This window comes from Tamandua tetradactyla, chromosome 8, assembly GCF_023851605.1.
Source record: "Tamandua tetradactyla isolate mTamTet1 chromosome 8, mTamTet1.pri, whole genome shotgun sequence".
Classification (NCBI taxonomy): domain Eukaryota; kingdom Metazoa; phylum Chordata; class Mammalia; order Pilosa; family Myrmecophagidae; genus Tamandua; species Tamandua tetradactyla.
This window is the reverse complement of record NC_135334.1, coordinates 31,009,292-31,081,380: the sequence shown is the minus strand read 5'-3', so window position 1 is coordinate 31,081,380 and position 72,089 is coordinate 31,009,292. Positions and strand designations below refer to the sequence as shown.

Below are 72,089 nucleotides of genomic sequence, written 5' to 3'. Positions count from 1 at the left end.
GTATTTAGAGATAAGAATAAAGCTGATCAAGTTGGGATTAAGGTAATTCAGAATACAGGGGTAAGGAAGATATTGTCTCTATTTTAGAACATTACTTCTTGAGACCAAAAGAAGAAAGGTTTCTTTTGTCCAGAACCTAAATTTTCCGTAGCACATAACTTAACTCAGTGTGTCTGGATAGATCACTTAAATAATCTAAACACAGGAAGCCCAGAATAAGAATGAGGGCCTTTAATTCTGTATGGTTTAAGGTAATACCTGGATAAATCCCAGAGTATATTTAGCAGATAAACAAAAAAAGTACTGGCAAAGTCCCTTGAGGAATGACAGAAAACAATGTGGAAGTATTAAACTTTACCACCAGGAAAAACCCTGATACTGTGTCAAACATTGGGGATACCAAAATCAATAGGCCAAGCTCTTGATCTTGAGGCTTGCTCTTGTGAAGCTTATGTATGTAGTGGAGAAGCTTAGCCTACCTGTAGTTATGCCTAAGAGTTACTTCTGGAGGACCTTTTTTGTTGGTCAGAGATGGCTTCTCTCTCTAAGTCCAACTCTGTTAATGAAATCATTGCCCTTCCCCACTATGTGGGACATGACATCCAGGGGTGAAAGTCTCCCTAGTAGTGTGGGAAGTGACCCCCAGGGATGAGTCTGGCCTTGGCACTATGGGATCAACAATGCCATCCTGACCTAAAGGGGGAAAAGAAGTGCAAGAAATAAGGTATCAGTGGCTAAAAGAGTTTAAGTAGAGTCAAGAGGCTACTCTGGAGGTCACTGTTATGCAAGCTGCTGTTAGACATTGCTATCTCTCATAGCTTGCTCACCCCCAACCAACACCATTCCTGCCAAGCCTAAAGAACACCTATGCATTATATAAGGTTCTACAAAGGTTCCATGCACTAGAATAACTTTCCAGAAACCCACAACCTCTGGATGGGTCCCTAGACCAGTTAAGTCCTGAAATGCAGAGGGGCCATTCTCCAGAATGTCAATTAGTTCCATCCACCATCCTATATTATTGTCAGCCCCTTCCAACATGAAAAAGTTAGAATGGGCATAGCCCAAATATCCCTAAAGTGTGGGGAAAAGATCAAAGGGGGTGGTGGAAATAAAGAGAGAAGGTAGGGTTTAGCAAATAAGTATGATTCCTGAATCATTATTATTGATGTTTCTTTTAGTCCCAAGTATCTTAGAACAGCTAGAAGTAAAAACCTAAAATTGTGGAATTGTAACCCATACCAAACTCTGAAATCTGTTCTCCAGCTAATTGTTGTGATGTGCTTTGAAATTTATTGCTTTTTTGTATATATGTTATTTTTTTACAAAAAAAGGAAAAAAAGTCAACTGTGATGATAAATGCACAGGTATTTGTTGATATTGTGAACATTTGCTCCCCCTATTATTTATTTTTAATCCATATGCTTTACTCATCTGTCCATACTGTAGATAAAAGGAGCATCAGACACAAGGTTTTCACAATCACACAGTCACACTGAGAAAGCCATATCATTATACAATTATCTTCAAGAAACATGGCTACTGGAACACAGCTCTATTTTCAGGCACTTCCCTTCAGCCTCTCCAATATACCTTAACTAAAAAGGTGATATCTATATAATGTTTAAGAATAACCTCCAAAATGCAAATGTTCAAAAATTGATCATGATGATGAATACGCAACTATGCGATGATATTCTGAGCCATAGATTGTACCCTACATACAGACTGATATGTCAAGAATGTTTGTATGTTTGTTTTTTAAGGATTGACAATAAAAATATTTTTTAAAGTGGAAAAGAAAAGAATAACCTCCAGGATAATCTCTCGACTCTGCTTGAAATCTCTCAGCCATTGACACTTTATTCTGTCTCATTTCTCTATTCCCCTTTTTGGTCTGGAAGGTTTTCTCAGTCCCTTGATGCTGTGTCCCAGCTCATTCTAGGATTTCTGTCCCACGTTGCCAGGAAGGTTTACACCCCTGGGAGTCATGTCCCATGTAGAGAAAGGAAGGGCAGTGAGTTTGCTTGTCATGTTGGCTGAGAGAGATAGGCCACATCTGAGCAACAAAAGAGGTTCTCTGGGGGTGACTCTTAGGCCTAATTTTAAGTAGGCTTAGCCTATCCCTTGCAGGGATAAGTTTCATATGACTTTTTCAACTTTTTAAACAGTTCCTGTATGAGGTACTGCTGACTTTCATAGCTTCACAGCTGTACCCTGAATCTCAGGTGCATCACATAAATTTAGATATGTTGTGTTCTTGTTTTCATTCGACTAGAGATATTTACTGATTTCTCTTGTAATTTCGTCTTTGACCCACTGATTGTTTAAGAGTGTGTTATTTGACCTACATAAATTTGTGAATTTTCCAGTCCTCCACCTGTTATTGATTTCCAGCTTCATTCCATTATGATCAGAGAAAGTGCTTTATGTATAATTCCAATCTTTTATAGTTTAACTGAGACCTGTTTTGTGACCTAATATTTGTTCTATCCTGGAGAATGACCCATTAGCTCTTGAGAAGAATGTATATTTTGCTGTTGTAGGGTGCAGTGTTCTATTGGGTATAGTTTATTTATCACATTATTCAAGTTCAATGTTTCTTTCTTGATCCTCTGTCTAAATATTCTATCTATTGATGAGTGTCTTGAAGTCTCCAACTACTACTGTAGAGACATCTATTTTTCCCTTCAGTGTTGCCAATGCTTGCCTCATATATTTTGGTGTATCTTGGTTAGGTGCATAAATACTTATGATTGTTATTTCTTCTAAGTGGATTGCCCCTGTTATTAATATATAATGTCCTTTTTGTCTCTTTTAACAGTTTTTCACATAAACTCTATTTTGTCCCCACTCTCTGCTGGTTACTGTTCTCGTCAACTATCTTTTTCCAACCTTTCACTTTTAACCTAATTGTGACCTTGGGTCTCAAGCGAGTCTCTTGTAGACAGCATATAGATGAATCATATATATTTTTTTTATCCATTCTGGCAGTCTATGTTTTTTTTGATTGCGGAGTTTCATTAAATTCAATGCTATTACTGTAAAGACAGTATTTTCTTCAACATTTTATCCTTTGGCTTTTGTATGTCATACCTTATTTTTTCTCTTTTTTGTACCCTTTTAGTTACTCTTACTGATATTCTTCATTTCTACACTCTCCTTCATGCCTCTCTCTCCTGTCTTTTCCTTTCAGCCTGTAGCACTCCCTTTAGTATGTCTTGTATGGTAGATGTCTTGTTAACAAATGCCTCAGCTTCTGCTTATCTGTGAATATTTTAAACTGTCCCTCATTTCTGAAGGACAGTTTTGCCAGATAAAGAATTCTTGGCTGGAAGTTTTTTTTTTCTTTCAGTATCTTTAAAATATATCATACCACTGCCTTCTTGCCTCCATGGTTTCTAATGAGAAATTGGGATTTATTCTTATTGTTCTTCCCTTGTACGTGATGAATTGCTTTTCTCTTGCTGCTTTCAGAATTCTCTGTCTCTGGCATCTGATACTGTGATCGGTAAATGTCTTGGAGTAGGCCTATTAGGATGATTTCTGTTCGGAATATGTTGTGCTTCCTGGGCCTGTATATTGACGCCTTTCATAAGATTTGGGAAAATCCTGACCATTGTTTCCTTACATATTCTTTCACACCCCTTTTGCCTCTCTTCTCCTTTTGGGACACCCATGATGTGTATGTTTGTGTGCTTTGTGCTGTCATTCATTCCCTGAGACCCTGCTCAAAATTTTCCATTCTTTCCCCTATCCGTTCTTTTGTCTGTATGATTTCAGATGTCCTGTCCTCTAGTTCACTGATTTTTTCTTCTCCCTTTTCAATATGCTGTTGTATGTCTCCATTGTATATTTTTTTGTTCATGTAGTAAGTTTATTTACAAATATATCCAATATGCTATATGAGTTTAACAGAGATTGATCCATATTTCAGGACTGTGCTTTTTAAAATGCTCCTCTTCATAGTTGTTTCATGGAGGAACTACAATTACCTTATTTCTTAAGTAGTTGGTGTCTTACTATGAAGAAAGGTGCAGCAAATCCAGATCCAAAGTACAAAGTCATCATAACTAATGATGGCTACTTGTTTTCCACTGAAAATGGCAAATTCTTCCCATGACCCTCCTCACAGTGGCTCATACAGACCACAGAGGTTGTGAACCTCCAGATGCTCTGCCCCAACACGGTGCTATTGGAGGCTCTGTGAAAAGTGCAGAAACCAAGGGCAGAAGAAATGGCAACAACAACTCAGTGTCTCCATTGCATTTTTAAATGTCTTCTATTGTGCCTTTCATTCCCATAAGTTGTTAAATTTTTTGCATGCTTTTGAATTCTTCTTTATGCTCACCGAGCATCTATCTTTATATATTTTATTTATTTTGTCACATTTTCCTTCAACTCCTTTAACTGATTTGTTTGAACATCATTAGTTATTTGTTTCAATTCCTGTATTTCATCTGAAGTTTTATTTTATTCCTTTGGCTGGGCCATATCTTTCTGTTTCTAAGTATGGCTTGTAATTTTTTACTGGTTTCTAGGCATCTGATTTCCTTGATGAGTTTATTCTGAAGGTCAGTTTCTCTTTTTTTTTTTTTTTTAGGTTTTTCTTATTGATTGGCTTTGTGCTAAGCTCTTCTTTGACACTTGGTGCAACTTATTCTAGACATTTAGAATACCTGATGTTTAACTGATCAGAATTTTTTCGGATCAGATTCATCTGGTTCTTGCCTTGAACATCTGGTATAATTTTTGAGAGTGCACTATTCGTGAAGCTGTTTTTTTTTCATTTACAAGAAAAAACTTCCTTTTCCCTCTTCCTCCTTCAGGGATGTTGTTCTGTTCTGTTAGCTTTTTTATTTGCCTCTATATGTTTTTAACACTCCTTTTGTTATCTCTAGCTACTTTTTACCTTGTGCTGGTCTGAATCTGTGGTGGACCCCAGAAAAGCCATGCCCTTTGATCCTCATTCAATATTGCTGGGTGGGAGCATTTTGATTGTTTCCATGAAGATGTGACCCACCCAATTGTGGGTGGTAACTTTTGATTAGATGATATCCATGGAGGTGTGTCTCCACGCACTGAAGGTGGAGTTGCTTGCTGGAATCCTTGAAAAGAGGAAACATTTTGGAGAGAGTCCCTTTTTGGTAGAGCCACGTGAAAGCCAGCAGATGCCACCATGTTCACCATGTGCCCTTCCAGCTGAGAGAGAAACGTTGAACGTCGTTGGCCTTCTTGAACCAAGGTATCTTTCCCCAGATGCCTTAAATTGGACATGTCTATAGATTTGTTTTAATTGGGACATTTTCTCGGCCTTAGAACTGTAAACTTGCAACTTAATAAATTCCCCCCTTTTAAAAGCCATTCCATTTCTGGAATATTACATTCCGGCAGCTAGCAAACTAGAACATACCTGAAAGGCTAATTCTGGGAGGAAGATCCCTCCTGGAGAGGACCAACCCAAGTCAGTTTTTCCCAGTCAAAACAGGCCCAGGACTCACAAAGAGGCTAGGTCAGCTCCAAAGTACCCTAGGGAGGAAGTCCAGATGGACACCAATCTTCTTTATGATGTCTCTCTGGATCTGTGCTTTCCACTCATACCTGGCAGATGGCACTCTTCAGCTAACTGTTCCCCACAGTCCTAGGGTGGTACTTTGTCTTTAATTCTCAGCCAACTCTGCCCCTGCTGTGTGTTGAGACAGAGGTTTCCAGCTGCTTTTCGCCAAGCTAGGATGAAACTGTTGCTCAGATCCCAAACCCTGGAATCTGAAGTCTAATCAACAGTCGCAAACTTTTCTAGGCCTTGCCACCTCCACCTTTTTTGGGGAAGAGTGTCTTTCACTACTCTGTTCCCCATCGCCTCGAGAAGTTACAGAGCACCTCAATCAGCCTCACTTCTGCCCCAACTGGTGGCAGGGCTGAAACAGAGCCTATTAGCTATTTTCCACCTTGGCTGCTTAAAACTGTAGCTGTTCTCTCAGAACTGGAATCCGGCTCTCTGAATTCACTGATCAAAAGCCAGAGTCAGTGTCTGGCTCATCCTCACTTTTCCTGGGGAAGAGTCACCCCTCAGAAAACTTCTCCATGACACCACCACAAGAAGTTACTGTGTCTGTCAGTCAACCCTGCTTCCTCCCCTACCAAGTGCAGGTTTGAAGCAGAGGCTTCCAGCTGTTTAGTGTATTGGGCTGGTTAAATCCGTAGCTGTTCTTGAAGTGGAGTACAGCACCCCAGTTTGCTAATCAAGAGCTGGTATTGGTGCCCAATCCTGTCTCCCATTACTCTTGGGAAAGAGCCATCCTTCAGCAAACTCATTTCTGCTGCCTAGAGAAGTTGCTGTGTCTCTCAATCCACCCTGCTTCCTCCCCTGCTGGGAGTAGCATTGAAGCAGAACCTGCCAGGTGTTTTCTGTTCTGGGTGGGTTGTAAATTTAACTGAGCTTAGAGCTGGTAACCAGCAGTCTGAATTCACTAATCAGAAGCCACATCAGTGCCCAGCTGAGTCCCTCCCACCCCATTCCCAGGAGAGAGGGCTTTTATTTCCAGCCAGGGAGTGGCTCCAGAGGCAGCCTGCCATGCCAGCAGGGTATAGGCACAAGCCTCTGCAGTGTAGAGAGATCTATTCACAGTTCTTCACAATTTATCAGTCTCTTCCTTTTGCTTATCCCTGCATGGTGTACAGTGTCCTTCTGGTCTCTGAAACACCCCAGAAATAGTTGTTTCAGACAGTTCCTGGCTATTTACTAGCAGCCATGGGAGATGAACTAAATCCTAGAACTCACCATCTTGGTGGTGGTGGGAGGGGGTGGGCAGAGAATTTTGAGCAAGGGTGTGACATGATCTAAAGTTTTAAAATGATCACTCTGGCTGTCATGTGGAAAATAAACTAGGGATAGTGCTTAAAAGAATGTTGCAGTAATCCAATTAAGATGATCATGGTAAAAGTTGATATTTGTGAAAATGGTTGGATAAATTGTATGTTTTGAGGATAGAACAACTCCCTGGACAAATGGAAAATGGGACTTAGTGCAAAAGTACCCCAATCTCCGTTGTCTTTAGTGGGACAGTACTGAGGCATATTCTACATGGTCACCAAGAAGGTACCCAGCAGGATAGGGCCCCAGTTGCCCATAGTGGTAAACTGCTCATTATCATAACCTCTATTCACTTTTCTCCCATCACTGTCCCACTTCTCTCTCTCTCTCCTTCACTTGCGTTTCCTGGGATCATCTTGCAAATAAACTAGCTGCACCCATATCTTTGCTCAGGGTCTGATTATGTGGAAACCCAAATGAAGGCAGAAATTAAGTGTGCAGTTTTGGGTATATATGCTGGTTTGGAAGGATTTACGTGCCCTAGAAAAGCCATGCTTTAATCCTAATCCCATTTTGTAAAGTCAGCCATTTCTTCTAATCCTATTCGGCACTGTATATTGGAAACTTTAATTAGATTATCTCCATGGAGATGTGACGCAATCAAATCCACTTGATTAGGTGGAGGTGTGTCTATACCCATTTCAGGTGTTCTTGCTTGGTTTACTGGAATCCTATAAAAGAAATATTTTGGAAAAAGCTTCAGAAGGCTGCAGAACCATGAAGTAAAGAGTTCCTTTTAGAACAATGGGAGAACGAGGAGATTCTAAGAGAGCAGTGAACACCACAGAACCACGAAGCAGAGAGTCCACCAGCTGGTGGCTTTTGGAGATGAAGAAAGGAAACGCCTCCCGAGGAGCTTCATGAAACAAGAGGACTGCAGAGAAAGACAACAGATGCTGCCATGTGCCCTTCCAGCAGAGAGAGAAACTCTGAACATCATCAGCCTTCTTGAACCTAGGTATCTTTCCCTGGATGCCTTAGATTGGACATTTCTAGAGACTTGTTTTAATTGGGACATTTTCTCAGACTTAGAACTGTGAACTAGCAACTTAGTAAATTCCCCTTTTTAAAAACATTCCATTTCTGGTATACTGTATTCCAGCAGCTAGCAAACTAGAACAGCATGTTAAGATTGAGGTACCCATTAGAAACCCAAGTGGAGATATTGATTAGGGTTTAGCTCATAAATCTGGAGTTTGTCTAGTGAAAGTTTCTTAATTTGAGATAAAAAATTGGTAGCCAGCAAGGCATCAGCAAGGGAATGCTTTCTCCCTAAAGATTGTGGTATTTTGCCATGCTGCTGGTGATCCTTGGGTCCTTGGCTTTTCTGTCATGAGTAAGGCACATGGAAGCATCATCTTATTTCTCTTCTGGGTTCTATTGTTTTCCACCTAGCTACTCTTCCAGTGGCCTTCTCTTCATAAAGCGTCCAGTAATAGATAGGATTAAAGCCCAGCTGAATGAGGTTGGGCCATGCCTTAATTAAAAATAACATCTTTAAAAGGTCCTGTTTACAGATCACACTGCACATGGATCAAGATTAAGAACTTTTTTTTTGGACGGGCCACGGTGGCTCAACAGGTAAGAATGCTTGCCTGCCATGCCCGAGGACCTGGGTTCGACCCGGTGCCTGCCCATGTAAAAAAAAAAAAAAAAGAACTTTTTTTTTTCTGAAGTACATAAGTCAACTTACCACACTCACCAACACAGTGTGTTGTCAAATTTTGGATTTTTAAATAATCTGATAGGGAAAGTGGTATGCAGAGTGATATTAATTTGCATTAAGATGAACCTTTAAAAAAAAAGTGTTGGAAAGTTGAAATGCCAGTCAAAATTTAAGATAAGCTTTGATAGAAACTGATACAATTAAATCAGACCACAGAAAGAAAATCTTTAAAGTAGCCTTCAAGTTTGAAGCTTTGCCAATCATTCACATTCAGAAACTCTCAGAAACAAAAACTGACACTGAACGTTGCTTCTCTGTAAGGCTTTATGTCAACCAAGTTCAAGGCAGTTGGACAATTGCTATGTAGTTACTCAATCTTAGTTCAAAGCGATCAAATGTTGCTTTTCTGAGAACTGGTCTTGCACTCTTCCTCAGCAATATTTAACAGAATCTTTTTTAATGTTGGTCTCTGGCCTGGACTTCATATTAATAAATGTGGATTAATAAATGCATGTTAATAAATACCAAAGGCAAAACAATACATATCTAATGTTTTAAACAAATATTATACAGCACAAAATGGCTGAAACAAGATAAAAAAACAAAACTGGGGGAAATTCCTATTGATATTGAATCAATTAAAATACTCCCCCTACCACACTGTGGTAGTTTGAATCTGTCATGTACCTGAGAAAAAGCCATGTTCTTCTAATCCATTCCTGATGGTGCAAATCTATTGTAGGTAGGAACTTTTTTTTGTCGTATAGTATAACATATATACAAAGCAAAGAAATAAAGAAAGCAATAGTTTTCAAAGCACTCTTCAACAAGTGATTACAGGACAGATCCCAGAGTTTGTCATGGACTACCATATGAACTCATATTTTTCCTTCTAGCTGCTCCAGAATATAGGAGGCTAGAGGGCTTAAATACTTTATCATCACAACTGACATTTTTTTCCTTCTTATTTTGTGAACAATAACATATTATATTCATACAAAAAGCTATAAATTTCAAAGCACAGCACCACAATTAGTTGTAGAACATATTTCAGACTTTGACATGGGTTACAATTTCACAGTTTTCAGTTTTTACTTCTAGCTGCTCTAAAATACTGGAGACAAAAAGAGATATCAATTTAAGGATTCAGCATTCATATTCATTTAAGTCCTATCTTCTATGTATAATTCCACCATCATTTTAGATCTTTCCATACCTCTCTTTGGGGTTGTTTGGGCTATGGCAATTCCAAATTTTTTATATTGGAAGGGTCTGCCACTAATATGGGGCAGGGAGATGGAACTATCTGATGTTCTGGAGAGGCTGGGCTAGTTTTCAGGACTTATCTGGACCAAGAAACCATCTGCAGGTTGTAGGTTTCTGGAAAGTTACTCTAGTGCCTAGAACCCTTGTGAATCTTATACATTGCCCTAGGCATTCTTTAGGATTGGTTGGAAAGGTCCTGGTTGGGGGTTGGCAGGTTATGACAGGTAGCAAGGTCTAGCTGAAGATTGCATAAGACCAACCTCCAGAGTAGCCTCTCAACTCTATTTGAAGTCTCTCTGCCACTGATACTTTATTAATTACACCTCTTTTCCCCCTTTTGGTCAGGATGTAATTGTTGATCCCACAGTGCCAGGTCTGGATTCATCCCTGGGAGTCATCTCCCACGTCGCCAGGGAGACTTTCACCCCTGGATGTCATGTCCCATGTAGGGGGGAGGGCAATGATTTCAATTGCAGAGTTGGGCTTAGAGAGACTGAGACCACATCTGAGCACATCTGAGAGGTGCTCCAGAAGTAACTCTTAGGCGTGCCTATAGGTAGTCTGAGCTTCTCTGTCACCTACATAAGCTTCACAAGAGTAAGCCTCATGATCAAGGACATGGCCTACTGATTTGGGTCTCCCTAAAGTTTGACACAGTATCAGGGGATTCCCTGATGGCAAGGTTTAATAGTTCCATATTCTTTCTCCCCTTCCTCAGGGGACTTTGCCAATACTTTTTGATTATCTGCTTAATATACTCTAGGATGTTTCCAGGCATTACAATAATCTATACAGGATCGAAGGACCTCTTTCTTATTCTGTGCCTCCTGTGTTTCAGTTGCTCAAATGAGCTATACAGATAGATTGAATTAGATTATGCACTACAGCAAATTTCAGTTCCAGATCAAATAAACCTTTCTTCCATTAGTCTCAAAGAGTATGTGTGGTTCTAAAATATAGACATTGTCTTCCTTACCCTATGTTCTGAATTACTTTAACCTCAACATGTTCAGTTATTCTTATGTCTAAATATCAGGTTACATATATAAAACAGGCTCTCAAAATCCAGAAATAATAATCACCACTCCAGACTTAATGTGTTTGCCCTAAAAACTTACAATCTAGTCCCCTGTTTTCATATAAGCATTTTCTAAAGGTGACCATACCATTGCTGTTTTTTTGTTCCTGGCCTATTTTGTCTCACCAAATCATTGCATGCCTCACAACACTGTTCCTTTTTGTAGAAGCACAACCTCCGTTCATAAGTATACACCATCGTTCGCCAATGTACTTCTCCGTCAGTGCATCCTTCAGCCACCTGCATTCATGGCATCATGTAGAGGGCCCAAAGTCCACAGCCCATCAACATTCTCAATTTTAGATAATTTCATTGTTTCCAAGGGAAAGAAAACCAATTAACACACCCTCACCAAATAGGAAATCTAAACCTCCTCTTAACTCTTGTCCCTCATCCCATTATTTACCTCTGCTGTTGCTGTGGTCATGCTGATGGTTTCCTTTTGAACACAGCTCATAGCATGCAATAGCAGTTTTCCCACGTACCCTGGACTTAAACACTGTTTATACAAGAATCTTATCTTTGAAGTAATTCTTACGAGAACTCATTCATATTTCTAGTGTGAATCAGTAGACATGTAGGTCTATACAACCTCTTTCAATCCTGTTCATCTTCAATATGGTAATATCATTTCTAGACCCACTAGAGAATCACCTTTGCTCCTATTTATCCCCTTACATTGGAGTTCAACCTCATTAGTTAACGGTTCATCCATCTCTAGCTTCTATGTGTCTCTAAGTCCCCTATCTTCTGATAATACCTTTAAACTGGTCATAAAAGTGGACTCATACAGTATCTGTCCTTTTGTGTCTGGCTAACTTCACTCAGCATTATGTCCTCAAGGCTCATTCATCTTGTCATGTGCTTCAGGACGTCATTTTGTCTCAGGGCTGCATAATATTCCATCATATGTGTTCTAGTTTGCTAGCTGCCGGAATGCAACACACCAGAGACGGATTGGCTTTTAATAAAAGGGGATTTATTTTGTTAGTTCTTCAGAGGAAAGGCAGCTAACTTTCCACTGAGATTCTTTCTTACGTGGGAAGGCACAGGATGGTCTCTGCTGGCCTTCTCTCCAGGCCCCTGGGTTCCAACAACTTTCCCTGGGGTGACTTCTTTCTGCATCTCCAAAGGCCTGGGCTGAGCTGCAAGTGCTGAGATGAGGAATGCCGAGCTGCTTACGCTGTGCTACGTTGCACTCTCTCATTTAAGCACCAGCCAGTTAAGTCAAACGTCACTCATTCCAGCAGACATGCCTCCTAGCAGATGTAATTAGCAACAGATGAGGTTCACGTACCATTGGCTTATGTCTGCAGCAACAAAACTAGGTATGCTCACCTGGCCAAGTTGGCAAATGAATCTAACTAACACAATATGTATATACCACATTTTGTTGATGCACTCACCTGTTGATGGGCACTTGGTTTGGGTCCATTTTTTGGTGAATGTTAATAATGCTGCTATGAACATTGGTGTGCAAATATCTGTTTGTGTCATTGCTTTCAGCTCTTCTGGGTATTACCAAGTAGTGCTGTTGCTGGGTCATAGGGCAACTTGATATTTAGTTTTCTAAGGAACCGCCAAACAGTCTTTCATTAGTGAGATGGGAACTTTTGATTAGCTTATTTTAATCCATTTCATTCAAGGTGGGTCTTAATCCTCTTACTGGAGTCCTTTATAAGAGGATAAGAGACACAGAAGCTAACAGATGAAATTAAGTGAAGCTCACAGAAAAAGCCCCAGGAGAGCTGAGAGAGGAAGCCACTGAGGCAGGAAACCCAGGACAGATGGAGGAACAGATGCCAACCATATGCCTTCTCATGTGACATAGCTGCCCATCTTCAGAGTCCGGGTTATCGTACTGTTGATGCCTTGAGTTGTACATTTTCACAGTTAATAAATCCCCATTGTAAATTGTAAGTTAATAAATCCCCATTGTAAAAGCCAACCCATTTCTGGTATATTGCATTTCATCAGCTTTAACAAACCAAAACATTCTCCCTTCCTCTCTCTCCCCTGCCACTCCCTTGCCCCACACACCCATTCACTCCAACAGAAACATTTATTTCAGATTCAGAGTAATGGAAATGTGTGATTCTAATCCACAATGGTCTAAATTTTAAAGCTGAATAAGTCAATTATTTTGGTAGAATACTGTATAAAATGTGTATTTATCAGATGGGTTTGTATGTTATAAAACTTAAAATAAGTTCTTTTTATAACACCCAAACCGCATATAATTTAAATATAAACTGCTTCTTAGTTTATTCATCTGTAAAACGATAATGATATTGATGCCCACCTCATAAGATTATTATGAAGATTAAATGAAAACCTATATAGCATCTGGAAGAGATGACAAAGAGTATACACTCAAAAATGTTTTCTACTATTACATTTATTCTTTGTTAGTGATAACTTTTTCATGTGACTGTAGAACCTTTGGACTTGGTACTGATGATAGGCCCAACACATGTTATTCCTATATGTTGAGGAAATTTTTGAAACCTTAATGTACAGAGGTCAAAATTAGTTCAGAAAGGAAGAGCGATGATGGAAAGTACCCTCAACTGATGATCGTTAATGCTGACCTTATCACGATATTTAAACTCAGTGGTGGGAGGCAGAATAATGGCCCTACAGATGTCCTTGCCCTAATTCTTGGAAACTATAAATAGGTCACTTTACGCGGCAAATGGGATTTTGCAGATGTGATTAAGGGTGGATACTTTCAGATAGAGAGGTTATCCTGGATTATCCTGATGGGTCCAAACTAATCACATGAGTCTTAAAGGCAGAAAATCTTTCCCAGCTGTTGTCAGAGAGAGATATGATAAGGAAGGAGGGTCAGAGAGACATGACATGAGAAGGTCTGGACTTGGAGTTGCTAGCTTTGAAGATGGAGGAAGCAAGCCACAGGATGTGGGTAGCCTCTAGGCAAGCTGGAAAAGGCAACTACCAGAAAGGAATGCAGCCCTGCCAACACCCTGATTTTAGCACAATGAGACCAGTGTTAGACTTCTGACCTACAGAAATGTGAGATAATACATTTGTTACAGGAGCAACAGAAACCTAATACACCAAGGTAACAATGTTTTGCAGGGGTATGAAATTTAAATCCATTTATTATTAATTTTGCACTTAAAAATGAAAATGAATTATGTCATAAGTGAATAAACAACATGGTTTGAACCAAAGATGAATGAGAAGCACTTCTGGCAAGAAATAGTCTGGCCCAAATTAAAAGTAGAGCATACACTACATTTCTAAAACTGTAGAGCTGAAGACAGTTCAGACCATTTTGTCTGACTTAAAACTTAATGAACATTAATTAACATGCTCCAGTTCACCTTTCTCAATTAATAATGACAGTATAAATAAAGAACTACTAACATATGTTAGTTACTGGGCAGCAGCACAATAGGTTCTGAAAATGAATATGCCAACTTTGAAATGTCTGAATTCTATAAATACCACAGGGATGGTAAACCTAAACATAAATCCATATGGAAAGCTTCTATCAATCTTCTTACATTTTTAGAACAACTATTTTCTGTTATAAAATTAAGCAACACTATATGTTCTTCCAGTTAAAAAATTCAAGGTGGAATTCTGGACTGCTCATTGAATCAATGCATAAAAAAATGACATTGAGGTGGGCCACGGTGGCTCAGTGGCAGAGTACTCACCTGCCACGCCAGAGGACCCAGGTTTGATTCACAGTGCCTCCCCATGTTAAAAAAAAAAAAAAAGAAAAAATCAATTAAATAAAAAAAAGACATTGAACATTTTAATTACTCAAAAAAAAAGACATTGACATCTTGATGCCCAAGAAATGTGTCTTTTTTTTTTTTACAAATTTTAAAAACATAGCTAGTTAGAAAAGAAAATACTAATAATTTAATATTTCCATTTTAAAAATTGTATTAAAAATAGATTAGCGAGAGACTTCTGGGTCAAGATGGCGGCTTAACAACGTGCACGTTTTAATTCGTCCTCCAGAACAACTACTAAACAACCAGAAACAGTACAGAACAGCTCCTGGGGCCACATCAGTGACCAGACACACAGTGTACCCCAGTCTGGACCAGCTGGACCGGCTGTGAGCACCCCCCAAAACCATGAGTTCCCAAAGCTGTGGCGGCCAGCGCCCCTCCCCCACAGGCTGCTTCCCCGAGGGGAAAGGAAAGGACTTTACCAGCAGCAGGGACTGGGCACAATCAAACGCCAATTGTGGAACTAATTAACAAATTCTGACTACTAAAAATAGGCCCCCAGCTTAGGTGAACCCGATCAAAGCGGAGGTTGCTCATTTTTGCCCTGGCACTAAGGGGGCAGGACTGACAGAAAAAGGGGGGAAAAAAAGAAGGAAACAGGTTTTTGTGGCTGTGTATCTACAAAGGCTTGACTGCCTCTGGATACAGTGGCAGGACTTTTCAGGCTGCAACTGCCCCAGGCATAGGCAGAAGTGACCTCTTTTGGGGGCTTATCTGGAGCTTGCGCCTCCCCAGGGGAGGGGTGAAGCTCCACCCAGGTGGAATCCCTCCATCAAGGAATTCAGACACCAGGGCTCGGTAGTTTGAAGCCATTAAAACCAGCCTACAACCTCTCCTCTGTCTCCACCATGCCCCCAGCAGGGAGAGTCTGCCAAAGTTAAAGGTACTGCATCATCTTATGCTGGTGGGACCTGCAGTCAGACAAGCACCACACACAGGGCAGGATAAGAAAAACAGAGCCCAGAGACTTCACAGGAGAGTCTTTCAACCTGCTGGGTCTCACTTTCAGGGAAACTGACGCAGGTGACTCTTTCCTCCTGATAGGAGGCCAGTTTGGTCTGGGAAAATCTGGCTTGGGTCTATAATATCTAAGTAGACTCTCCTAAGTGTGTGTGTGGGGGAAGGCACCACACAAGCAGGGCAAGAAACAAGAAAACAAGAACTGAAAAATTCTCCTCTGTTAAACAAAACTTAAGTTAAAGGTCCAGATAAAGCTGAACGGAATGTCAAAGAACAGATAGACAACAAATTCATCCAGCAAGAAAACCCCAGATAAAAGAAGTGAAAGCAATCTCCAGAATAGACTAATTAAGGTAACTAAATGCCTAGATGCCAGCAAAAAATAACAAATCACACTAGGAAAATTGAAGATATGGCCCAGTCAAAGGAACAAATGAACAATTCAAATGACATACAGGAGCTGAAACAATTAATTCAGAATGTACGGACAGACATGGAAAACCTCATCAAAAACCAAATCAATGAATTGAGGGAGGATATAAAGAAGGCAAGGAAAGAACAAAAAGAACAAACTGAAAGTCTGAAAAAACAAATCACAACTTATGCGAATGAAAGACACAGTAGAAGAGATGAAAAAAAACAATGGAAACTTACAATGGTAGATTTCGAGAGACAGAACATAGGATTTCAAAACTGTAGGACAGAGCATCTGAAATCCAACAAGAAACAGAAACTATAGGAAAAAAAATGGAAAAATATGAGCAGGGACTCAGGGAATTGAAAGACAATATGAAGCGCATGAATATACGTGTTGTGGGTGTCCCAGAGGGAGAAGAGAAGGGAAAAGGAGGAGAAAAACTAATGGAGGAACTTATCACTGAAAATTTCCCAACTCTTATGAAAGACTTAAAATTACAGATCCAAGAAGTACAGCGTACCCCAAAGAGAATAGATCCAAATAGACATACTCCAAGACATTTAATAATCAGAATGTCAGAGGTCAAAGAGAAAGAGAGGATCTTGAAAGCAGCAAGAGAAAAGCAATCCATCACATACAAGGGAAGCCCAATAAGACTATGTGCAGATCTCTCAGCAGAAACCATGGAGGCGAGAAGACAGTGGAATAATATATTTATATTATTAAAAGAGAAAAACTGCCAACCAAGAATTCTATATCCAGCAAAATTGTCCTTCAAAAATGAGGGGGAAATTAAAACATTTTCAGACAAAAAAATCACTGAGAGAATTTGTGACCAAGAGACTAGCTCTGCAAAAAATACTAAAGGGAACACTAGAGACAGATACGAAGACATAAGAGAGAGGTGTGGAAAAGAGGGTAGAAAGGAAGACTATGAGTAAAGGTAAAAAGAAGAAAAATTAGATATGACATATAAAACCCAGAAGGCAAAATAGTAGAAGAAAGTACTACCCATGCAATAATAACACTGAATGTTAATGGATTAAACTCTCCAGTCAAAAGACATAGTCTGGCAGAATGGATTAAAAAACAGGACCCATCTATATGCTGTCTCTACTCAAAGGACACGAGGCCAAGGACACAAATGGACATTCACACACCAATGTTTATAGCAGCATTATTAACAATTACCAAGAGATGGAAATAGCCAAAATGTCCATCAACAGACGGTTGACTAAACAAACTGTGACATTTACATAAGATGGAATAGTATGCAGCTGTAAGACAGAATAAAGTTATGAAGTATGTAACAACATGAATGGACCTTAAGGACATTATGCTGAGTGTGATTAGCCAGAAACAAAAGGACAAATACTGTATGGTCTCACTGATATGAACTGGCATTAGTGAATAAACTTGGAATATTTCCTTGGTAACAGAGACCATCAGGAGATAGAAATAGGGTGAGATATTGGGTAATTGGAGCTGAAGGGATACCGATTGTGCAACAGGACTGAATATAAAAACTCAGAAATGGACAGCACAATACTACCTAACTGTAATGTACTTATGTTAAAACACTGAATGAAGCTGCATGTGAGAATGATAGAGGGAGGAGGGCTGGGGACATAAATGAAATCAGAAAGAAAGATAGATGGTAAAGATCGAGATGGTATAATCTAGGAATGCCTAGAGTGTATAATAATAGTGAAATGTACAATGTACAAATTTTGAAAATGTTTTTGCATGAGGAAGAACAAAGGAATGTCATTATTGCAGGGTGCTGAAAATAGATGATAATAAATACTTTAAGATGTCACCGTATGTGTGAGACTAAAGCAAAAGATGTTTATTTGTTACAAAATTTGTATTTTGACTAGAGCATTTCCTAATATAACTCATGTAGATAGCTTGATTGAATGTCATAAGTACTTGGAATCTCAGGTAGGACATGAGATTTTGTTGGTTTGTCCAGAGTGATGCCCCGATGAATCCCAGAGTGATTTTATCAGTGACTGGAAAAGTATTTGCAAGCCCCCTTTGGGGAATGGTGAGAGTGGGGAGAAATTCAACTTTCCCAAGTTGAATTTTTGATATTCTCACAAGCAGTATGGACAACCAAAGCTATAGGCTGAGCCCCCAGTCTTGGGGTTTGTTCATATGAAACTTAACCCCACAAAGGATAGGTCAAGTCTACTTAAAATTTAGGCCTAAGAGTCACCCCCAAGAGAGCCTCTTTTGTTGCTCAGATGTGGCCTCTCTCTCCAGCCAACATGACGAACAGTCTCACCACCCTCCCCCTCTCTGCGTGGGACATGACTCCCAGGGGTGTGGACCTTCCTGGCAACGTGGGACAGAGATCCTGGAATGAGCTGAGACTCAGCATCAAGGGACTGAGAAAAACCCTAGAATGAGCTGAGAATTAACATCAAGGGATTGAGAGAACCTTCTAGACCAAAGGGGGAAGAGTGAAATGAGACTAAGTGTCAATGGTTGAGAGATTCCAAACAGTTGAGAGGTTATCCTGGAGGTTATTCTAATGCATTAAGTAGATATCACCTTGTTGTTCAAGATGTAGTGGAGAGGCTGGAGGGAACTGCCTGAAAATGTAGAGCTGTGTTCCAGTAGCCATGTTTCTTGATGATGATTGAACAATGATATAGCTTTCACAATGAGACTCTGCGAATGTGAAAACCTTGTGTCTGATGCTCCTTTTAGCTACTATATCAACAGAAGAGTAGAACATATGGAATAAAAATAAATAATAGGGGGAACAAATGTTAAAATAAATTTAGTTTGAAATGCTAGTGGTAAATGAAAGCGAGGGGTAAGGGGTATGGTATGTATAATCTTTTTTTTTCTGTTATTGTTTTATTTCTTTTTCTGTTGTCTTTTTATTTCTTTTTCTAAATCGATGCAAATGTTCTAAGAAATGATGAATCTGCAACTATGTGATGATATTAAGAATTACTGATTATATATGTAGAATGGAATGGTACCTTAATGTTTTGTTTGTTAATTTTTTTTAATTAATAAAAAAAAGTTAAAAAAAAAGATTGTCAAGGATATGACAAACCATAAAAACAATGAAAACACATTTTGAGAACATAATTCTATTAGTGTTATACTTTGGCCAGAATGCTGGGGGATGTTCATTTGTGCATAATCCAGTAGAGCTCTGTGTGAAGGGAAGCAACAAGCATATAGTACAAAGTGGAAATAACCTAGTGTGAAGGTGCTACATGGAGAGAACCTCCATCAACTCATATGTTATTTTATAGGAATAAGAGGGAGGGTGACACTACATAGTGAACTCTAAGTTAAACCATGAACTTTAATTAACAGTACAATTATTAAAATAGGTTGTCATCAAGTGTAACAAATGTTACACACCAATGCAAGGTTTAGGTGGTGGGGTGGTATATAGGAATCTTGTATATTATGCCTAATTTTTCTGTAGACCCACTGCTTCTCTAATAAAAAAAATGAAGTGAGTAGATTGGTTAAAATTATTAATGTACAGGCAATACATTATTCATGATATTCCTCAAAATTTGGGGAGTATTGAAACAACAACCAATCATCAAAAAATAAATTTCAAACCACAGGGAATTAAATAACCTCTTTCCTGAAAGGGATAATCAAAGCCACTGGTTGCCATAGTCTATAGTGACATTTCTTATGGTTGGAAGCACCCCCATCTCTTATGATGCTCTCTTTAGGAAAATGTATGTAAACTGTATGTAACAAGAATTTCCCCTTAAGTAAAATCATTGGTTGCAAGAATAATGCATTACACCATTTATGTTTATTTTAAGTACTGTGAGCCTATATATCTCACAACTTCTTCAACAAATAGTGAACAAATACAAGATAGCAGAGCAGCAAGAAGTATTTCAAAATGCCATGGACTCATTAACTTTGCTTAATCTCAGGGAAGCTCCACCCTGCTAAAAAATATATGAATTCTGATTTGTATTTCAATAATTTATGTTTTACTTCAAAATTTTGCTTTGCAAATCATATTAAAGGAATCTAAAATACAGTAAAATGTATAATATGTACTATAATTAAAAATCACAGCATGCATGATGCTTATTTCAGATTTTTATTTTCAGTTGATGGTTGAAAATTATTCAATATTTTATAGCATTTTCTTCAAAAACGCCAATTTAGGTAAATAAAAAATAATCCTTGACTCAAAAAAAAAAAAGATTAGCTTACATACTTGTATTGCTACATATTGTTCCATGTTATTATTCTGAGGGATATTAAAAAGATTATACATGCTGCCCAGATGTTCCGAAAGAATGCATATGATTCATAATGCACGTAAAATGTTTTCTTTGAATTAACACACTTTTTATTGTTACTCTACGGGATTCCTTTCCTGATCTTACTACTAACATGATATTTTAGCTTAGTTTGAGTTAAAAAGAGGCCATTGTGGACTAACCTAGGGATTTAATTTTCATTATACCATGAGAAATATACCCTGTAGCCACAAGGAGGGTATCATTATAGTTTATGAAATTTTACCTTCCCAGCGTAGTCTGCTCAGCTACCAAATACATGTCAGGAAGGGAATGGCATAAATTGAAGAATTAGTTTCTTTCTCAAAAGTTTTGGGAAAAAGAGTCACTTACCTTCACTGCACACCAGTGTGTCACAGTGTGAGTATAGCTAAGTGTTTGTAACTCAAGTACAATGATGTATTCTGCAATTTTCATGCACACAAATATTTATAAATATAAGACCAAAGATTTCCATTTCTGCCAAGATGGTAAAAAAAAATAATCTGAAGTTCCTCCCACAAAAAACATCCAGGAATATGCCAACTATGCTTTTAAGTATGTTCCTAAGCTTACAAGGGCCCCAAATGGAGAAGAAACCAAAAAACAAAACAACGTGAATGGGAACTTTGCTGATACTGTGGCTGCCTTGCGCGGTGGGGGTGCAGAGGTAAAGTGACGTTTACATGGTCTCAATAACGAAGAGGCCAGGGTTTTATCAACTAACTATTCAGGGTTAAGAGACTTTAAATAAAGCAAGATCTGAGATACCTCTACGAAGTCAGGAACCTCAAAGCGCTACATGCTCAATGCAAGCTCCAAACTGGAAAAGGGAAATAATAAGGAAGCTTGCTAGTCTTGGCCTGAGATCAGGTGAATTAAAAAGGAGGGTGTATTAATTTACTGACTACTAAAACAAATAAAATACAATGGGTTGGCTTTAAAAAAAAAAAAGGGAATTTATTGGTTCACAGTTTTGAGGCAAGGAAAAGTCTAAAACTGAGGTATTAGTACTAAGTGATGCTTTGTCCTTGAAGACTGTAGCTTTTCTGTAACATGGTGATATCCTCTCCTTTCTCTTTTGGGTTTTTATTGACTTCTGGCTTCTTGCTTCTCCCCATGGCTCTCTCTATTTCAGAATTTCATTTTGTTTATAAAGGATCCTAGTAATCCAGATTAAAAGTCAACCTGATTCATTTGGGCCACACCTTAACTGAAGTAACATCTTTCAAAGATCTTACTTATAGTGGGCTCAAAGCCACCAAAAATGCAGACAAAATCAAGAACATATCCAAACTGGGGTACACAGTTCAATAATCATAGGGGAGCTCATCTGAGTATCTGCAGCCAGGATTCTGTCTCCCCTCAGATGGATTTGCAGTTTGAATTTACATTAACTCTATGGCCTAGAAACTAAAAACATAAGGAATTAACACAGTAGTAATTGGTCCAGAGTGATAACACCCTTGAGTGGTTGGAGGTACACACCTTCAACTCAGGACTGTGCAGGATTCCCTCGGTAGAGCCAACACTTTAATATTCAATAAAATCTATCACTCTAAAATGTAAAATTTACAGGGTCTGGCATCAATAAAAAATTACCAGTCATACGAAGAAGGAGGAAAATATGATGCATAACCAGGAAAAAAAATCAGTCAATAGAAATAAACTCAGAAATAATAGAAAAGGTGGAATTAACAGACAAGGACACTAAAACAGCTTTCATATTATGTTCCATATGTTCAAGAAGGGAGAAGAAATCATGGACACGGTGAGAAAAGAAATGGAAGCAATGAAAAGACTCAAATGGAACTTCTAGAGAAGAAATATAAAATACCTGAAATGAAATTTATACTGGGTATGTGTTTCAGTTTGTTAAAGCTGCCAGAATGCAATATACGAGAAATGGATTGGCTTCTACAAAGGGCATTTATTAGGTTACAAATTTACAGTTCTAAGATCATGAAAATGTCCAAATTAAGGCATCCGGAGAAACATACCTTGACTCTGAAGAAAGACCAATGGCATCCAGGGTTCTACTGTCACATGGGAAAACACATGGTGACACCTACTGGGCCTCTGTTCCTGGGTTGGTTTCAAATTGGCTCAGCTGTGGGTCCTTCCAGATTCTCCTGGGGTGTTTTTTTTTTTTTTTTTCTTTCCTGTCTCCAAACATCTCTCTCTTAAAGGACTCTAGCAAGCAGACTAAGACCCACATTGAATGGGCAGAGTCACAACTCCATGGAAACAACCAAACTTAAAGGTCCCGCCCAACAATAGGTCTGGCCCCACTAGACTCAATTAAAAGAACATGGCTTTTCTGGGGCACGTAATAGTTTCAAACCAGCACAGTTGACTAACAGCAATTTCGATGCTGCATAAGAAAAGATAAGTGAACTTGAAACACAGCAGTAGAAACTTTCTAAAATGATCCCTAAAGAGAAAAAAAAAGACTGAAGTAGTCTAACATACTTCTATTTGGAGTAATAGAAAGAAAGAACAAGAATGAGACTGAAATACAAATATTTTTAAACCAACAAAAATTGATAGAGCTTACTGCATCTGACCCTCACTGAAATAACTCACAAGGTGGATGTTTGTGATAATAGCTACTGGCAGGGCTCCCAGTGATCCTAATCTCCTGGTTTTCATGCCTTTATGTAATCCCTTCCTCTTGAGTGTGTATTGGACCTAGCAATTTAGTCTAACAAATGAAAGACAGCTAAAGCGAGGGGATGTCATTTCTGTGATCAGGTATGAGACTATTAGTAACTTCAGCACTACATTATATATTTGACTGTGGTTAAAAGGGGAAATTTTAGGTTGCATATATGTCACTAGAACAAAAATTAAAACAAAAAATAAAGAACAGGGGACTGTATCACACAGTGAACCCTACTGTAAATAATGGACTATATAGTTAATAGTACAATTATAATTCTTGCCTGCCACGCTGGAGACCCAGATTTGATTCCCAGCCTATGCACTTCCCCCCCAACCCCCCCAAAATTCATCAAATGGTGCTGCAATAATGGGATAATCACATGGAAAAATAATGAAATATGACCCTCACCAAAAAGCATACAAAAAAAAGTACAATTATAAAAATATTCTTTCATGAATTGTAACAAATGCACCATATAAATGCAAGGTATAAATAATAGGATGGTATATGGGACTCTTTTATGCAGGACTTTTCTGTAAATCTACAATTTCTGTAATCAAAAAACATTTAAAATATAGTCTATCTCTCTCTGTGTCTTCTGTCTCGCATGCTTTGATGAAGCAAGCTCCCATGCTGGAGAGGCTCATGTGGCAAAGAACTGACCATGGCCTCTAACCAACAGCAATGAGGCTCGTAGCCCAATGTTCCATGAAGAACTGAATCCTGCCAACCACCACGGGAGTGAACTGGGAAGCTGACTTTTCCTCAGTGAAACCTGAAATGACTTCATCCACAGTGGACACCTGGATTGCAGCCTGTGAGAGACTCTGAAGTCAAAGACTCAGCCAAGTCATGTCCAGATTCTGACCTCTGGAAACTGTGAGATAATAAATGTTTCAACAATCAACAATATCGATGTTACATCCTGCAATTCACCTAGTAGTTTGAGCATCATTTTGTAGGTTCCATTGAATTTTCTACACTGGTGATCATGTCTCTGCTTTGCCCCTTTCTTTTAGTCTAGTTACATTTTATTTTTCTGCACTGACTAGAACTCTACTCCAGTACACTGTTGGATAGATGTGGTAAAAGGGTACAGCCTTATCTTGTTCCTAATCTCAAGAAAAGCATTTCATCTTTAACCTTCAAGTATGACGTTAAAGGCAGGTTTTTCATAGATATCCCTTATTAGGGTGAGGAAATTCTTTCTTAATCTTAGTTGTTGAGAGATTTTCTCTGGAATGATTTTATTTTTTTCAAATGCATTTTTCAATTAAATTTTTTTCTACATAACTTGATAAGGAACATTTAATGCAATTATTTGTTAGCTACAGCAGAAAGATTTATCTTGAACGGAGGTAGCACGAAAAGTATCTATGTTAGAGAATTCTTGCAGGGACTACGAAAGTAGTCTATGAGTTAGCCAGGTGCAGGCAGAGGAGAAAGGCAGGTGCCTGGGCCAGTGAGCAGTGGCAAGAGTTTGAGGGCTTTGTATGCCCAGCTGAGCAGATTGTGTTTAGCCTATAGGTAATGGAATGTCACTCAAGGATTTTCATCAAGAAAATAATATGATCAGATTAGTATTTTAATAGAATCAGTCTACTCGTAGTATGGAAGATGCCTCAGAGCAAGATAAGACTGCTGGCAGGGAGAGCAATTAAGACCAAGATGGTAATTTATTTAAATATTAGAGCTTTAGTTTAAATTTAGATAACTGACTAATAACGCCACTTATATTTATAAATCACCTCGGGATGGAGTGATAATTAGTCTATATAGGTCTAATTATATATATATTTTTCCATTTAGACAGATACCTTTTGACCTTATCCCTAAAGTAAATGCTTCGTATAGCATCTTAAGCAGCTACTATTGAATATAGTTTAAACAATATATTAATTAATAATAAAATGATAATTTCTTGTGCTTATGCCTTGGACTTGGGACCAGGAAGACCTAGATTTGAATTCTGGATCTATGATTTAACAGCAGTGTGACCTGAAGAAAGTCACATCCAGTATCTGACTCAGTTTCCTCATCTATAAAATATGAGGGCAGGGACTGCATGTTCTGTTCACTATATCTCAACACTAGCATAGTGGTTTACACACTGTTAACGTCAATACATACCTATTGATTAAAGGCACAAGTAATATCTATTCTACAGAGTTGCTGTGATCATGAAATGAGATAAAAAGTGTGAATGGTCCTAACAGATTTATTAACAGGCTGCTCAGTTGCAGGCACTGTGGTCTGAAGATGAATAATCTAACCTCCCCATTGTTTGTGAGCTTCAGTCTAGAGGGGCTACTGGAAGTTATGTGTGATGCAGCACACAATACACACACAACACCAAGACTGTGTAATGAAGTACACAGCTCCATGAAGCCCAGAATAAGTGCTGAACCTGGAAGTTTGTTGCACTTTACAGTTTACAAAGCGGTCTCGTGAACATTATTCCCTTACAAACAAGTGGTACAATGAGTTTTACAAGAACAAAGAAAGTCATTAGGAGTTCAGTAGAGGGTGGGTGAACTTCTTTTAGGATATATAGGCTTAGCTTCATGGGAAAGACGAAATTTGAGATGGGCTTCAAAATATGGATTAAGGGCATTTAGGAGCTGACTCCAAGGTATCTGCCATCAGGCTCAGTATATAATATACATCCTCCGGAGAAACTTAGGTCTGCACTTTCCTTGTTTTGGACATTCTTTTAAGAATCTTTTATTATGTTTTACACACTTGCAATATCCACTTGACTTTGGCCTTTAGCTTCTTCACGATTACACTTCATTGTGACGCATTATGCTCAGCAACTTGAGTACATTGGCCCCTCTAACCTTCCGAACGGCCCTGAAAGATGGAACATTTTATCCGTGTTTAAAAGCAATGGAAACTCTGATGCTCTAAGACGATGATGCATCCAAGGTCTCAGAACTCCAAAGAGGCAGATTTCTGAACAGCGCTGTTTCAGACTGACCTCCAAGGCATGCATTTTCTACCCCACAATATATTAATCATGATAAAGTGTATTTAAAAATTTGGTGTCTGTGTTTTGTTCAAGTACTTAAGAAATCTCAGTTCATCAAAAAGCTTCCTCTTAAGTCTCCTGGATTTCTTAGTCAACGAGCAAATCTTTGCCAGTGAAGGTCTGGTATTCTTACCTGCCTTTTCCAGCAGTTTCAATGTTATTCATTAATTGCCAAAGTTGATAATATTATAGTGATAATTATTCCTTTGTGTATAAGGCCTATTGGGATTATAAAATTTCGAAAATGTTCTTCCCTATTGTCCTTCCTTAGCAATACCAACCATTCCTTTTTGCTCTATTCTGAAGTCCAGGATGACAGAATGTCTTTATTTATTTTATCCCGGAGGGTGTCGTGCAGAACAAAACAAATGGTTCAATTAACCGAAGGTTGTCTTACTCTCCCTTTCCGCCCAACATTCATCTTGAAAAAATTTTAGTGTTCCTGCGTGGCAGCTCTTGACGTCAAAAAAGGAGCAAGGTTACCAAAAAAAGTCCTTGGAGGTCATTAAAATGAAAACCATTTAGCCCCGCCCTTAAAAAAAGAACCTCTGTCCGGGAGGCGAAGGAACCGGCCTGGGAGGAGCTGCACTTGAACCACTAATGGATTTATAAGTCTCCCGGCAGGCTCGCGGGGCACTGCCGGGCGGATCCAGGTGGACGTACCTGGAAACAACCGCACTCCCGGCTCCACGCGCCCCTAGCCACGGGCCTCAGCGTCAGGCGCTTGCGCAGCGCGTCCTCCCGCCCCCGTCCAAGTCTCCAGCGGCTGCTGCTCCGCGGCCTCCATCGTTTCCGGAACTTACCCGGCTATGGCCGCCACCGGGGGTACCCGGTTCCTGTGCGTCGCCACCGCTGTTCTCGGCGGCGCGGCCCGCCGGTGGCTTCTTCACGCCGGACCTCGCGTGGGAGCCTGCGGGCTCCTGGGGATCCAGAGGCCTGACGGGAGCGCGGTGGCGAGCCGGCCGGTGAGCTTGTCGGCGCCGGCGCGGAGCAGGTGAGGCGCGCGCGGGAGCGGGAGTGCTTCCTCCCCGGGTCACGGCCGCTTTCCCTCGGCGGGATTTTTGCGCATTCCGCTGCCCCTTTCCTGGGCGTCTGCGTGTGGGTCACCACCCTCGACGCCAATTTTCGCTACTCCGTGTTGTCGCTGCCTTCTTTTTCTCACATCGCTAAGTTTTTTTCTTGAACCACCGACACATGAAATATTCCGGGACACCCCCTCCCACCCCCCCACCTCCTTTCCAGCATTTCTGTGCCCTCGGGAAAGGCGGGACCTTTGCACCAGCAGGTTTTCCACGTGGTGTTGTTCCAGAGCTGACCTTCACTCTGCTTTCGCCCTGAAGTGACTTTCATAAAATGCTCTCCTTGACGTCCCGGCCTGATCCAGTCTGCTGTTTAGGACACGGCCCCCAGTTCTTCGTTAGGAGAATGTATTCATTTAGAATATACTCAGGATATCCTGGGTGCTTCCCTGTATGCTCTGTTCTAGCTGATAAAGGGTTAAAAGCACCTGCATTGGAGTTGGCAAGTCAGTGTTTTAAACTGGGTTTTGGCTCTTTCCTAATTTCCTCAACATCTGTAAACCTCCGTTTCCCTACTTGTAAATCAGGATAACAATTGTGTAGCTCTCATAGGGATATTTGAAGATTAAATGAAATAATAAGTAATAATAGCTTGTCCTGTGCCTGGCAGATAAGGCTCAGTAGATGCCAGCTCTTAGCTGCAGCAGCTTCTCTTACACACACAGTGTTGAATTGTTTTGTATTGTGTTGAAAGAGGTGAAACATTTCCCAAACAATTTGTTGATATTTTATATTATTGGGCATATTTCTTTTTCAAAAGCATAATCCCAACGGATAATAAAGATAACATTTACTCATAATTTCAGAGTATGGCAACATGGTAGAGACATAATGCAGATAGATATCTATACAGCTCTTGGACCCCGTGTGGTAAGGTAGCAGAAAGCAAGAACTGGAGGGAGAGCGTTGGATTTGAATACTTACTGCTTTTCTAGTTTCTACTTGAAAAGTTCCCTGAGAATACCATCTAGGATTTATTCAACTTCCCCCCTCAATCCTGTTAGGCAGAGATTGCTGGCTAAGTGTTTGTTGCATAAACTGTGAGGGAGGTAATGGAGAAGGCAAGCCAGATTTGTCTGTATTTCCCCTGCACTTCTGTGCCCTTCACTCTCCTCTCCTATGCCTTGCTTTATACAATGGAAATATTTTTGGAAAGTTATGTATATATCGGGGCATATATTGAACATGTTTGTGTAACTTAGAACGTGTGAATGCTTTTGTAAATAGGAATTATCTTCCCCAAATTTATTAAATTTGGATATTTCAAGTTGTCTTAAAGGGAGCCCACCTGTCCTAGTCCCTATAAGCCTGCATTCCAACCCTCATTGGCACAGTTTCTGTTACTGATTCTGAACTTCCTATCACAGTCTTCAAAGCTACTGTTGGACTTTTCAGTTTTTATCAATGACCTGTGTAGTACCATAGTTACTAGCCACATGTGGCTGTTTAAAGTTAAGTGACAGTAAAGATTCAGCTTCCCAGTGGCACTGGCCATGTTTCAGGGACTTCATAGCCACTTGTGGCCAGTGGCTACTTGTCTCAGTACAGGTGTAACATTTTCACAATTGCAGAAGGTTGATTGGATAGCAAGTACACTTCTAGGAGCTGTAGCTCTAACTTTGAAGTTTAGCATTTGAGTAAACTATCAATAATTGGGTGGGAAATACTTATGCCTCAAAATACCCTGATCAAATTTTGTATAGATTTAGGTTGCAAAAGGTTTTTATGTATATTATTTCACTTCACTCGTAGGACATTCCTATGAAGTAGGCAGGGTAGAAAACTGGGAATAAAATTTGCATATTAAGCAGTTGGCAAAACTAGGACTAGAACTCAAGTAGTTTTTGGTTTTGATAAATTTATTTATTAATTCTCCTATATAGGTCTTTATGTAGAATGCATTGTTTATCCATCCATGTTCTTAAGATATTAAATCTCATAAATTTAAAATTTTCTTAAAATCTGATTGCAAAATCATTTTAAGTCAAAGCAATTCTCAGTTTCCTACTGAAAGTCAACTTGGCTTTGCTATCAGAGCAACTTGCTAGTTAACCAAATCTTAAGTTTGCGCTTTGTTTGTCCATCTGCCAGACCATGATGGGTTGAATAATTCTATGTAGGGTAATTTCATCAGAAGACTTAATTTGGTAGTGTGTGTGGATATTAACACATAACTTTAGAGGGCACTATCATATTTTTTCGTAGCCCTTTATATTGTCTCCACTACTGAAGTTTGCCATTTCTGTTGCAACCAGCCCACAGGTGCTTATGTTGTGTTATATACACGTATATAACTCCCCTAAGTGGTCTTTCTGCCCCTACCACATTTTCAATACCAATAGGTATTTTTTTTTGGCATGGGCAGGCACCTGAAATCGAACCCAGGTCTCTGGCATGGCAGGCGAAAACTCTGCCACTGATACCAATAGGTTTTGGTCCTTTTCCTCCCAGTCCAAAATCTTCAGCATGGCATTTCTTTACCCCGGTTTTCCAGCTGCTTTTTTCTTAGGTACCTGTTTTTTTTTCTTTTTAGTGAATCTCGCACTTTGAAATTCTAATAGTTGGACAGCAGAGGAAAAATTTTTTATGTCTTTTGTATCCCACAAACAAAGTCAGATCTGTGTAGATCATCAAAAGAAGGAAGGAAAACAATTGAAATAAACACGATTGGTGTTATTTATCATTATGATGTTCTTTCACCTCCCTCCTCTTCAATTCTACTTCCCTCTTCTACCTCCTTCTGTCCATCTGTTCTAGTTTGCTAGCTGCCGTAATGCAATATACCAGAAACAGAATGGCTTTTAAAAAGGGGAATTTAATAAGTTGCTGGTTTACAGTTCTAAGGCCAAGAAATGTCCAATCAAAGGCATCCATCCAGGGAAAGATACCGTGGTTCAAGAACGCCGATGAAGTTCAGGGTTTCTGTCAAGTGAGAAGGCATATGGCAAACACAGGGCTTTTCTCTCAGCCGGAAGGGCACATGGCGAACACAGCGTCACCTGCTAGCTTTCTCTCCTGGCTTCCTGTTTCATGAAGCTCCCAGGGAGGTGTTTTCCTTTTTCATCTCCAAAGGTTGCTGGCTCATGGACTCTTTGCTTCATGGTGCTGCAGCATTCTTTGCTATCTCCGAATCTCCTTCATTCTCCAGAATGTTTCCTCTTTTATAGGACTCCAGAAACATATCAAGACCCATCCCAAGTGGGTGGAGACATGTCATCACCTAATCCAGTTTAACAACCACTCTTGATTGGATTACATCTCCAGGAAGATGATCTAATTACAGATTCAAACATGCAGTATTGAATAGGAGTTATTCTGCCTTTACGAAATGGAATTTTGATTAAAACATGGCTTTTCTAGGGGACACACATCCTTTCAAACCAGCACACCCTCTGTATAGTTACAATTTTTCCTCCCTCCATATTTGACATCCCTTTCAGGAAGCTGACAAATGCAAAAATCTATCCATGTCCTTGTTTCCTAACTTTATCTAAATGTGTAAAATTCCTTCCAATGGGATATCATGAAAGATTGTAATGCCACTTTATTTACATCCTAGAATTGTGGTGAGAATAAAAAATTATTGAATCATTGAATACATACTAGCAAGAACAAATATATAAAGAATTAAATGCATCTCAGTTTTAATAAGTTCTTCTATACAAACAAAGTAGAACTAAAGTAAATTGAAGTCAGCAAGGCATTCAGACTATACAGATTCCTTATAAACTACTGTTATCAATGTAGGAAGGAAAGATGAAAGAAGGAAAAAGATGACTTATGTCACATGACTCATAGGTCATCAAAAGCTATAACCTACCCTAGCATACAGTAGCTTTCACTGCCTGCTGCAGAGTGATCCCATAGTTATTGGCAAGAATATTAAATCTATTAAAGAATATAAGAATATTAAAAATATTAGAATGATTTTTATGACTAAATTGGCTCTGGGTCTTAATTATTCTCTGTTCTACATTCTCAGAAGAATCCCAACCATAATACAGGTTAAAAAAAAAAAAGGACAGGTGTAACTTTTGTTTCATTTCTTGATCCATTCTGAATTCTCTTATGTCAAGTGCTTGTTAACTCTCTTTCAACCAGGTAAGATTAGTTGAGGTAGAGGTAATTCATTTTTGCCATCCTCTCAAACATGTATTTGTGCTGAAATAACATTGTTCTTACTGCACCCCTCCATTAGAGAAATTTATTTCTCTTTCCCTCTCTGATCTTTTCTCTTTTCTGCTGTTAAGTGGACTTCCAGTAGAGAGAAAAGGAATTGGGTACCAGAGTTGAGAGTAAAGTCACACGGGTTCTTTATTAACATATCTGAGGAGAAAGGAAAGGCCACAGAGTCTTTCTGGAAACTGTCTTCTGTAGACATCAGGGAAAGCTCCAGGGTCCAAGGCTGGGTTAAGCTTCTGTGTTGGGTCCATTGAGATCTCATCACAGCCCCAGAGTCCTCCGAGATCTTTAGGTCTGACTAGGAAGTTCATGCTGATGGTGAAGTCACTGTTTATTACCTATATGTAAGTGGCTTCCAGTGTTATCTAAGGGAATATATTAGAACCAGGGCTAGAATCTAATCTTCTAACTCTTCCATACCATACACTTTTACTGCAAGATTACCTTTCCTCTTTTATTTTTTTCTTCTCCTTTGGAATAATGCCTAGGTAAACCTATTATTCCTAACTCTGTGCTTTTTTCTGGGGCTGTACAAATTTGATTACATAGCCGCAGCACAGACTTCTTAGCAAAAGGACTTGGGCTTTAAATAAAAGTTATCAGCAATTGTTAGGTATTGTGCAAAACTAAGATAAATATTATCCTGATTTTACAGAAGAGAAATTCTGATGTAATAGAGATTTCAAATTACTTTCTGTAAACTTAGCTCTAGAGTGTTCCAGAACAGCAATTCTAAAACTTCTGATTTTCAGTAGTCTGGATGAATAATTAAATTCTGTTGTATTTCCTTTAAGCTGCTAGGCATTTGTTGATGCCACATCTCTAGCCGAGACTTCTCTCCTAGTTTCAGACCCATATTTCCACCTGGCTATTCCCCATTCTCATCTGATTCCATTATTAAACAGTTCTGCCTTCCCCACAGCTCTTTCTCCTCCTCTGTTAACCTTAGGTTAAACAATACCACCTAATTGTGGAGCTGGAAATCTTGGTGTTATTTCTTCCCCCTCTTTCAGTCCACTTTATATAGGATAGTCAAAACCTTTTAATTCTACCTCCTGAATATCTCTTAAGCCAGTGTGTTCTTCGTGCTTGCTTAGTTTGTGCTCTTTTAGTAACCTCCAAAGTGGTCTCCCTGCCCCGGGTAACTTCATTCTCAGCTATTTTGCCTTGAAGAAATGGCAGTTGGCTAGTTGAAAATCATGAATAATTTTGGAGAATACTTGCTTGAAAGCATTTTGGTTACAAAAAGAATTTAGAGAGCATGGGCCACTTTGAGGGACATTCACATACACGTGCACATTTTTAATGAGATTAAGATTTGATGAGATTAATTAAAGTTCTATTAATTAATCTTCCTTTATTTAGCTTCAGCAGTTCAGGGAGGTCATTATCCAATAGAGACTTCAGTTTCCTCTTCTTATGAAATGAGATAATGGATTTGGTAATTTTTCAAGATATTTTGCAGTTCTGAAATTCTTTCATTCTAGGTTTTATTTACATTAAAGCTTTTTTGGGGGGGCAATTACCATCTGTAGGCAGTAGTGAAAATTACAATTTAGTATTTTAAACTGAAATAAATTTTTCCTATTATGAGGTAAAAATTAAAATGACCAGTAGTAGAGGATAAAGATTTGGTTGCTATATAGATTCTTTCCCCAAATTTTGAAGTGATGTTTGTAACAAACATTTGTTTGTAACAAACTCATTTAAGTTTCTTTCTCTTCTCCAGAAATTAAATTAAAAAAAAAATTTTTTGAAGTGATGTTTGTAACAAAATTTTTTTTTTTAATTTAATTTCTGGAGAAGAGAAAGAAACTTAAATGAGTTAGCTAATAGAAAATATAATATCCTCTAATAAAACTTAGAATGAGGTGTTTTGTTTATTTGCCTTTCCACATTTAAAAAAAAACAAAAACTTTTCCACATCCTTTGATTTTTAGGGTACACATTGTGGATCAAAGTGAGATGCTTACATAACTCAGAAAACTGTCAAACCTTTCAGCAACAGTATCCTATCAGGCACCTGCACAATAATTGCCCTATTGATAGCAGAATGATTAGCTTTTTCTTAAATGCAGTTTTATTGATATATATTATATATTCACATACAATGTAATCATCCATACTGTACATTCAGTATCGTCATATGGCTGTGCATTCATCGTCACATGGCTGTGCATTCATCATCACAACTGACTTTTTCTTTTTTGTGAAAAGTAACGTATATACAAAAAAGCCCTAACGTTCAACACACTGAAGCAATTAATTGTAGAACAGATTTCAGAGTTCGGTATGGGTTACAATTCCACAATTTTAGATTTTTCTTTCTAGCTGCTCTGAGACACTGGAGATTAAAAGAAAGATCAGTATAATGATTCCGCAGTCATACTCATTTGTTAAACCGTAACTTCTCTGTATAACTCAACCATCTCCTGTGATCTTTCTCCCACTCTTTAGGGTTATTTGGGCTATGTTCATTCTAAATTTCTCATGTTGGAAGGAGCTGTCAGTAATATGATGTTTTAGTCTGTCAAAGCTGCCAGAATGCAACACACCACAGTTGGATTGGCTGAAGGGGATTTATTTAGTCTAAAAATATATAATTCTTCAGAGCAAAGGCAGCTAACTTTCATCTGAGGTTTTCTCTTACACGGGAAGGCACAGGGTGACCTCTGCTTGCCTTCTTTCCAGGCTTCTGGGTTCCAACAGCTTTCCCCGGGGTGATTCCTTTCTGCATCGCCAAAGGCCTGGGCTGAGATGAAGTATGCTGAGCTGCTTGGGCTGTGCTGCATTGACCACTCTCATTTAAGCATCCAGCCAATTAAATCAAACATCACTCATTGCAGCAGGCACACCTCCTAGCCAACTGCAGATGTAATCAGCGACAGATGAGCTTCACATGCCATTCACATGTCCTCAGCAACAGAACTAGGCACCTTCATCATGCCAAGTTGACACCTGAACCTAACTGCCACATATGGGATAGGGGAATGGTACTAATTGCTGTTCTGAAGAGGCTGGCCCCTCTGCATTTCAGGAATGTCTGGTCTAGGAACCCATCTGGAGGTTGTAGGTTTCTGGAAAGTAATCCTGTGCATGGAACCTTTGTAGAGCCCTGAGTGTTCTTTAGAGTTGGCAGAAATGGTTTTGGTTGAGGATTGGCAAACTATGATAGGTAGCAATCTCTAGCTGAAGCTTGTGTAAGAGTAGCCTCCCGAGTAGCCTCTCTACTCTATTTGAACTCTCTCAGCCATTCATACCTTATTTGTACACTTCTTTTCCCTGTTTTGGTCAGGATGGCATTGTTGATCCTACAGTGCCAGAGCCAGACTCATCTCCAGGAGTCATATCCCACATTGCCAGGGAGACTTTCACTCCTGGATGTCATGTCCCATGCAGGGGGGAGGTTAATGATTTCACTTGCAGTTTTGGGCTTAGAGAAAGAGAGAAGCCACATTTGAGCACCTAAAGAGATCTTCTGGAAATAACTGTTAGGCATAACTATAGGGAGGCTGAGTTTCTCTGATACGTAATTAGTTTCACAAGCGCAAGCCTCAATATCAAGGGCTTGGCCTCTTGACTTGGGAGTCTCTAATGTTGGACCAGTATCAGGGATTTCCCTGATGGTAAAGTTTATTAGTTCCATATTTTTTCTCCCATCCCTCAAGGGACTTTGCCCATACTTTTTGATTATCTGCTTAATATACTCTGGTATGTATCATGGCATTACACCGAGCCAACCAGGATTACAGGTCCTCATTCCCATTTTGGGCTCCCTGTGCCTGGGTTGTTTGAATGATCTATACTGACAGGTTGAGCTAGACTATACGCCACAGAAAATTTAGGTTCTGAACAAAATAAGCCTTTCTTCCTTTGGTCTCAGAGTGTAGGTAGAGTTTTAAAATATAGATCATGTCTTCTTTACCCCTGTATTCTGAATTACCTTAATCCTGACCTGGTTGGCTTCATTCTTAATCTCTAAATACCACGTTATACATACATAGCACGGCTTCTCAAAATCTGAAAATCACAATTACTGCTTCAGAATAAATGTGTCTACTATAAGAGCTTACAATCTGGCCCCAATGTTCTTATATCTATTTTCTAAATGAGACCATACAATATTTACTCTCTTGTTTTTGGCTTATTTTGCTTCAGAAAATGTCCCACAGTTTCATTCACAGTGTTGCATGCTCCTTTCTGCAGTAACACAATAATCGATCGTATGTATACACCAATGCTTGCCTTTCTGTTTCTCAGTTAGTGTAGCCTTTAGCCATCCCCATCCATTGGACATCATGTCTAATGTCTAAAGTCAACAGTCCATCAACACTCTTAATTTAGACAATTTCACTGTTCTCAAGAGAAAAATAACCAATAAACACTCCTGCACCAAATAGAAAATCCAAACCTCCCCTTAACTCTTGTCCCTCCCGCCATTACTTACCCCTGGTGTTGCTGTGGTACTGTTGATGTTTTCCTGTTAAACATAGGCCATACCATGCAATAGAAGTATTCCCACTATGCCCCAATATTATATACTCATACCTTTGAAGTAGTACATGCAAGAACTTATTTTATTAATTTTTAAATTTTTTTAAAGTACCAGAAAACACCAAACATAAACATTTGTAACTTTTGATCATTCCATTCTACATATATAATCAGTAAAAGAACTTATTTTTATTTTTAATGTTAATCGGTGGGACGCATGGGTCTTTACAACCCCTTTTAAACATATTCACCTTCAATATGGCAATATTACTTATAAAGCTACTAGTGAACTGCCTACACTTCTCTCTATTCCCTTACATTTAAGTTGAACCATGTTAACCTTTCATCCATCTCTAGGTTCTGTGTATCTCTAGGTCCTCTGTATTCTGTATTGTAAGCCTCTGACTTTACCTTTACTATTGATTAGCTTTATTCTGAAGTCCATTACCTTAGTCTAGTATTTTAGGGATACATGCATAGATATTTTCTTTCAGAGAGTTCTGTAGACCAAAATAGACTTCATCAGAGATAAAGATTACTAAATATCACGTGACATTGTACCCCAGGGAGACAAATACTCCAAATCCCCAGGTGGTCTTGATAGTGACTTGTTGCCATTTTCTTTAATGTGTGGTGCTTCTCACCTGGAAGGTGTTTAAATAGATAGGCTTTGGATTTGTAATGTCTTCTTCTCAAATAAACTTTGGAAAGTAAAATACTATAAAAACATATTCACAGAAAACCACTGTTTCTTTGATCTTATAAGTTCTTAAAACATTTATTTTAAAATATCTTTTAAAATTACTAAAGGACTGCTTCCTTTTCCAGCTCAGAAGATAAAATAACAATCCACTTTATAAACCGTGATGGTGAAACATTAACAACCAAAGGAAAAGTTGGTGACTCTCTGCTAGATGTTGTGGTTGAAAATAATCTAGATATTGATGGTTTTGGTGAGTATAAACATTCCTTAAAAACTCTTAACTGTTGACTAGGTCTGAACTTTTTTTTTTAAAAGAATTATCCTATATCATGCTAAGTAAAATACTCAAATTCAGAATGTGTTAGTGTTAAATTTTCATTTGTAAAGAATAATAGAGTAACACTGGTGTTCTGATTCTTTGTGCATTTAAATAACGATGTGATTGCCTCATTACCTTACTATTCACCTGTGAAGCAAAGTAGTCAGTAGGGTGTGTGTGGTTTACAGCTACCGGTTAGAGATAATAAATGTCATATTATAGAGTGGTAATTGAATAGTTGTAGCAGTTCACCTTCTGATGAAGTTGTCTTAGGTTTTATGAGAGAAGGAAGTATTTTAACTTGGAAGTCTTCATTTGTAGACCTTCTCCCACTTTTTTTTTTCCTTCACCATGCACACAAAGCCCATGTTCCAGCAACCACCATCTTACTTTTCCTCAGGCATACCTTGTGTATTACCAGTCAGCTTTTCTCACAGACTGCCTCTGAAGCAGTGGTTCTCAAAGAGGGGTTCCCCTGACCAACATCACATGGGAAATGCTAATTTTCAGGCATAGCCCAAACTGAATGAATCAGAAACATGAGGCTCTCCATGTGATTTAAAAAAAAAATATTTTATTTGTTAAAGAAATTGTGGGTTTGCAGAACAGTCCTGGATAAAATACAGGATTCCTGTACACCTCCCCACCACCGACATTGGTTAGGAAAATTTGTTACAATTGATGATAGCACATTTTTTGTAACTATTTTTTTTTAAGAGGAGTTACATTTGTTACAGTTAATGAAAGATGATTAAAGTAATACCATTAACTATTGTCCATAGTTTACATAGTGGTATTTTTCCCCCATATTTCCAGCCTATTATTATTTTTTCACATATGTCTTTATTTTATTACTCATCTATCCATACACTGGATAAAGGTGGTGTCAGTTACTAGGTTTATACAATCACGCAGTTAATTATAGATGAAAGCTATATAGTTATCTGTTATTATCAAAGATGAAGGCTGACAAATTACAGTTCAGCAATTTCAGATATTTCCTTCTGGCTATTCTAATACATTAGAAACTAAAAAGAGATATTTATATAATGAGTCAGTTGTCATAACTATTTATTAAATCCTGATTTTTAAATTATAACTGTTCCCTCTCATTTGATCATTCTTTCAGTCTTCAGGGACATCTGGGTGGTGACTATTCTGACTTCTTCGTGCTGGCAAGGGTTGTCAGCATTGTGGGAAAGAGAAGTAAAACTGGTTAATGTTCTTGGGGAGACTGGTACCTCTGAGTTTCAGGACTTACCTGGTATAGGAGCCGTCTGGAGGCTTTAAGTTTCTGAAAAACTAAACTTAATAGGTAAAACTTACATAGAGTCCTTAGGTAGAGCCCAGGTCTTTAAATTTTTCAAGAATGCTAGTGGTTGGGGCTTGGCATAGCGTGGCAATTTGCAATATCTGGCTGAAGCTTGCATAAGAGTAATCTCCAGAATGATCTCTCGACTCAATTTGAAATCTCTTAGCCACTGAAATTTGTTTATATTTCTTTTCCCTCTTTTGTTGAAAAAGGCATTATCAATCTCACAATGCCATGGCCAGGCTCATCCCTGGGAATCATGTTCCACGTTGCCAGGGAGACTTATACTTCTGGAAGTATTGCTCATGTAGGGAGAAGGTAGTAAATTTATTTGCAAAGTTTGTCTAAGAGAGAGAGGCCACGTCTGAACAACAAAAGAGGTTCTCTGGGGGAAATTTTAGGCATAATTATAAGGCATGCAGTCAGCTCAATGGGAGAGAATATTTGGAAGCCATGTATCTGATAAGGGTTTGATTTCCAGTATATATGAAGAAATCTTACAACTCAACAATAAAAGGACAAACAACCTAATTATAAAATGAGCAAAATATATGAATAGACATTTTTTCCAAATAAGAAATACAAGTGGCTAAAAAAAAACACAGTGAAAAGATGTTTGTCTTCATTCACTGTTAAGGAAATGCAAATTAAAACTACAATGAGGTATCATGTCACATCTATAACAGTGGCCACTGTTAAACAGTGAACTACAAATGTTGTTGAGGACGTGGAGAAATAGGAACACTGACTCACTGCTGGTAGGAATGTAAAATGGTACACGTGCCGTGGAAGACATTTTTGTAATTCCTGAGAAAATTAAATTTTGAGCTGTCCTATGACTGGCAATTCTGCTACTTGGTGTATACCCAGAAAAGCTGAAAGCAGTGACATGAATAGATATTTGCACACCAGTGTTTGTTTGGTATTATTCACAGTTGCCAAAAGATGTAAACAATCCAAGTGTCCATCAGTAGATGAATGGATAAACAAAATGTGGTATATACATATGTTCTAGTTTGCTAGCTGCCAGAATGCAATATACCAGAAACGGAATGGCTTTTAAAAGGGGTGATTTAATGAGTTGCTAGTTTACAGTTCTAAGGCCGAGAAAATGTCCCCATTACAACAAGTCTATAGTAATGTCCAATCAAAGGCATCCAGGGAAAGATACCTTGGTTCAAGAAGGCCGATGAAGTTCAGGGTTTCTCTCTCATCTGGAAAGGCACATGGTGAACACGGTCAGGGCTCCTCTCTCAGCTGGAAGGGCACATGGCAAATACAGCATCATCTGCTAGCTTTCTCTCCTGGCTTCCTATTTCAAGAAGCTCCCCAGGAGGCACTTTCCTTCTTCATCTCCAAAGGTTGCTGGCTCGTGGACTCTGCATCGTGGTGCTGCAGCATTCTCTGCTCTCTCTGAGTCTCTCATTCTCCAAAATGTTTCCTCTTTTATAGGACTCCAGTAAACCAATCAATACCCACCCAAATGGGTGGAGACATGTCGTCCCTTAATCCAGTTTAACAACCATTCTTGACTAAACCACATCAACCAGGGAGATGATCTCATTACAGTTTCAAATATACAGTATTGAATAGGGATGATTCTACCTTTATGAAATGGGATTTATATTAAAACATGGCTTTCTTAGGGGGCAAATATCCTTTCAAACCAGCACAACATATGATGAAATGTTATACAGCAGTAAGAAGGAATGAGGTCCTGAAGCATATGACAACTTGGATGAACCTTGAGGACATAATGCTTAGTGAAATAAGCCAAACACAAAAGGACAGATATTGTATGATTTCAATAATATGAACCCTCTAGAACATGTAAACTTAGAGTCTTAGAATGTAGAAAATAGAGAACCTAGAGATAAAAACTAGAGAAGGGGGAGTGGTTACCTAATATGTACAGAATTGTTAACAAGGTAGAACGTAAATGTTTGGGAATGGGTGGAAGTGATGGTGATTTGTTGTTGGGATTATAAATAATAGTGCCATGTTGTAGGTGAATTTGATTAAAAGGGGTTGTTGAAAGTCTTGTATGTCACCAATGAACAGTGTATAAAAATAAATAAGTTCTTGCATCAACTACCACAAATGTACAACACTTGTTAAAAGAGTTGATAATAGAGTGGTATATGGGGGGGAAATTACCTGTTGCATGCTGTGAATTATATTTAACGATAATACCTTAATATTCTTTCATCAACAGTAATGTATACCAGTACTAGGGGTATATAATTGGGGGAAATAAGGATATGAAGAAATAGTTGATGTAGTTCTACCCTTGAGTTTTATAGTCTAATGCAACAGTTCTTGGCTGGGATTGAGTTTCAGAATCTCTGCAGAATTTTCTAAAAGTTAGACATCTCTCTTCCATTCTAGATAGTGCTGGGAGAGAGAGGATGGTGCAGGATTATTTTTAAAAGGTTCACATCATTCAAATCTTTACCATGGTTAAGAACCCCTAATTCAGTGGAAGAACTCTTCAATAATAGTTATAATAATACATTGCATAATTATCATATGGTAGGCATTGTGCTAGTTTGGACATTTATAACCCTGTTTTATAGAAGAGGAAACTGTGTTATAAAGAAGTTAGGTAACTTGCTCCAGGTCACATGGCTAGTTTATGGTTTATGAGCTATAGTCTGTTTGATTCCAGAGTACTCTCAAATACTGCTATGTTCTGTACTACCTTTCATTTATGAAAGAATAATTTGCAGAAACTAAGTTTAGTCAAAGCGTAGCTGAATATGAATTCAACAAAAATGAAGAGGGCTTATAATACAAAATTTACGCAATCTGTGGAATAGTCAGTCTTGCTTTTTTTTTTTTTTTTAATCTTTGGCCTTTGAATGTAATCAAAAAGGGCGTTTGTCCTGAAGGTGAATGACAGAGTCTTCAGAGAAGCAGTATCATTTTATGTATGGGTTTCTAGAAATTTTGTGATTTTAGCTTGGTACATGGGTGATATGTGTCTCTTTTTTAATAGGTACTAATTTCCTTCTGTGTATACTGCAAAAACTTCCGACTCCAACTGCAAATAACTATAATAACTTCTAACACTGCCAACATCAACTCTGTTGACTCTATCCCAAGTTAGGCCAGACTCCAGAGATTAAGAGCAGTTCGCTACAAGGATGTCCTTCAGACACCGGCTGCAAATACAGTGGTCCATACTACTGTTCAGCTAGCTACAAATTCATGATACCCATCACTCCCTTGGGTTTGATAATTTGCTGTAAGAATTCACAGAACTCACTGAAAGTGCTTAATTGAATTATGGTTTTATTACAGCAAAAAGGTTACAAATAAAAGAAACACATAGGGCGAGATCTGAGAGGGTCTTAAACTCAAACCTCTGTGACCTCTCCATATGGAGTCAAACTGGTCATCTTTTAACATAACAATGTATCTCCTCAATCATGGTAGCTCACCCAGGCTTCAGGTGTCAGGTTTATATGGGGTTTTGTTATGAAGGCATGATTGGTGGAATTAGTGCCCATATCATTGAATTCAATGATTAGTCCAGAGGTTGGAAAGGTCCAGCTGATATGTTGTAGCATAGCGCCCCACCCCCCAGTCACATAATATGGCTAGCCCCCCGCCCCGCCCCAACTCCTTTCAAGACTCCCTGTGAGGCTGGACTCACTCTAAGTTATCTTGTCAGCATATGAATTGTCAGGTGTGGTCCTGAGCCCACCATGAATAACAAAGATATTCCTCTCACTGGAAATCCCAAAGGTTTAGAGGTTGCCCTCCAGGGACCTGGGACAATGGCCAATTCTTTATTATACTGTATCTTCTTTTAGCCTCTCCACTTTGAGCTAGGAGTGTAACATGTCTTTCCTTATAGTTTCTTTGGTCCATTTGTGGTCATACTGACAAGAGAAGCCAAGTAGACCAGGAGGGCTTCAGTTTCTTTTTAATAAAATATCAAAATCTGGATGTTGGCTCAGGATAAGAGCTGTGTAGGTAAAAGCTACACACCTGGATATCAGATAGTGGAGGAAGGGAAGATGTTTGAAGACAGTTGCAAATATAAACATTTGGAACCTACTGCATATCCAGTTTCCTAGTTCACCTAGGCCTATCAAAAGAATAATAAGTCCATGGATCAGTTTGTCTTAACTTATCAGGTAGCTTTCTGTCTGAATGATTGCTTGATCTATTTTTCCTATAGTTGCCTACCCAGATACCATAAGATGTAGTCACTGTGCCAGAACTTTGCTTCAGCCAATCAGTAAATAATCAGGGGCACTTCTGTTATCTAGTATTATTATTTTTTTAATGATTTTTATTTTTAAAAGTCTCTAATTGCTAAAATATATGTTTTCAAATGACATTTATATATAAATAGTATGCAAACAGACCAATAAAATAAAAATAATTCATTTATAGGTTAAAAAAATAGACATCTTGAGAAATATAGTTTGTATAGTCTCTGAAGTAACAACAATTTCTTTCACACTGAGCAGTAATTCAGATATTTTGGGATGAGTCAATCCTATATTTCTGGGTATGTGCTTGGACTTAACATGGGTCTATTTGACTGAAGGAAAAAATGACCATGGAGGAACTTGTCTTATGGACATAAAGGTGAAAGAACTCCAGAACATAGAGGAAGTTCCCTTGGATGCACTGACATCAGTGATCCTCAGATGGAGGTTGGAATGGGTGAAAGAATGCCTGAGTGGATGGAAGTGAAGAGTGCTGTTAAGACCCAGGCCCACTGGAGAGAGACAAGCGGATGGATAGGGGCCACACACTGGATTTGGAAAAGTGCCTTGTGCTGTGGTGGTTGTCATGACCTCTTTAATGGACTCCAGTGATTTTAGCATTTCTGCCATTGCCTCTTGTCTGAGCATTTGGAATTCTCTTTTAATTCTTGGGCCATAGAAGTTAATTTCTGCAGTAGCATCACTTTCATTCTCTTTGGCTTTCTGTATATATCTATAAGACTGGCTGTTAGACTCTTTTTGTCTCCAGGAATGACTCGGTCTGCATATCCCTTCTAAGCAGCACTAAACTTGTCAAGGAGATGGCATTTCTGTCCAGTCAGTGTAGTCATTGTGTCTGCAAACTGCTTTTCACATCTTATATAAAGTCACCTTCTAATAGACTGCACAAGTCTGAACAAAAATAAGAGACCCACCAATAAACCAATGACAGGTGGACACACCAGTTTCCCCTGGAGGCAGTGGAACATAGGTCTGAACTCATATCATCAGGAATCAGTTCCATCACCAACTGTCACAGCTTCCTGAGGATCAGACCAAAGTCTAACTCCACAGAGTTAAGAAGGTGACAGCACCTTCTTATCCTGGAGCCACCGCAGGGCTGAGCCCCGTAACCATGAATCCACCAGGCACAGCAAATCCTGGAGAATCCTCCAGAATTCTGACTGGAACACAAACATCAACTAGCAGCCTGAACTGATCACCAGGGAAGGAGTCATTGTGGTGGCGGGGGGCAGGGAGGGCAAGATTTAGAACATAAATGTGTTTGCTTCTTTGTTTTCTAATGATCATTATTCTTTCAATTATTTTTTATTGATGCAGAATGAATATGCATTGAACTGTGACAGTTTTAACTGAATGACTTGTTGCATATTTAAAACTTTTCATGTCACCCCCAAGTATCCAATCCCCCTATCAAGATTGAATGTCTGTTAACACAGAAAATAACTGCTGTACCATTCAGTCAATTCTCAGCCCCACCATGTGCATCTCTTTTCTGATTTCTATCACAAGACAACAGTTTGGACACACTCTAGGATTGTTTTAACCAAAGATTTTATACTGTTCCATTTGACTTCTGAAGTGCTGACTTTTTCATTTGTTTGAGCAATAGTCAATGGATAAAGTATATTATAGATTAAAATATTTTAACTCAGAAACTCTAGGCATACAAAATTCTGTGTTTTTTACCCTTGAAGCATTGAGTAATTGAGATGTTTGCCTAGAAGGTCATGGCATAAGACATATAGATGTGCTTTATTGCTCTTAATCCTTATGAGGGAAGTTTATGAGAAATATTATTGGAAAGATTGGGTGCTATTGGCAATTGCCTAGGAAAGGATAACTAAGGAATTTAAAAGATTTGCAGAAGGGAAAGGGTTACATCAGCTTTTTAAAAGTCTGGTACTTTGTATCAGTGTTTTGGAGAGTACGGCAACATTAAGAGGAAGAGATAACTAATAAATTGTTAATCTGTTTTCTTTATCAGGGCTCTTACCCAACAGTCTTAGCAGGTACAAAGAAAACTGAAAGTTAGGTTATCTGTCATATATAGGCACCTCGGTAACAGAGGACCCAGTGAAGGCTGCTTGTGTCCCCTAAGCACTCAGTAACATCCTTTTTCCTTTTCTTAAAGTGGCAATAATAAATATGTGCACCAGTATATTCAAGCCTCTTTATACATCTTTTCTACCTGTTAACCGAAGGCTATAATGTATAAAAATAAAAGACACACATATAGTTGGTGGCCCAATAGTTTTTATTCTCTTTAAAGATTTCTCATTTTTTTTTTTTTATATGTTGTATGGCAGGGGTCACATTTTATTCTTTTTCCATGTGAGTATCCTCTTATTGCAGCACCATTTGTTGAATTTTTGTTTGTTTTGTTTGGGGAAGTAGTGCCTGGGCCAGGAATTGAACCTGGGTCTCCTGCATGGCAGGTGAGAATTCTACCACTGAACTACCCTTGCACTTCTGAGAGTTCTCATTTTTAAGAACATTTTCAGGTGACCAAAATTTAATGTTAGGACAAGGTTTCAAAATCAACTGGGAATCTTTAAATTATAATTTAGATCGACAATACAGGACAGTTCAGTCACTATTGATATTAAAAATCTGATAGAGAGATGGCATTTTTAAAATCTTACAATATAGTGGAGGGAGTAACGAAATGTTTATGATTTGTAGTATAATCTGAAATTCAAAGAGCAAATCCTTTTTTTTTTAAATCAGTTGAAATTTTAATGATTTTAGCCATTTAGTAGAAAAAAATGTCAGCTTGCCTGACTAGGAAAACCTAATACAAGAAATTTTGGACATTCAGATTTATAAGATCTTCTGTGAGAAAATACGTCCAGGGTCTTGAATAAACTAAAATATAATGCTAACATTATTTTTCCTAATGTGATAAATAAAACTGGGAAGAAGATGATACATGGCTTGTTTTTAACCCAAAATGATCAAAAAAGGGTCTGTTTTGGCCAAGGGTTAAACTTAACCTGTAGAATTTATTTATATATAAAATTTTATATAATATAAAATATTATGCTATATATATATATAATTGAAACTCTTCAAATTTTGCTTCCAAATACTGAAGTTCTCTTAGGCTTTTTTTTGCTTATTAATTACCTGCATAAAAGAAACTGTATTTCTTTTTTTTTTTTGCAAATTAGCCACCAAAACCATTAATTTAATTCATAGCAAAACTTCTTTCACCCATTTTCTACCTCCTCCCTCTATTTAGAGCATAAGCTGGTAGCTTTTATTGAAGGGCTAGAACATTTAAAGCATTATAACTTCAATTTCTTTCTTCTGATAATGTTTAAGTAATTTTCTCTTAGGTTTATGTAAGCACTTCTTAGTCTTGCTAAGTGTGTCAGAACAGGAGCTGCTTTAATTATACCAGCTTTAATACTCTGTAATTTATTAATGCCCTCCAGAGGAAGCCACTGGTAGGCTAATCAGTTTGTTTAGCAAGTATTTCACACTCATTCAAAAGAAAGAATAGATGTCTTTTTTAAGTGTTTTTATTGAGAAATCTTCACACGCATATAGCCCATCCACAGTATACAGTTAGTGGCTCACAGTATTATCATGTAATTGTATATTTATCACCAGGATCATTTTTAGACTATTTGCATCACTCCTGGAAAAGAAATAACAAAACAGAAAAAACTCATACATCCTATACCCTTCCCTCTCATTGACCATCAGTTTGACTGCATTTCAATTTACCCAGTTTTTTTACCCTTTATTCCCCCACCCCTGCCCATTATTTACTTATTTATTTTTCCTTATATATATATTTTTAACTCATCTGCCCATACCCTGGACAAAAGGAGCATCAAACACAGGTTTTCACAATCACACGGTCACGTTGTAAAAGCTATATAGTTATATAGTCTTCAAGAATTAAGGCTACTGGAACACAGCTCAACCATTTCAGGTACTTTCCTCTGGAACACTCTAATACACCATAAACTAAAAAGGAATATTTATATAATGCTTAAGAATAACCCCCAAGATAACCTTTTGACAAGAAAACCTTTTCTCTTCCCCTTTTTGGTCAAGAAGGCTTTCTCAGTCCCATAATGCCAGATTCCGGCTCATCCCTGGAGTAAGGTCCCACATTGCCAGGGAGATTTACACCCCTGGGAGTCATGTCCCACCTGGGGTGTGTGTGGTGGTGGGGTGGGGGTGGGTGGGCAGTGAGTTCACCAGCTGGGGGTGGTTTAGAAAGAGAGGCCACATCTGAGCAACAAAAGAAGTTCTCAGGGTGACTCTTAGGCATAATTATAAGTAGGTTTAGCTTTTCCAAAAGGAAGCTTATCAAATTCCCAGGCAAGCTAAGAGTACTTTCTGGCTTGAGCCCATAGTCCTTAGAAGCTGGGGAGTGCTGGGACATGAAGTGTGGTCAGAAAGGACTTCTTCATACTTCATATGTTTTGTTTTCTCTAGCACTTGTCCAATCAGGGGTAGGTTGAGCCAGTGGCTTACCTTTAAACATTCTTGTGGCCTGCAGAACTTTTCTCACATTTTAACCTAACTTATTTGTATACTTTTGTGGGATTTAAGCAGTGTATTTTGAGAGAGTGATGGAAAACTTATGAAATTATCCACTCAGAACCCTCTAGAGATCTGGGAACTTCATAAAGATCCCAACAAACCAGAAGTGACCTATTCTCTTCCCATTCCATCTCCATTCTATTGCAACATTGTTTTTCCTAATGTTATAAAACTGTTTTATTTGCTGAAGCTGCCGAAATGCAATATGCCAATAATGGACTTGCTTCTAACAATGAGGGTTTATTAGCGTACAAGTTTATAGTTCTAAGGCCATGATAATATTCGAGTTAAGGCATCAACAGAACGATACTGTCTCTGAAGACTGGTTACTGGGAAATTTAGGCTCACCCTCTGTCATATAGTAAGGCGCACAGGATGACATCTGCTGCTTCTTTCTCTCCCGGTTTTGTGCTTCCAGCTTCAGGTGCCATTGCCTTCCTGTCTGAGCTTCTTTGTGTTTTTCTCTTTTAGTTTCTGTCTCTCTTAGCTTATGTGGGGCCTTCTCTCTAAACTTCTTTGGGGCTTTTCCTGTCTTTTATCCTCTAATAAGGGACTCTAGTGAGAGGATTAAGATCCATCTTGAATGAGGTGGGTCACACCTCAATTGAAGTAACCTAATCAAAGGTCCCACTTATAATAGGTCTACATCTACAGGACTGGATGAAGAAACTTTTCAAGGGTACATACAGCTTCAAACCATCACACACATACATTCAGGCTAATTCATACAGTTTTTTATATATGTAAAGGAAGGCTTGCTCTAAGTCATGTAAAAATACTGTGAGTTAAAAAGAAAAAAAAAAACTACATTTCCTTCTCTTAGATGATAGTTCTGTCAGTTTGAATTAGATAGCCCTAATTATACACAAATTATAAATTCCTGTGAGTAATTAATCCCCAGAAATTTTCATTTTTAAAAGGAAGCCAACCATTATAGTTAATAGTAAAAGTATAAGAATGTTTTTTCATGAATTATAACAAATGTATGACACTAATACAATGTGTTAATAATAGGTTGGTATATGGGGAAAAATACACCTAATGTAAACTATGGATGATGGTTAATAGCATTATTTTAATAATCTTCCATCAATTATGACAAAAGTAACTACTATTAAAAAAGAAAGTGCAATTATTAAGTACTGTCATCAGTTGTAACAGATAGTGTTCCTTGTCAATGCAAGGTGGTGGTGGTGGTGGTGGTGGTGGTGTGTGGGAATCCTGTATTTCGTGCAGGTTTATTCTATAAACCCTCAACTTGTCTAATTAGAAAAACAAAAAAAGCCTGTCATAGATAACACCTGCAATTATAAACAGGCTCTTATAAGACTAATTGGCTTCTTTTTTGACGAAAGGGAAGACTTTTTTTTTTTTCATTTACAGATACATACACACACATATACATAGAACTGGGGGCCTTGATTTTACGATTTTAGCCATAGGTTAAAATAATAGTTAAAATAAGCAAAATAACACTGATTTCTGCCATGATTGTGAAGCAGATTTTTTGAGACCTTGCAAGTTGTACTTTTTATTGACACTCTGGCAGCATATTAAATTGTAAAAAGAAAATTCATGATTGTTGAAAACTGACTTAGAAAATAAGAAAGGCAGTATAGCTTATTATAGACCTAGGAATTTGCTGTACTGAGTTTGAATCTAAGTTCTGCCACAGATAGATATGTTGTCTATTCTTGGGTATATTTCTTAAACTCTTAGAACCTTAGTTTTCTCATCTGTAAATTGGGGATAATATACTGCATAGAGATGTTAAGGTGATTATATAAATTATCCTTTGTAAAGCACTTAAAACAATGCCTGACACATAACTACTGTGTAAGTGTTTGTTGTGGTTATACAGCAAGGCAAGGACAATCACGTGGTTGGTATATTGCTTTCTTGGCAAGTAGCAAATATTTGAAATATACTTAGCCTTATTAGAGTACAAAAAAAATATGTGTTGTAGATCTCCTTTTCAATTTTTCTGTATTTATTCCATTATAATTAATATTAGTATGCCTTCTTACTGCTAGGATTTTTTTTAACTTGCTGTTTTGACAATATGTGTGGATTTCTTTTACAACTAAAAAAGTTGAAATTTAATAAATAAAATCAAGAGGGCAAATTTACCTAAAAATTTATCTTGGATTAAATTATCTTTTGCTGCCCCCTTTGGGGAATGGTGAGAGCAGGGAGAAATTCAACTTCCCCAAGTTGAATTCTTGATAGTTTCACAAGCAGTGTGGACAGCCAAAGCTATAGACTGAGCCCCCAGTCTTGGGGTTTGTTTATATGAAACTTAACCCCACAAAGGATAGGTCAAGTCTACTTAAAATTTAGGCCTAAGAGTCACCCCCAAGAGAGCCTCTTTTGTTGCTCAGATGTGGCCTCTCTCTCCAGCCAACATGACGAGCAGTCTCACCACCCTCCCCCTCTCTGTGTGGGACATGACTCCCAGGGGTGTGGACCTTCCTGGCAACGTGGGACATAAATCCTGGAATGAGCTGAGACTCAGCATCAAGGGACTGAGAAAAACCCTAGAATGAGCTGAGAATTAACATCAAGGGATTGAGAGAACCTTCTAGACCAAAGGGGGAAGAGTGAAATGAGACTAAGTGTCAATGGCTGAGAGATTCCAAACAGAGTTGAGAGGTTATCCTCGAGGTTATTCTTATGCATTAAGTAGATATCACCTTGTTGTTCAAGATGTAGCGGAGAGGCTGGAGGAAACTGCCTGAAAATGCAGAGCTGTGTTCCAGTAGCCATGTTTCTTGATGATGATTGAACAATGATATAGCTTTCACAATGAGACTCTGTGAATGTGAACACCTTGTGTCTGATGCTCCTTTTAGCTACTATATCAACATAAGAGTGGAACATATGGAATAAAAATGAATAATAGGGGGGAACAAATGTTAAAATAAATTTAGTTTGAAATGCTAGTGGTAAATGAAAGCGAGGGGTAAGGGGTATGGTATGTATAATCTTTTTTTTCTCTATTGTTTTCTGTTGTCTTTTTCTAAATTGATGCAAATGTTCTAAGAAATGATGAATATGCAACTATGTGATGATATTAAGAATTACTGATTGTATATGTAGAATGGAATGATATCTTAATGTTTTGTTTGTTAATTTTTTTAATTAATAAAAAAAGTTTTAAAAAAAGAAAGATAAAAGTAAACTAATAAGAAAAATTAACTTTTGCTGATTTCTGTGGTCTCCTACGATAGTATACATGATGTGCTGATGTTGCTTCCTGTTGAAACGGAGCTCGAAGGATATTAAGGAATGATGAGAAAGGAAGAAAGAGAGAAAGAAAGACACAGACGGGCTCAGGGGGTCTGAAGCTTGAGTTTACTTCAGACAAACTTCAGACAATTTTATTCTTAACCAGACCCTGGTTATATACCACAGGATGACAATAGGCATGCATTTCCTGAGGGAACAAAGTTCTTATCTTTCAGTGTTCTTCCTTCATACTTAAAATAACCATTTGGGGTAAACAAATATTCTTTTCCTCCGAAACTGTCTTACATAAATCAGATAACATAAAGCAGCTTACTGCCACCACCACGCTAATGCCATCTACTCCCAAGTAGTTCCGCAGGTCTTATGTTAATCCTATCTCCTACATGCTGATGCGTTTTTTTCATTCTTTTCTATATATGCTCTGGCTATCTAATTTAGCGTTCAATTAATACTAATACATATACAAAAATTGCTACAAAACACAATAATCCTCTTCTTATTTTTTTCAGTATATATTGTTTGTGAAACAGACCAAGTTTTCCCTAATGGGAAAAAAATGGACCAGTGGAATGGTGTTGATACAGTAGGTAGCCATTTGGGAAAAATAAAATTGGAGCCATAACATCACACATCCACAGGAAAAATTCCAAATGGGTTATCGATTATAATACAAGCAAGTATAAGTGTGTACTAGAAGAAGCATTTGAAAATTTTTTAATGACCTTGGGGTAGGGAAGGATTTTCTAACCATGACACAAAATTTAGTAGCCAAAAGAAAAGGTTAATACATTTGCCTATATAAAAACTCAAAAAACTTATATATGGCTACAAACAACATAAAGCCTAAGGGTTTTTCAAACTGATAATATATTTGCAATTCATATGGCAAAGACTTCCTACTGAATTTAAGATAAAATCCTTAGTCCGTACCCTGACCTAAAGGACTGCGTCATCTGTTGTCCTCCCCCCACCCCTGTCCTTCTTTTTCTAACTTTGGCCACGTTGACCACACCTTTTATCAGCAGCTTGAATTTGCCCAACATTTTATATCTTTGAACTTTGCATGCACTTTGTCCTCTCCCTGGGTCACTTCCCTTTCTCTCCCATTCTCAAATCTTGTATTTGCTACTTTTAATCTAAGTCCCAAATTATGTATTCTTCTTTGGAGGAGGCTTTGCCCAACCATCATATCCAAAGTAGGCTTTCTTTACCCCGAACCCAGTATCCTTCGTAACAGTACCCTGTTTAGTTCTTTCATAGCATTTTTCAACAATTTATAATTATGTTTCTTGACTTCTCTCTCTCCCCATAAACTGTAATGGTGGATAAAATTATTCCTATTTTATTCATCATTTATATATTAAGTGAAGGAATGAGTGAATAAAGGAGTAAAAAGGGACAAGTGTACATTTTGGAAGCAACAAACATCTTTAACATTTTTGTTTCTAACTTTTATATTAATATAGGTTTCTTATGTATGCAGGTATCATCTAAAAGTAAGTTTTCAGAACATATTTAATATTCTGTCACTAGGGGGCGGTTAGACCTCTGTTAAAGTCACCTAGTTAACTACTGCGTCCTTCTGTATTTATTTACTTCGTATGTCTGTTTTGAGAGAAATCATTCAAATTGAGAGATCCTGATAATGTTCATATAAATCGACATTTGTTCTTATGTTTATTGAATCCCTGCTGGTATATTTCTGCCTATGCTGGATCAATTCTTACTTTAAACAATTAGATTTTATGTTTGTACGTAAATTCACATTTTAATATATAGTAGTCTCATGCATCTATCCTAGAAATTTTTTGTTTGGAGAAAGGGTTAAGTGTGGCGGTAGGATGGAGTGAACAGTATGACTTGTTAGTGTCCTAGATCCACAAAATAATCTTAAACTGAGATGTACATACACACAGCCATGCATCCCACCCGTCCCCTCCCCCCCCAAAGCTATCTTCCTTTTGGCAAACACTCATACTACATGAAGGGAAAGGAGCAATGGATTGCACATATATAACTTTCTTTGTAAATTAATTTTATGGCAAGAATTTCTGAGGATTTTGGCAAATGCTTTATATCATTAATTCTGTTTTAAAACAAACAAACAAGAAACTTAGTCCAGGAGTTTTATTAATCACCAGCCTCAAAATTAATCAATAATCATGACTTCCATTCTCTTAATGCGGTTTTAAATTATGCAAAGTTGAAATTGTGCAGATTAACAATATTTAGATTCTTACTCTAGTAAAACAGAAGTAAAGTGAAACAAAAATTTTTGTCAGAAATCCCATAATTTCAGGTTGGCAGGCTGTCAATTTTAAATGTTACTCTTTGTTACCACCACACGGTGGTGCCACTTTATCTGATAAAGAAATATATGCCATCCTTTTTTCAGTATCATGTGAACCATGCCATTTATAGACATTGTAATGTCCATGTGACTTTGTTGACTATGGTACAAATATTTTAAACTGTGATTATAAATTGAAATGATGTTTAAATTTGTAACAGTGCAGCCAAGCATGCATTAATTGCTAGTGCTAAAAAATGCATATGAAAATCAGTTATTTTGGAACAGAAGTTAAATGCAATAAAATATATGAAAAAACGATTCATGCTACATATTACTGTTAATTTAGGAGAAAGTACTCTGAATCGTTAGCTAAAAGCAACACTAAAGTATATACACCTTTAAGCTTATGAAAGTTATAACCAAGCCAGGGGCTTGCTGATACTGAGGGCATCAGTGTGGCTTTATTGTGTCCCTAAGTCAGACTATCATCTGTGCTAAGGCATGAGGGTTTTTGATTGTTTGAAAGGTGGATATAGGAATGTGAGAAGTTTTATTTCAAGAGTTTGTTCTACCTAAGTATGTTTTAAAAGAAAAATATGATATGAGGATTATAGATTTATGTACTTCAGGAACCCATCTCGACTTTTACGTTTTATTCCATTGAGAAAATAACTCTTGAACTGTGGGACTTTCAGAACTTTCAAAATTTTTGAGAATGCATCCTTCATAAAATGTGGTCACTTTATGTTTACACAAATACACATATTCATACATACGTGTGTTTTCTCTATTAATTTATTCACATGTAACACTTTGAAGAGGCTGAAAGCTGACAGTCACTAATATTGCTCTGGGGCTGTGTATGAGCAAAAGTCCCATAACTTTTGCATGTTCAATTCCCATATTATACATCATTAAATTGGTGGTGTCATATTCTGATCAACTGCCAGTTTTAGATTAAAGGCACAGTCGTTGCTACCTTTGTGTTCTTTTTCCTTTTATAGATTGTTTCCCACTGCTTATTTTGTAGGGTTGTTCTTTGTATGTGTGATAAACATAAAAAACAACTGGCATGCTCCAGTTTATGAATAGGTTTTGTTCTCAGAATCCATTTTCAAGCCCAGCTACTTGGCATTTGGAATTTGTTTTCTCATAAAAATAATGTTATACATGGAGGCTAAATTTTCAGGCTAACCTACCAAACCTGTGTGTTTTATAATTAGTTTAGTCACCATTTAGAACTTGTTTTCTGTGAGAAAATGCACTACAACTTCTAACCACAGATCAAGAACAACCTTCTTAACCCCCTGTACCTTCTCCCATACACACTAAGTATAGCAGCCCTTTCTCCGACTTGTAGTCAGGTTTAATAGTGGGAATATAAGTATTTCGGATTCTCAGTGCATGGGGGGTAGGAATCTGGAATCTTTGTTACTAAAGAATAGTTAGAAATTGAGGTCTCATAAGAACATCATCTAGTTTGTTACTGCCCATGGTCTTTGATAGTTTGGGTTATAGCTCTTGTGGAGTTGGGAGATGCTAGAGTGTTCATTAAGAATGTTGATTCTCCATGTCAGGTGATACAGAATTGGTGGTTGCTCTGCTCTTTTAACTGAAAACAAGTAGGCAGTGGCAGATTGGCTCTGGTTGTGCAAAATCAGTTATGGATAAAGGCATCTACATATAGCCCTCAGCTGATGTCATGCTTAATGGTGAAAGATAGAATGCCTTTGTCCTAAGATTGGGAGCAAGACAATGATGTCCACTTTATCCTATTTAATACCATATCGGAAGTTCTACTCAGTTCATTAAGCAAAAAACAAAACAAAACAAAACAAAAAACAAATGAAAAGATACATAGAATGAAAAGGAAAAAATTAAACTGTTTTCAGACCACATGATTGCTTACAAGAAAACCACAAGGAATATACAAAAAAAATTTCTGGAGCTACTGATTTTAGCAAGATTGTAGGCTATATAAGGTTAACAAACAGAAATCACTTGTATTTCTGTATGCTAGTAATTACCAATGGAAACCAAAAAAAACTTAAAAAAATAACATAAAGCTCCAATAAATTATTAGGTTTAAATCAAAATTTGTATAGGATCTATATGCTAAAAACTGCAAAATGATGATGAAAAGAAACCAAAGGCCTAAGTAGGGAAGAGACATACCATGTTTATAGATTGGAAGAATTAATATATTAATGGTGTCAATTTAACCCAGATTTATATATAGATTTAATAAATTACCATTTAAATCTCAGCAGGATTCTTTATAGATATAGATAAGCTGATTCTAAAATTTTTATGAAAAAGCCAAGGAACTTAGTAGCCAGAAATTTTTTTAGAAGAAGAAAGTACATCATAAGACTTAACTGTGAAGCTACAGTAATGAAGACAGTATAGGTATTAGCAAAGAAGAGAGTCTTGTAGATCAGTGAAACAGAATGGAGTCCAGCAAGAGTCCATAAAAATGGGAGTCTTTTTTTTTAGAAATTCGTTTTTTTACTTATATTTTTTATTAATTTAAACTTTTTTTAGAACTATAGCAACAAACTCAAACATTCTTAACATATGATCATTCCGTTCTACATATATAATCAGTAATTCACAATATCATCACATAGTTGCATATTCATCATCATGATCATTTCTTAGAACATTTGTATCAATTCAGAAAAAGAAATAAAAGACAACAGAAAAAAATTCATACACACCATACCCCTTACCCTGCCTTTCATTGATCACTAGCATTTCAATCTACTAAATTTATTTTAACATTTGCACCCCCCATTATTTATTTTTATGCTGTATGTTTTACTCATCTGTTGATAAGGTGGATAAAAGGAGCATCAGACACAAGGTTTTCACAATCACATAGTCACATTGTGAAAACTATATCATTATACAATTATCTTCAAGAAACATGGCTACTGGAACACAGCTGTACATTTTCAGGCAGTTCCCTCCAGCCTCTCCATTAAATTTTGACTAACAAGGTGATATCTATTGAACACATAAGAATAACCTCCAGGATAACCTCTTGACTCTATTTGGAATCTCTTAGCCATTGACACTTTATTTTGACTCATTTCACTCTTCCCCCTTTTGGTCGAGAAGGTTTTCTCAATCCCTTGATGTGGAGTCCCAACTCATTCTAGGATTTCTGTCCCACGTTGCCAGGAAGGTTCACACCCCTGGTAGTCACTCCCCATGTATACGGAAGGGTGGTGAGTTTGCTTGTTGTGTTGGCAGGAGAGAGAGGCCACATCTGAGCAACAAAAGTTCTCTTGGGTGTGACTCTTAGGCCTAATTTTAAGTAGGTTTGACGTATTCTTTGTGGGGTCAGGCTTCACATGAACAAACCCCAAGATTGGGAACTCAACCTATTGCCTTGGCTGTCCCCACTGCTTGTGAGAATAGCAAGAATCCTCCACTTGGGGAAGTTGAATTTTCCCACCATTCCCCGAAGGGGACTTTGCAAATACTTTTTTACTCGCTGTTCAAATCACTCTGGGATTTACAAACGTACAAAATCTTATGCCCTGCTCAAGGTTCCATGTACTTATGGTGTTCAATTAAGCTGTCCACGTAAGTTATATTAGGAACTGCACTAGTCAAAATATAAATTTTGTACCAAATAAACATTTTTTGCTTTAGTCTCACACATAAGTTAAAATTTTAAAATATTAATTACCATCTGTTTTCAACACCCTGCAGTAATGACATTCCTTTGTTCGTCCTCATGCAAAAACATTTTAAAATTTGTACACTTGGTCACTATAAAATGGGAGTTTTTTTATAACATCTTTATTGAAACATAATTAACATACTATACTGTGTTAAATTGTGTAAGTGTACAATCCATTGATTTTTAGTATATCTACAGAGTTGTAGATATCATCACCACACCACAGTCACCATCACCACAATCGATTGTAGAACATTTTCATCTTAAGTTTGCCTATTCTGGACATTTCATATAAGTGGAATCATGCAATATTAGTTCTTTTGTATCTGCTTATTTCATTTAGCATGTTTTTAAGATTTATCCATGTTGATGTATGTATCAGTATTTCATTCCTTTTTATGGTCAAATAATATTCCATTGTATAGATATACCACATATTGTTTATCCATTTATCCATTGATGGGCACTTGGTTTTTTTTTGCCCACCTTTTGGCCATGACCAGTTGGTTTTTGCCCAAGGTGCAAATGCAATTAACTAAGAAAGGATACTCTTCAGCAAAAGAACATGGATATACACATGGAAAGAAAAGAACCTAAACCTCACACCATTTATAAAAATTAACTCAGAATGGACATAGATCTAAATGTAAAACATAAAACTATAAAGCCTTTAGAAGAAAACATAGGAGAAGCGCTTGTGACCTGAGGGTAGAAAAGAGTTCTTGGATATGATAGTAAAAAATACAATTGAAAAGAAAAAACGTATGAATTGAATTTCATCAAAATTAAACCTCATTGTGTGCTGTTGACACTGTTAAGAGAATTAAAAAAATATTAATTCTAATTAAGCTACGGAGGGGGAGAAAATACTTTCAGATCACATATTTGACAAGACTTGTATCCAGAATTTGTAAAGAATTCTCAGAACTCAACAAGAAAACAAACTATCCAGTTTAAAAATGGTCAGAAGGCTTGAACAGACATTTCACCAGAGAATATAGGGATTGCAAATGAGCACATGAAAAGATATTTAAAATAATTAGTCATAGGGGAAATGCAAATTGAAACCACAATCCAATATCATTACACGCCTATTAGAAACAAACTGTGGTACATCCATACAAAATGGATTACTTCTTAGCAAAAAATAGGAAGAACCAAAGGTACACAAAATAGCTTGAATGAATCTTATAGGTATTATGCTGAGTGAAAGAAACCAGTTTCAAAAGGTTATATATTGTGTGATTCTAGTTATATGATATTCTGGAAAAGATGAAACACAAGTAATGGAGACTAGATCTGTGGTTGCCAGGAGTTAGGGCTTGGGTGGGGTTTGCAGGCACAAAGGGACAGCACAGGGAGTTTTTTGAGTTGGTGAAACGTTTCTATCCTGATTGTGGTGGTGATTACAGAACTCTATACGTGTGTTAAAATTTGTAGAACTATAAACCAAAAAAGACAAAAGATAGGGACTCATTAATTAGGAACTACCTCCAACTGCAAAACCAGTAAACTATTAATAAATTGGAGGAAATAGCCTTCAAGAAAAAAATTCAACTTTTTTATGAAATAAAAAAGAACATAAAAAGAGTAACTTCTTCAATAGCCTATTCTTGTCACAGTTTTGAACTTTTTAAAAACATTTTTATTGATAAAACAACTACAAGGACATACATTCTTAACATACAAGTATTTCATACATGGTGTACAATCAGTGGTGCACAATATCATCACATAGTTGCATATTCATCATCATGATCATTTTTTAGAACATTTTCATCAATTCAGAAAAAGAAATAAAAAGAAAAAAGAAAAAACTTACACATACCATACCCCTTACTCCTCCCTTTCATTGACCACTAGTATTTCCATCTACCCCATATATATTTTTTCATTTTTAACATTTGTTCCCCCTATTATTTATTTATTTTTAATCCATATGTTTTACTCATCTGTCCATACTGTAGATAAAAGGAACATCAGACACAAGGTTTTCACAATCACACAGTCACATTACAAAAACTGTATCATTATACAATCATCTTCAAGAAACATGGCTACTGGAACACAGCTCTACAGTTTCAGACACTTCCCTCTAGCCTAATATACCTTAAACTAAAAAGGTGATATCTATATAATCTATATAAGGCTAAGAATAGCCTCCAGGATAACCTCTTGACTCTGTTTGAAATCTCTCAGCCACTAACACTTTGTCTCATTTCTCCTTTCCTCCTTTTGGTCGAGAAGGTTTTCTCAATCCCTTGATGCTGAGTCACAGCTCATTCTAGGATTTCTGTCCCACATTGCCAGGGAGGTTTACACCCTCGGGAGTCATGTCCCACGTAGAGAGAGTGAGGGCAGTGAGTTTGCTTGTTGTGTTGGCTGAGAGAGAGATAGGCCACATCTGAGCAACAAAAGAGGTTCACTAGGGGTGACTCTTAGGCCTAATTTTAAGTAGGCTTAGCCTATCCTTTGTGGGGATAAGTTTCATATGAAGAAACCCCAAGGTTGAGGGCTTCGCCTATTGATTTGGTAGTTTCAGACTTTTTAAACTAAATCTTTACCAATTGGATCTTGTAAATCTTATTTTAAAAATATTTTTTCTCCTAAATACATTTGAGATATCTTCACTATTCTCTAAAAATCTTCTGTGTTCCATAAAGCATACCAGTTAATTCCTAAAACATTGAACACCAAAAACTGCTCAGATTGTATTGATTTTATAGAGTTTTGCAGAATTGTGTATTTCTTGTAATGAGTGCTACCCATTGGGTCTTGTAAATCTTTGCTGCAGATTTTTTTTTGTAGTGATATCAGTTGTAACACAATATGGCCGTTTTTCAGATTCCCTGGTTCATTGTAAAGCTATCTCACACATACTGAGTTGATTTCATTCTAAGTTTTCACGGGTTCTGATATATTTGCATTACCCACTAGTACAAAGAATAAGAAGAGTGTAAGAGCCTAACTTATTGACAACTTGTGGGAAAATAGTTTGAAAGGAGCCATAAAATAAGGAGGGCTCATAAATGTGGTCCATATATTTAAAGAATAAATACGAGACTAGAATGTATAATAGGAACCTAGCATGTAGGAATCAAGAGTTAATCTTCTGTGTATATTCAGCATTTGTCAAATTCTTAATAGAATGCTTTCTCCAGCTCTGAGGTTGACAACTTAAGCAAAACTTGGAAACAATTGGCAAGGTTCCTGAGAAGAGCAATGAGACTTATTAGAGAATAAAAATAAGACCATTGAGAAAAGGTTAAAAGAATTTAAGTTCCTAGAGAAGAGAGAATGGGGGGATTTAAAGCATATAAAGAGCTAGGACATGAGTGATAACTTTATTTTGACAAATCAGGTGGTACAAAAAGGAATGTCCTAAATTTTTTCAGGAAGGATTTATTGACATAAGAACTTTTTTCTCCATTCCAAGATGATTGAAACCATATTGCATGCTCTCTATTGCTCCCTGGGCTTTTCTGGTTTTCTCTCTACCAATTGGGCCATTCTAATTTTTACCTCTCTTCTAGAATGGATCACTCCTCGGTTCTCCTTGCTTCTTATCCTTCCTCCCTCCCCATTCTTCTTTTTTCCTCACCTCCTTGCTGAAATATTATGGCTTTCACTTCTACCTTGTTCATTTTTCAGTTCCATTCTCGTTGAAAAGCCACCTGTGAGACCTATCCATAATAAAGTATGTCAGGTCGCTTTCCTGTTTATAATCCTTTATTCTCTCCCCTAACTTAGAGCAGAGTCTCACAACCACAGTCTCTCCAGGGACAGGATCCTGGAGAGGAGGGATGGAGTGACAGGTGTCCATAACTGTCTTGCATATTTCATCTCCGTGGCACTTCACTGAACATGCTTGAGTTACCCACCCAGTTTGTCAGGAAACAAGGTAGGAAGTAATGGGATATGGGACAAATTTACACTCTTTGCCATATGATAAATACTCTTTCATACTTAGTCCTCTTCTTGCCTTTCCAACCCCATGCCGCACCACATTCTTCTCCCCCCCATCATCCTGCCCTGGACTGTGGCTTTTGTTTTCCTTTCATCTTCCATTACACATACATATAGTTCTTAGGATTTGTTTAACAATGAGAGGCTGAAAGGAAATACAGGCCTTTCCTAAGGTTGCTTGGGTTTTCCATACAGATTGTTGTACTTACTTTTAAGAACAAAAAGAGGCTTGATTTCCTGAATTTTTCCCCACATTATCTCCAGAGGGATTTGCCATTCTAGTTTGGAGTTTGTCTGGATTGCATATTGATGTGAAAAAAATAGAAATCAAATTAAATATATGGTAGCCTATGACATGTTCTGGGACCTCTCCTGTAACTACTTGTTGAAGAGTGCTTAGAAAGCTGTTGCTTTTTTATTTCTTTGCTTTGTATATATGTTATACTATATAATAAAAAAGTTAAAAAAAAAAAAGCGATTGTCAGCCCTTGCATAATGCTTACTATTTTCTACTAGTCATGGTTGTAAGTACATGTATTTACATATATTAAATGCATACTCATATATAATACTTGCAGCTACCATATGAGTTCATAACATTTAGCCCCATTTTACAGATGTGGAAACTGAGGTATGGAGGATAAAGTAGCCTGAGGAGGTTACATGGTTAGTAAAAAGTGGAGTGGGGATTGAAAGCCAGGGAATCTGGCTCCAGAGCCCACACTCTAGACTCTTCTGTGGTCTCTCCATTGTAATACTGCTGCTACTGTGACTTGGATTTAATGAAAATGAACATTTAAAGAAAAAGTTACTTTATGTTCATTTAGATAATGAATAACACGTTTAAATTATTAGAAGGGAACATTAAGATGACTCATCCAAAGGTAAAGTAAGAAGGTTACCGGTTATTAATAGTAGTTCCTTTATACATTTTAGGTAGTGTTTATTGACCAAAAGGGAATGTAAATCAAATCGAAGTTATTTCTGGGACTCTGTCATCTTAAAAGTTGTATAATGGCTTTTGGCTTTATTATTAAAAACAAACCCAAATAACTTTATAAAGTAGAATTTAACCAGAATATGATTGGTAATGTTTCTGTATAATTCTGTGTTGTCAGATCCCCCTCTGGAATATTACTTTATATTATGGACACCATATATTTAAAAAAAATTTTTTTTTAATTTTTATATTCAACATACAAACACAAACATTCTTACTATATGATCATTCCATTCTTGTTAATAATTAATAACTCACAATATCATCACATAGTTGTAATTTCATCATGATCATTTCTTAGAACATTGACATCAATTCAGAAAAAGAAATAAAAAGAAAACAGAAAAAATTTCATATGTACCATACCCCTTACTCCTCCCTTTCATTGATCGCTAGCATTTCAATCTACTAAATTTATTTTAACATTTGTTTCCCCTATTATTTATTTATTTTTAATCCATATGTTTTACTCACCTGTTGATAAGGTAGATAAAAGGAGCTTCAAACACAAGGTTTTCACAATCACACAGATGGACACCATATTTTAAGAAAACCTCAGCTGGACTGGGGAAGAGATTTAGAACTATGTTACATAAGAAAAATTTGAAGGAACTGGGGATGCTCAGTCAGAAGAAGGACAACAGTCCCAAATATATAAAAGGCTGTTGTTTGGAAGAAGACCTTGTGTTGTTGGATTCAGTTGTCAACTTGGCCAGGTGAGCATACCTAGTCTTGTTGCTGTGGACATAAGCCAATGGTATGGGAACCTCATCTGTTGCTAATTACATCTGCAGTTGGCTAGGAGGCGTGTCTGCTGCAGTGAGTGATGTTTGACTTACTTGGCCGGTGCTTAAATGAGAGAGCGCAATGTAGCACAGCCTAAGCAGCTCAGCATTCCTCATCTCAGCACTAGCAGCTCAGCCCAGGCCTTTGGAGATGCAGAAAGAAATCACCCCGGGAAGGTTGTTGGAACCCAGGGGCCTGGAGAGAAGACCAGCAGAGACCATCCTGTGCCTTCCCACGTAAGAAAGAACCTCAGTGGAAAGTTGGCTGCCTTTCCTCTGAAGAACTAACAAAATAAATCCCCTTTTATTAAAAGCCAATCCATCTCTGGTGTGTTGCATTCCAGAAGCTAGCAAACTAGAACAGACTTTAACTGCATAGGATAAAATTGGATCAGAATGATAGCTCAGTAGAAGCCAAATGTGAAATTGGTTGGCTTGTTTTTGTAGGTTGCTTTGTCAGAAGGTTTTCAAGCAGGGGATGGGTAATCTCTGGAAAAGAGATGTTGCAGAGCAGATTCAGCCATGGTTTCGTTGGACTAGATCCCTTTTTAGTTCCATTTTCACAATTCTTGGCACATAATAGATACTCAGTAGATTAATCATTAAAAAGATTTAGAGCAGGAGAAATATTCTTATGTCACTATTTGAAATAAAGTGACTTGTAATATTTGATTCTGCTCTGATCACAAGGAGGGGTTGAGAGGGATATTTAACTTTATTTAGAAGTTGATTTGGTTGCCTTTCTAGTTCCTCTTATAGACCACAAAGTTTTATAGGTTTGTTGAGCTCTCCAGGAAAAGATAAATAACTTGCATAGCTATTATATAGATTTCTGCTATGTAAGTGTTAAAAAGTTAAAAATGCACACATTTTTATATGTATGTGTATCTTAGCTTATTTGTGAACTCTTCCATATTAGAACTGTATATTTTTGTGTTTGTCTGGGTACTTGTTTTGGTTTGCTAAAGCTTCTGGAATGCAATATACCAGAAATGAATTGGCTTTTGCAGTGGGGATTTATTAGGTTACAAATTTACAGTTCTAAGGCCATGAAAATGTCCAAATTAAGGCATCCAGGTAAAGATACCCATGACTCTGAAGAAAGGCCAATGGCATCTGGGGTTCCTCTGTCACATAGGGAGGCACATGGTGATATCTGTTGGCCCTTCTCTCTGAAATGTCTTTGGGCTTCTGGATGTCTTTCCTTGTACTTCCCAGGGCATTTCTGTCTCTGTCTCCAAACATGTCTGCCTTTTATCCTCTCAGAAAGGACTTCAATAAAGATGATTAAGACCCACCTTGATTTGGGTGGGCCACATCTCTATGGAAACAACGTAATCCAAAGATCCTGTCCATAATAGGTCTGCATCCACAAGAGTGGATTAGAAGAACATAGCTTTTCTGGGGTACATAACAGTTTCACACCAGCACAACACCTATTCCAGAACCTCTTTGAAATAAATATGTTAAAATGCTTTCAAACTATGTGTGGGTGGGGAGGGGTCACCTGTAATTCTCATCATTATTCAGAAATAGAATCCTATTTATGTATTCTAATGTTGGTTCTAAAATTTAGAAACCATTAACTTCAGTGAACTGTGTTTGAGTTGTGTTTAATGTAGAGAGGAGTATATTTAGTGCTTATGTTGTTTTTGTAGGTGCGTGTGAGGGAACCTTAGCCTGCTCTACCTGTCACCTGATCTTTGAAGAGCACATATTCGAGAAATTACAAGCAATCACTGATGAGGAGAATGACATGCTTGATCTGGCCTATGGGCTCACAGACACGTAAGCTTTTAGGATCATTTCAGTTGTACCAATAATATGGCAAAATAGAAGTTTTATTATATTGTGTCTACCTAATATCAGACCCATGAATGTAAGTGTTTTCCCAGCTAAGATAAAATTTACAAATTTTGAATATCAAATGTATGGCATTTTTCTTTGTTTTTACCATTCTATATTTTAGTCCTTATGAAACTTTCCTTTTTACAGAAGTAAAAAAAAATTTAATTGGAAATATACATTCTAGATCCTCTGGTAAGTCTTATTTAGTTTATTCTTATTTTAAAAATTAGTATTTATCATAGTTTAACTTGGATTACAATTAAATTTAATGCTTTTGCTCTTTATGTTATTCTTGAAGGACAGGTTTGATAGTTGAACAAAATTATAGTGGAAAGTTTTACCTGCTCGAGAGAACAAAATTTTTAAAGAAACAACATATAATAGTAAATATGTTAAAATGAATACTTCTGTTTATAAGTGCATGTTAAAGTGCCCTTGTTGTAATAGATACTTTTAAAAGTAAAAATTTACAGTAGCCAGTGATATCAAGGGGTATCTTATGTTTTTTAATGGTCTAATCTTTTGGTTGGAGTCAAGGAAGGAAACTAGTTGATTTACTATTTCAATGATGAGATAATGAATGCTTAATTAAATAAGATTGACTTAGGTTTTCAATTTGGTGACCCTAATGAAAAAATAATTTTAAAAAATTGTAATAATAATAACTTTGTATATTTAATGTGTATTATGTAACTAGAATTTGTTGGACACCTTGTATAAACTCTCTCATCTAATTCTCACAAAAATTTTTAGATTATTGGTATTTATTTTTGAGGTAAAGAATTAGTTCCGTTCATAGTTTCTTTTTATCTCGATGGAGGTGAGACTGATACCTTGGGAGGAGAAACTGAGAAAATAGTATGTCTTCAGACTCTGTAGTAAAGCAGATGGTGGCTGCTATCTACCTGTCCTCTCTCACCTCTTCATATACCTCATCATCTGTGAGCACATTTTATTTTTTAAACAGTGACACATAATACATTCACTGATATAATTTGGTTGTGAAAATTGTTCCTTAGTGGAATAAGTAAGTCATAACTAACTGCCCATGTAAGTGGATAAAGTTTGTATGTGCTCATAGCAGATAATGTTCCAAGTGAAGAGAAAAAAAGAGGGAGTTGGGGGAAGAAGAAGTACAGTTAGAAAAGATGTAAGAATATAGAAAGATACAAAAGGATTATTGTGAACCGAAATTAGCCAAGAACATCAATAAGACAAGTTTAGAACTCAGTAATGAAGAGCAAGGAATGGTTTTTATAGAATTTTAGAGTTGGTATTCTTAAGTACAGAAAACTCGAGTAGAGATTATTTGTGAGGAAAGCGGCCAATGCTTTTCACAGTTAGCATTTATTTGCAAAGCACTGACATATTTGGAGAGGAAAGACTTGTTCAAAGCTAATAACCATATGTAAACTCCTATTGCTGAGATACCATACAGTTTAAAACAAAGAAATAAGAAGATTCCACCTTTTAGCTCATATATTTTATTTTAGAGTTTGATGCTTTGTAAATTTCTTTAATTTTTAAAGCTAAAACACCATTTTAATGTTTATTATAGGCCATATGTCATCTTGATTATTGATGGATTGATTATACACTTAATCATATGGCACTTATATAGGTTGCTTGTCTCCTCCCATTAGATTATGCATTTCTCAGGAACAGGCGCCATTTCTTGTTTCATTATTATATTTCCATTGCTTTTAGCATGGTGCCTGACTTATAATAGGAGGTCACCAACTACTTCTGGAATTAATAGTTGATGGAAAAGGAGATTCATGAATTATCTGTCAATCTATGTTTGATGATTGTCATTGCTTCTGCCACCATTTTCCATGGATAATCTACATAGAGATTTCATAATCTGTAAAATGAGGATAATAATAATAATAATGATAATACCCATCTTATAGGATTGTTGTGGTTAGTTAATGAATAAATATATGTAAAGCCTTTAGAACAATGGCTGGTAAAAAAAGAGCATTCATTAAATGATAGTTGTTAGCATTATAACTACAAAAATATCAATTTATATGTCATATACCTACTCTAATGCCTAACCACTTCATAGGAATTATTTCTGACCTTCAGGGTTAGGCAGTATTATCAACATTTTATAAATGGGAAGCTAAGTTTAGTTTTCTGAGATTTGCTCAAGGCCACATAGCTAGTGGGTTCCGGAGCCCTTGGATGTTTGCTGTTTTAGGCTGCTTCTCTGAGTTGAAAACCAACTTGGAAAGAAAGTAAATTTAACATTCAGTGTTTTTCTCCTGTCAGGTATATATGGCAAAAGTGACTCGAGAAAATATCTTCAAGGTTTGCACAAATGTCAGAATTATGTGGAACTAATAAGAAATCAAGGAAGACTTTCCTACTGTCTCCTTCTCTATAAAAGATAGCTTTATATAGGGTAGACTTTAAAGCGAGAGACCTTTAAGGAGGTAGAGGAAACAGGAGAATGAGAAAATAGCCATAGAGCTGTAAGAGCAAATAAAAACTCTCATTGGCCCCTTCCCTATATTCCCATGATACACTTTTTCTTCTTTTATTACACTTATTATGTTCTGCCCTGTTTGATTTATAATTGTTTCCATGTTTCCTTTAGATAAAACTAGTTTTATCTTGCTTATCTTTTTATGAACACCAAGAGTCACTTAGCAGTCTCCTTTAGGCCAATGAATGTATCCAAATTGTCCTGCCACTATTTCTTTACTGCAGATACAGCTTAATTCAAATTGAATGTTTTGTCAAGGTTGTTTCTAATTTAAAAGAAACTATTTCTGAAAGGGAGTTTTTCTTTCTCAGCAATTAAGATTTTCCATGGTTGAATATACCAACTTCCCAGTGGTCCTTCATTGCTCACCAATTAAAACCTGCACTCATTAATCCATGTTCAAAGCTGCCTGTGTCCCTGTCCACCTTTCTAGCTCATCCTCCTTCTTGTCCTTGTTTACTCTTTGCACCATCCAAACTGATGCTTCAATCAAACATGCCCTGAACTTTCCTGCATTCTGTTACCTTTGCCTGATACCTTTCTCCTTTATCATCTATTAAATCCTACCCTTCCTTCAAGCCTGTTCTAAGCACCATCTCCCCTGGCCAGAATTAACTGCTTTTCCCTTAGCCTCTCAGAGCCATTTGACTTTCTCTCTCTGCGGCATTTGTCAGAATCTCACATGTTAATTATCTGTGAATGTCTCTTCTCTTCTATTTGATTACAGTTTTACTCCTTAATGTTGATATTAGCAACTAATCCTTGCAGCAGTCCTGTGAGGATCACTGTTATCTAGAGGATTTGGTTAAGAAACTGCTGTTTGGAGGGATGAACAAAGTTGCCTATGAACATGTCATGTTAAGGCTGGATTCTGGACCACAGATCTATTTCCTCTCACACCTGATCAGTCTCCTGAATGGCATTTGGTATCCGTAGCACCCAGCACAGTGCTTGACACATTGAGTTGCTGTTTTGTGTATACTCGATGAATTTTTAACAGTGCATTTAGATGCTTAGTAAATATTTGATGTACGTATTAATGAAACTGAGACCTGCATATCACATTTAATCAAATCAGACACAGTTTGATTGTAAGAGTAATATTTATTTTAATGTGCCACTAAGAAAGAAAGCAACACTGATGATTAAAATATGGCACAATTTTTTCTTATCACTTAAAATATTTTAGACTTACGTAGACACGGATTTGCGTTATATCCCTGTTATGAAAAAAGAAAGTATAAATCAAACAAAATTAATAGTTTTCCTGCCAAAAAAAAGAAAGAAAATAACGTTATGATCGTGTCTCCAATGACATATACTTGTTTTACTAATATGAAATATACCCTGTGCTATTTTTAGCACTTTTCTGTGTTCTTAACTTTTGTTATCTTTTGGATTAATTTTGAATATAAAATTCAGCACATGTAGTATTAACAGTTCCCTAACTCAGTTGAAGAGACACCTATATGAATATTAGAACCGAATTCACGGCCATAACATGACTGCAGCGTCACAGTTGAGCAGTGATTATAAGATGCCATTGATTTTAAGGTATATCTTGAGTTCAGAGATGTTAAAAATATTGGAAAAAAATACATGTCTTAAGACTTATGGTATCTGTTTTTTTGTATTTCAAATTTCTTGTTTTAAATGCTTTAAAAAGTGTAGATCTCTTTTTGGTTTTAATTATCTGGGAGTTGATGTATTAGTTTTCTTAGTCATGCTAACCTCTGTTCTCTTCTCCACCATTGTGTCTTTGGACTGTTTCATTGCTTGCCAGCCACTTTACCAAAAAAAAAGCATTAATTCTGGTGAAAAAATTATTTAGTAATAGAAACTGAAGACTAAATGGAGGCGTTGGTATGCAGCTTTGTTTTTTTGTTTTTCATATTTATACTCTGTAACCCTTTTGTTGAAGGATTTGGTTATATTGTTTCAGCTTAAGGGGGATTTAAAAGGTAAATAAATTGCCTACTGCTTTTGGTAAGAAAATATAAAAATATCCTAAACACCTGCATTGTCTTGGAATAATATCTACATAATACTAAACCATACCTTTCTTCCCCTTTTTTAAACAGATCACGCTTGGGCTGCCAAATCTGTTTGACGAAGTCTATGGACAATATGACTGTTCGAGTACCTGATGCGGTGGCTGATGCCAGACAATCCATTGATATGGGCAAGAACCCCTGAGCTAGAATAAATAGGAATATTTTCATGAAATCTTACCTATTTTTATAATTATTTCTTAATGTAATTAAATGAGGCATGGATTTATTATAATTAGCTTTCCTGTTTTAATTTACCTTGCATAATACTGAATTTTGTAGTTCTGAAAGTATGCAATCCTTACTTTGGTTAAACTATAAAAATGTCAAGCAGATATTAGACAATAGTTAATAATGTAAAATGTAACACATTTTACCTTGTATTTGTTTAGTTACATTAGCAAAATGCTTTCGTATAAATCTTGTATCTCCTTACCTATAAGGTAAATAAAAAAACTGTTATTATCCCTGTTTGATCTGGATGAAGGCAGGGATCTAAAATGGCTTGTCTAGGGCCATACAACTAATTAGAAAATCTGGTGATGGAGCCCACATCTTGTCGCTACAAGTTAAATGTTTAGACTGAAACTGGAAAAATTATGACTATCTTAGAAGAGTGATTAAATATGAGTGTGTATGGACAAAAATACTTAATTGCTCAGTGAACAGTTTCAGAGACAGTTATTAACCTGATTTCCAAGACAGTTATTAACATTATAAAGAAATACTTTAAAATTTGATTCATTGAGAAGTCTGAACATAGGCATTATACACTATAAAAGAAGTTTGATCTCTATTCAGACAGTACAGGAGAAATACACTAACTATTAAATATCTGTATCTTTTCTGTTCTAAGCAGAATGGTCTATCTTTGTAATCCTTTTAATAATTGTACTAAATTGTAAATCTCAGCAGAATGGAAATCTTATGATTTAAGATTATATCATAATTAGGCTTTCTTTGTCCTGAGCCAGTAAAGGAAATGAATAGGCTGCCACATTGCATAACTCTAGGGGGTGCCATTCTCTTAAAGCTGAAGTTGCACAGCAGTATGCATTAGTTCCAGACGTGAGTACCACAGATTACCAGTTACCAATGGGAAATATATGTATCCTTATTTTTACTAAAAATAAATTTGTACAAGTTAATAAAAGGGTAGACTGTTTGCTCTTTGGAAGTACAGTAAAATTAGGACTAATTGTAAGAAGGATCAGAACAAACCAGTGAAAAAAACTGTGGACTATAAGATAACTGAACTAGCTTCAAGTATTTCATTCAGTGTGATCATTTTTACAAATATTTGTTGAGGACTGTATTTGACATAGGACACTGTATTATGTCCATTAGGGAATACAGAGCTGAACAAGACTAAAATATAGTCAGGTAGCTCACCTTTTAGCAGCAAAAGATAGGACATATGCACAAATCATTTATTCAAACTAAAATGACCAATTTGCCATATAAGGATTGTTTTAAAGTAGTTACTATGTAAATTGTGATTAGGAAGAACTCTGTAAATTGTGATTAGGAAGAACTCGAGGTTTCTGATATTCATTAGGTATTTAATAACTATTGTGTATCTTCATGTATGGAGAGCTTTAAGATAATGTGTTCTCTTAAGTAGCTTCAAAATTCTCCTTGTGTTCTCGAATGGATTACCTTAACTTTCCAGAGCTACATGGTTAAGATTTCAGATTAGAAAAGTTTGAATTAATGAAGTTGAATTGTAATGCTTAAACCTACTAAGCTTATTAAACAGAGGGCATATTCTATAATTGGTCTGTATAAAGGTTATTTTTCCTCTTTGAAAAAAATCATTATTCCATTTTTTATGCATGTGCATTTTAGGTACCTGCATTATTACCCATCTTTTGCACCAAAACAAATTACCTCAGAATTAGTGGTTTAAAACAACAGTCATATTATTTTAGATAGTTTCTGTAGGTCATGAATTCAGAGTAGGACATTCTAGTCTCTGCTCTGCAATGTCTAGGCCCTAAGCTAGAAGACCACGTGCTGGAATCATCTGAAGGCTCATTTATGCAGCCATCTGACAGTTCATGCTGGTGTCGATTGGGGATCTAGTAGGAACTGTTGAAGGGAACACACACGCATGACCTCTCCAATTGCCTGTGTTTCTTCACAACATGGTGGCTGGAATCTAAGGGAAAGCGTCCTGAGCATACCAAACAGAAGTTGTATACTTTTTATGACCTAATCGTGGAAATAACACAGCATCACTTCCACTTCCACTTTCATTGGAAGTGAGGCATTAAGTCTGGCCCATCATCTGAGGGGAAGGATGTGAAAGAATTTGCAGACATGTCTTAAAGCAACCATCATTGTTTTCAGGTTAACTTACTGACTTTATTTCCTGTGACAGTTTGCCTTTTAAGTAAAAATGTTTTCAACTTTTTTTAACACCGTCTTTATTTTTTTCTAGTAGAGAAGTTGTAAATTTACAGAACAATTAAGCAGAAAATACAGAGTTCTCATATACCTCCTCTCACACACTAGTTTTCCTTATTATTAATACTTTACATTAATGTGGTACTTGTGTTACAATTGATAAAACTATTATTATAATTATACTATCAACTGTAGTCCATAGTTTACATTTGGGTTCACTGAGTTGTAGAGTTCTGTGGTTTTATTTAATCTTTTTTTGGTAGCATATATACACCCTCAAATATCCCAGTTTAACCACTTACAAATAGACAATTCAGTGGTGTTAATTACGTTCAGAATGTTTTGCTACCATCACCCATCCATACCAAAACTTTTCCATCACTCCAAATAGAAATTAAGCACCAATTAAGCATTCATTTCCCATTCCCTACCTCCACCCTGGACCCTGGTACCTTGTATTCTAGTTTCTGACTGTGAATTTGCTTATTCTAGTCATTGCATATATTTGAGATCATATATGTTTGTCCATTTGTTTCACTTAATGTGATGTCTTCATGGTTCATCCATGTTGTAACATGTATCAGATCTTTATTCCTTTTTATGGCTGAATAATAGTCCATTGTATGGATATACCACATTTTGTTTATCAGTTCATCTACAGTTTTACATTCCCACCAACAGTAAACTAGTGTTCCTATTTCTCTTTGATACTTTCTGTTGTTTTTTTAATAATAATTGTTTATTAATTAATTACATTAATTGCAATTGCTCATTATCTGCTAATACTTAATACTGTATTTAGTTTTCACAGATTAAACCGGATTGTAATTACCAAAGTAATTCAGAACTCTTGAATTTACTTTTTAAGTGAACCATTCTAAGAATTTACATAACTTTTGCCTAAATTTCACTGTGAAAGTATTGTCTCGCAATTCTGTTTTAAGGGACAGCTTACCTACTTTCTTGGTAGTTGTTTCTATGGTGACATTCGACCAATGTAGTCCCTATAATGGACATCCAGCATTTAGAACAATTAACATTTCACTTGGGTGATGTAGACTCATGATATGTTTTCCCATATTTTTGTTTCATTTTATAACCCCTTTAGGGAATTTTTTTCTTCCATTAAACCACCTGAAATTTTGTAGTAAACCACATTTTGGATCAGAATTTGTTAGATGGCATTCTTATTTATAGGTTATTATTCTATAAATTAAAAAATAGAACTAATGTGTCGTATGTACATTCCTAAAAATAGTATATGAAATTCATTTTAAATATATATCACAGTAAGACACTCAAACAGTACAATAAACTTTGTTTTCTATCAGAAAAATATTTAAAAATAGAAATATGATTTGGTTAAGCAATA

General features: G+C 37.1%; 1 protein-coding gene and 1 pseudogene across 1 annotated transcript; one reads left to right on the top strand and one right to left on the bottom strand.

Annotated features, from left to right (window-relative positions):
• Window positions 1-3,996: 3,996 nt before the first annotated feature.
• Window positions 3,997-4,720, bottom strand: LOC143645052 (cytochrome c oxidase subunit 7C, mitochondrial pseudogene; annotated as a pseudogene).
• Window positions 4,721-26,588: 21,868 nt separating this feature from the next.
• On the top strand, window positions 26,589-68,543 carry FDX1 (ferredoxin 1). The gene is made up of 4 exons (XM_077113025.1): window positions 26,589-27,020; window positions 36,610-36,734; window positions 63,574-63,703; window positions 68,339-68,543. The coding sequence occupies exons 1-4, from the start codon at window positions 26,836-26,838 to the stop codon at window positions 68,451-68,453; spliced, it is 555 nt and encodes a 184-aa protein (XP_076969140.1). The 5' UTR covers window positions 26,589-26,835; the 3' UTR covers window positions 68,454-68,543.
• The last annotated feature ends 3,546 nt before the right edge of the window (window positions 68,544-72,089 follow it).

Excerpts from the sequence above, each read along its gene's own strand:
- FDX1 (XM_077113025.1), top strand. The coding sequence starts at position 26,836 with ATGGCCGCCACCGGGGGTACCCGGTTCCTGTGCGTCGCCACCGCTGTT. Across the intron at positions 27,021-36,609 it reads TCGGCGCCGGCGCGGAGCAG|CTCAGAAGATAAAATAACAA; the intron begins GTGAGGCGCGCG and ends TTCCTTTTCCAG. Across the intron at positions 63,704-68,338 it reads GCCTATGGGCTCACAGACAC|ATCACGCTTGGGCTGCCAAA; the intron begins GTAAGCTTTTAG and ends TTTTTTAAACAG.